Raw genomic sequence first — 72,089 nt, forward strand, 5'->3', positions numbered from 1 at the left:
TAACGTCACATAGAGTTTCATGACTTAATCAAACGATGAGGTATCGAGGTGCATAGCTACTTAATGGTGAATTTGCAATTAAAAACAGCCTATTGTATTTAGGCTGCGCCCGGCCGGGGATCTGAGACAACTGCGCCGGGCCGGGTGGAAAGCTGACTTCCACCTGGGATCTCTAACTTCCAGATACCATATGAAAAACAAATATGACGCTGTGAAGGTGTTATCAAGTTATGAAGAGCTTACAACCAGTTGTTGACCCTCAAGTTAAATGAGAAGTTACCTGAGGTCACGAAAGGTCAAAAACGGTCATTCTGAATGATACAGAACCTATGTTAGCATGCCAAGACGGATACCGAGAGCACTGTAAAAGCGTCTTGACTGTGGGGAGTCCATTCCATCCATGTTTGTTCTCACACAGGGTTCAGGTCAGATCAGGTGACCATTCAAAATTGGTCTACCAGCAGCCTACAAGAGCAACACTTTTTCCAGTGTGCTTCTGACTTATTTGATTTTATTAGGTTCAGCTGTGGGACAAAAGTATTTCAGACACAAATCTTCAATTTTACGCTGGCCTAGAGGTCAGCTGAGCTTAACGTAGGTCAAATTTATAAACTATCCCTAGGATAAAATTGCAGGTGAAAACCAGGTCTATGTGACCGGTACAATGCTTTTTTATGGTCAGAAATGGTGCGCACGTCTATAGGTACTCAATATCGTATAACTTGTCTGTACATTTTATATAGTCCCTTCGACTTTCGGCGATGCATTTGTAACAAACTGAAAACAGGCACGTTAGCACATGAAACTATACGTCATTAGCTTTTCAAACACGTTTGGGAGGTGGTTGCATTCCTCGCACACGGTGATCTAGCCTCGCCTCTACTGACATCATAGATCATTTATCTTGGATGGCCTCGTATGACCTTGCATGCCTTCACGTGGCCTATTGTGACCGCATTATGCATGCGAATGATATCACAACACGTTTTCAGTTGAGTTTTCGAAATCTGCGTCCAAAATTATCGATTGAACCACACTATTTTGTGTTCAAGATGTGTTTTTCACAAATTGCCCATGGGGGTAAGTCGTGACCTGGGCCAAAATCCTGTGCTCTCTGCCCATATCATGTGCTCTGTGCCCATATCATGTGCTCTGTGCCCATATCATGTGCTCTGTGCCCATATGATGTGCTCTGTGCCCATATCATGTGCTCTGTGCCCATATGATGGCTTTGAAGGTGAATTGATACCCTTTTACTTATATACAAACACCAAAACTACACAATATACGTAAAAATTTGCATTAGTCGCTAAAAGTAGCAAAAGTTGACCTCATTTCTGGTCGCTGACCTGACCCGTTATTTCTAAGTACTATAAACACTTTCACGTTCTGTCACTATAGCAAAACTGAATAATGGCAAATTACCCACATAAATGTATATGGTCAGCTTTTTTAGAGGCTTACCTCTTTGACATGACCTGGAGCACTGTCCTTGGTAGTTCAAGCTTCAAATTTGCAGAAAGAATGCCAACTTGGTAGATAAACCGGTGCTGAATATTTGTGTTGCTGCAAGCGTTCGTTTTTACCTGCGCTCAAGGTGTCCAAATATCCAGCAACAGCCGGGATCCAGTTTGATGCCAGGCCAGGACCACAGGAAAGAATCACACTCCAGCCGGGAACCTGCATCTGTCCAGGAAAAACCAAGATGCAGCTACGGATTAAGCTGATATCCAGCGAAAACCAATATCTAGTCTGGAGGGGGTGTCAAAATAAGCACCAAGATCAGAATCTCCCCTGCAACTTTTTCAGCCTTGATTTCTCGGTTAAGCATGGTTGCCTCAGGCACAGTTTTTCAAAACAGTTTGGAAGGCTGGGCAGGAGAAAAAGCTAAGCCTATCCCCACTTTCTTATTAAAGAGAATGTTCCACATGTGAAGATAGGGAAGCAAGCATCAGATATGATGAAACAAGCTCACTTATAGTGTTGATACGCTTTTAAGTTGAAAAGGCTGCTCTAGACAGCATTTTCCTCTTCATCAGATACGCTCTTCAATACGTCATTGTTGGGTTGTGTCATGGAACGTTTGTATGACAGTACTCATTTGTAGTTATTCAATCTCCCAAAAAAGGCAGCACGGGCTGGGAGTGTTCGCTGAGCCAAATAGTGTTATGTGTTCGAGTGTTGGCTCTTTCTCATGATGTTCTTGCGCATTTATCCGTGAGTTTAATATGTGTACTTGTACTTCGCATACTCGACCATAGCGCTGTTTTCGATTTTGTTGTTACAGTTATTATATGACAAGGGTAATCTGCGTAGTAACTTGGAAGAATGTAAGACTTCTTGTATTGCATGACACAAAACGCATTCCGTATTAGAATCCCGCACAACTGGCACAACAAATTCTTACGAACGGGACTTGCTATCAACGGGAATGCTCCACATTTAAAGAACTCAAGCCAAGCGTCAGATCTGATGAAATAAGCTCACCTGCAACTATTGGTATGCTTTCAAGTGCAAATCACGGCTCTAGATAACATGATTTCACTTTTCAGTAAATATGCCCCTTAAAACGTCCTCGTTTCGTTATGCCATAAAATGTTTCTTTTTATAAATCAAAGTTAACTGTTGTTAACTGGGGCGTGTTTGCTGAATTCGAATATTGATATGTACGCGTGTTTTGGCCTTTTCTTGTAGCGTTCTCGAGTATTTTCCGTGGTTTTGATTTTATACTTGTGTTCGCATGCTCGGTTACGACGCATTTCTAAAGCTGTTTGATTCCCAGTCTCACTTCTGTCATAATTAGTACCACTGCCAAAATTTCTGTGTTATTTAGCACAAAACGTGAGTCATTTTCAAATTCCCATCGTCATTTGTCCAGCAAGTTCTTTTCTGCCAGATCAGGGGTTATTTCTACCAGCAAATCACACCGACAAACCGAAGTCGTGTGGGCCAAAGCTTGCCGTTTGGCGTGCCGCATGATACCCTTTCCCCGTCAACAAAACCAGAGGGAGCTTTTCATAGCACCCCCTAAAACCCATGACGCACTCCCAGACCCTAGACCCTTATCAGTGCTTTACTCCAAACCGAGTGCCTGCCTAAAATTGCATAGAAAGGTATCATCATGAGCTCATAGCCCTTATGCTTACAGTTATCTACCTTGAATAAACAAGGAGACATCGATTAGGCGACGTTATGAAGTACCCTTTGGTTATATAGCCATTACTCGATGTTGCAAGCCATACCTATTATCGCAAGTGAACAAGATTAAGCAAACCATTACATGTAAGTCACAATTATCCAGAAAATGCTAGGCACCTGTGCATACACTACCAGTAAAATATGTCCACATAATGCATCACACGAGCTCCCACGCCTGACATCCCATACACCGGCCCCCGTTGACGGCTACACGAAACACAGGTGGCTGAGCCGGAAGGTTACAATGACCCATACCGAGAGTTAAGATAGGAACCTACTTATCATGCACATTGCACAAACCTCACAGACGTGCCGACTATTGAGGTGGCAGCGCGAGACTGGACAGGGCACGCCCAGTTCGACGGTACGACACCAGAGGCATCTAGCAAATGAGACACGACACGATGCAATGAACGATGGATGGATTTTTTCGGTGCACTGCTCGGGCTTTGATTTAAGCAAGAAATTCCCTGGATTCTTATTTTAGCACGATTATTTTTTTGCTGACATTATACGACCTTCAATATGCCAGAGGTGCTGACTTAACGCAGACACAAGCAATGACGGGAATATACATACATGCAGCACAGCAAAGCACTGCTTATATACAAGTATGTATGTATATATATATATATATATATATATATATATATATATATATATATATATATATATATATGTGTGTGTGTGTGTGTGTGTGTGGGTTTGTATATATATATATATATATATATATATATATATATATATATATATATATATATATATACATTAATATCTATAAATGGTCACCAATTCAAGTTTCCACATCCTAACATCTGATACACGGCAATGTGCTTAAGGCTGATCAAACCATATACGGCTAAGTCGAATTACCTCGATGACCGGGTGTAAGGTTATTAATAAGATTACCAAAGACAATCAGTTATTGACCGAATCAGCTAATGTTGACTACAGCATTCTTTCTTGACATCTTTAAGCACATGCACTTTTTTATAAATTTGGTCCGAATGCTTTGAATGGACGGATTTCTGGGATCAGCGCTCACGCTAAGCAGTGCTTGTTGTGTGAGCCCTGACCCCCACCATCCGATCGCGCAGTTCCAGGCAACGGCAGAATTTGGTGGCGGAAGCTTTACGTGCCGCAATGCTCGGCGCGGTCCGTCCTGCCCTCTGACGTCAACTGACCTTTAGCGCGACCGCTGCCACCGGCCGCAGGCCATACCTGCCAAGGGCAAATAGCGGGCGCCCTAAAGCGACTCGAACCCACCCCTCCACGGATGGGTGGGTCGGAACGCAGGCGCTCTAACCAACTGAGCCACCGGGACGGACTGGTTCTTCGTAAGAAATAAATCAATTCAAGAAACCGGTAGATCAAAGTAGTAAGGGTTCCAAGGCACCAAGTTTTCAGGAAATGGCTTTATCCGCACAAAATAGCTTCCAAAATGTACAGTGGTGCCACCACGCACTTTCTGCAGAATCAGCTGACAAGATGATTTTCATCTCTGGTGCCAGCACAATTATCTCACGTAGAGCACCTAAGGTTCTTTATCATCGCATCATTGAGGTGAGTCATTATATCGATGCACCATCTACTAAATCGATGAGAAGTCAATTGGTTCGTTCTGAGGTGTTGCTCGATAGTCTAAATCAGTGCTCAGTTGTATAAAGAAAAAACAGTCAAACTACCAATTACGTAACGGCATTAATGACTATTAAGACAGCCCATGTCTTTAATAGGATAGGTGTATCAGTGCTTTGATTTATTTGCACCTGAAATAAGTGCATAAGGCTGTCTTTCATCTCGGGAGGAAGACCAGCATAATCCCTTCGGCACAACATTGTGCTTCGGGTGTGAGGGTGCAGCAGATTCAATAATTGATAACTTGGGTATATTTTCATTGACAGTATCGGCAGAGGTGCGGAACACGTTTTGCCTTCTGCACGCCTCAACTTTTTCTTTGTAATTTCAGTGCATTGCCTACCATTGCTCACTCGTGCCCCAGGCCACTAGCAATGATGTAAACGCGTTGTGTAATGCAATTACTGGTTGCTTGATATTTTTGTTTAACAGACACCTAATTGCACAATCAAGGTGCGTTTATTCCAGCAAAGAGTTTATAGTTCTGCTGTGTCGCCCGTCCTGTCCCATGTGCTTTCTCTACTGCCTTTCACGCCTTTCTTCATCTGCTTGCTGTGTTCTCATGTCTGCTCTTTATCACTTGTCCTTTCATGTCCTCTAGCTTGTTGCGCTCCCTGTCCTGCGCCGTTTTGTTCTCCGTCCCGCGCTGTCCATTATCCCGTCCCGCCCGCTGTCTTGGCATGTGCTGTGTCCTGCCCTGTTCTCCCTCCCAATTTACGCCGTCCCGTCTTGCCGTAGTCTCCCTGCGCCGTCCGGCCCTACCGTCCTGCCCTACCCTAGCGAACTTGCATCGTCCTGCCCTGCCCACCCGATTAGTGTCACAGACTTACCCGCTGCCCTGCCCTGCCTCGCGCTGTTCTCATCCCTCTGTGCGCCCCCCGCCATTTGCCTGCCTGTCTCCGTGCTGCCGCGCACTGTATAATGTGCATGACATGGCTTTCCTGCCATATGTACTGTCCGTTACTCTATCCTCTGGCAGGATTAGCCACTTTTAACTGTTCAGTGCTTCCCCCCCCCCCCCAACGCAATGCAAAACTGCGCCCCTGGGCGTCAAGCTTAGTGATCGGACCCAACATTGAATATTCTCCTACCCCAAAAGGTGTCAGATGTATCACCTCTCTGACACAAAAAGATGCACTCATCGGCGTAGTTTCGCAAAGTGAGTTAGGGGGGGGATGAGCCGTGAGCCATCATGAAACCTATCCGCATAACTCGCCGACAAAGGGTTTTTTCCAAAGTAGGCCCACTTTTCTCGTAAAGTTAGACGGGGCTGGAGTGCATGTTGGGGAAGGGGGAGGTACCGAAGCCCCAACTGAATAGGAAACTACATTCTCTATGTCCTACCTGACACGGTTTTGAAGTTACTCCCGAAACAACGGAGGCCACTGCCGTGCCCCCTCCCCCCCCCCCCCCAAGGCGTTGTCCTGTTGAAATGGTGCCTCAAAAGCGTTTGTCGAACTGGAATTGGTCCATTTGGCTGGTGACATTAGGGTCTGCGCAACGTACCTCAAGTAGCTTAAGAATGTTTCGTCCCGGCCGTGTGCGTTTTTAGCCTTGGCTTCTGTGGACATTAAGGACCCTTGTGTGGCTTGTAGCTATTGGCAGGGACGATGCCTCTTTAACCAGAAGTATTTCAGGCCTCCGGCATTTAGATTCACCGATAGCAAGGGCGTGATTTGATAACTTCGGGGGGGGGGGGCTGAGACCTCAGTGCTGACTTGAGACCCCCAATGATCTTCTGAGCTCTCCCTCCCCCCGCACCTAACGCATGTGAGGAAAAAAGGATCACTAGGCCAATGAAACGCAACGGCTTTGGTACACTAGGTACCAAAGTCGCCGCGTGTGGTTTTTTCTGAACTATTGGTACACTGGGCACCAAAGCACATCACTATTCGAAACACGCTCGTTTTGTACCGTATATTATTCTGTAGGTGCCTAGTATTTTATCATGATAACTTCTCCGTATATTGGGCCAGTCTGCGAACGTCGGCAGGTTTTCATAAGATAATTCAGGTGGCTCAGGACAACAAAAAAGGGATTGCAATATGTGCCAGCTTTTTAGCGTGCTTGGTAATCTGTATAAAAGTTGACTAACATTGTCCTCAAAAATAGCAAGGGTATTTGTCGCACAATCGTGATTGTGGGTGGTGACATTTGACTGCCAGTTCATGGCAAAACAAGAGCAGCGACATTGGAAACAGGAGTTTAGTTTCCTGTCCAGTTGGGGGAGGGCTTTAGCTCCCCCATAACTTGGGGAAAAAGGGAGTAAAATTCGGGAGTCAGCATATGTTCGCATATTTGTTTGTTGATATATTTTGGGGAAAGCTGGATCATTTTTCATTGTTAGCTCCCCCCCCCCCCCCCCAAGCTCGTTTTGCGAAACTCTGCCTTGGTTGGTAGTCAGAGATTCCACATCCGTCAAATAGTGACCACAACAGATGCTCCAGATGACTTCCTGGCGGTCTAGGTTGCGTAGCAGCTGTACCTGCTGCGGGTGGCTGGATGCCCTGAGGATTTTGTTGGTGGTGATGCGTCCCATTCTAAGTCTGAAGGCAGACTGGAGCTCTTGAAGGTTCGCTTGCTTGTCCTCGTTGTCATGTTTTTGTAAGGTTACCCTCCAGCACAAAATTCAGTGCCGAAGGCGGAGTGCGAAGCCACCCCACGGCAGTCGTACGCTGTTATGCATTCTATGGAAATGCTCCTCCAATCAACCCAGTGAAGCCCGTGCCACATGTGGTGTCACCCCCTGCTGCTGAAGCCGCTCCTCGTCTAGATTAATATCGCGAAGTCGCCTGCGGGCCGCCCAGGAGGATATCAGAGCGATAATGATGTAGCATTCTTATGTGGTGTTGACAGAATCATTATTCTCACCCTCAAAGTATTTTCAGTAATTTTCAGTAAATCACAGTTTGACGAATGTGAGAACACTGACTACCATTCTTTTGTCATTTTTTCCCTCTGAGCGATCAGTTCAATGTCCACGCAGTGTTGGTTGTGCGAGAAATACACTTTTCATCGATGCGAAAAAAGTGGGTTAACTTTTACCTGACCACCCTGTATTACGGTAGTTTCAAACAGAGACGATCTGTTTAATTCATGTTCACATGACTTAGTTGCGAACATGACGCTGCTCGTTTGATGAAACGTGATTTTACGGAAAAATCGGGAGACTTCACTCAGTGCTCACCATGTCTGTCCGCACGGAAAAGATGGGATGTCTCAGCACCATTACGTTCAAGCGGCCGGGGATCAAAACATGCAAGCAATACTCTGCGCATCAGTAATACAATGACCCCTTTCTTAGAAGCCTCCATGTTTGCCACATGGTGTTGCGTATTGGCGGGAGAGGCCTGTATTTTGCAAAACTCTTCAGTTCAAACTTTTTGATTAGATGTATTTCTGGGTTGGGCGACCACACTAAGCAGTGCTTGTTGTGAGAGACCTGACTCCACCATCCGATCGTAAAATTCCGGGTCTGCTGCATAATTTTGCGGCGAAAGTTAATGTGCTCCAACGCTCGGTGCGGCTTATCGTGTCCTCTGACATCATCCGACCGTCGGCACGACCGCTGCCATCGGCCGCAGGCCGTCCCAATCAGGGACGAATAGCAAACGCCTGAAGCGATTCGAATGTACCCCGCTACCGGTAGGTGCATCGGAAGACAGGCGCTCTAACCAACTCAGCTAGCGGGGCGGCTATAATTTATTTCGTAACGGAATGGTTCAAAGTCTAGTTCGGCGGTGTGCGGCCCACCTGGATGTGCTGCAAGTAATGGTGTCGAGAAACGGAATCATTGCAATTTGTGCGGTATGCTCTGGAGCGAAACAAAATATGGAGTGATTCTGATCTATTTTTTAAAAAGAAATCTGGTCATGAGCACAGCTTTCAAATATCGGATTTTCTCAGTATAAGGAATGCTTGATTGGTGACTTTGCTTGACCACAGCGCTTTAGCACACTGAAAGTCGATCATTTTCAAGATCTTCCAACTTATAACAAGACACAAAAAAAAACTCTGGTAACCGTACAATCACCAGGCTTTACCTTCCATATACCGCCAATTGTCAACGTGTCCGTTGGGAAGGGGAGGGCGGTTCTGTTCCTTTTTGTAGAGGTACGTCCTGGCAGTGTGCACGAATTATTAGTTGCATTTCATGAAGGCATGTCAGGCCACGCCATCAATCAAGATACCAAGTGACGACACCCTGGGCCGGTGGTGCGGGTTCCTGTCTTGGGTGTTTGTGGTGCGTCTGGTGATTTCTGTACCTGTGGATTAACTACCCTCCAAGTAATCATCTTGCGGTATAATCGTTACTACAGCCAGGGTGAGAACAACCAAAACTTCGCTCGCCAGTCCCTGACTTTAACCGGTGTTTGCCCGATGATTAACCAACCTCTGGCAGAATGACAAAATATCGCTAACTTAATGACACAAAAGTTCATTGTCGCGGCCTTACTGCAGGCGGAATGTAAACACGCTAAGGATGGACGGCAACCGGTGGTTAACTGGATGTGATTGGCATGTTACGTGAAAATCGGTAAATGAGCACAGCAAAACAACTCCATGCAAATATGCAAGCAGATGCGAACATGGAAATGAATGTCAATAAGAAAGAATCGGCTACGGCTGCTTAGAGACTGAATGCCAGCTCCACGCCGGACCAACCTGATATCTGCTATCCCTCCATTGGAGACCAAAGCGAGGTCATCACTGATTTCCACCCACCAGACGTCCGCCTCCCTCGCGTAAACATCGGTGCGGTCTCCACATCGCTCCTGTCATTACTGACCACCTTCAGTGCATTTTAGTTTGATTCCAAACAAGACATGGTTATGAACCGTGATATTGCGTTGCAATTCTGAACTTAAGCTGCATTGTCTTAGGTCGAGGTCCGCTTTCCATTACTATCATGAGAATCGTGTCGTAAACTGCACCTCTCAGCTGGTAAAGCATCATAGTGATATCGATCCGACATGGGCATTAACACTCAGGCCCATCAACCTCGTTCCAGTAAAAGCGGAATTGTAGAGAAACATGCTAGCCAAGAGATCGGGCTCTCGGATTACGCCACTGCACCACCAGACCACAGCCTAGCCTCACGCCACTGCATCAGCAGATCACGCCCTCGGCTGACGCCATTGCACCAGAAGATCACGCGGAGTCTCAGCAGCTGACAGCAGCTGAGGACATCTCAAAGCCCTAATGCCCACGATCACGCAACACGTGACGCATCACTCTTCTTAGCACTGGACGGCATGGATTGATGGTGTTCCATTCGAATCGTGCTGCACTTGCAGCCACTGTCCGAATGATATTCCGAGTACTTATTGACTTACGCCGTTGTTTGATGCCGTGGATTGCACGCTATTTGTCACAATTTGTATCAACATGGCCACGCCATGTTTTTTTTGGAAATGATCAACATTCATTCAAAAGCAACTATTGGTACAAATTGTGTTACGTAGGTTTGAACATTCGCGCTCACAAATCTTGGTATCAAAACCTCCGACGTCAATCGTTGCAATGGCCGCGCAGCGTCGGCCCTGCGGCGAGCGCTTAGCCGTGACCAATGGCCCGACGAAAATGATGTCGCATCTGAGAGAAGTATCTTTGAACGCTCTAGGGCATCAAATCGTGCATTTAGAAGGAAGTCCGGGCGTATACTTTACCGGTGCGATTTTTAGATTGACCATAAAAACGCATTGGTCTTTACAGCACTGCGAAATATTGTTGGAATCTGGTGGGGCACCGGAAGAGCAAAGATATGACCTCTTTTTCGCGTTCCTGTAGCTGTTAATCTGCTCAGAGGACAACCTCAAGGTTGGGAAAATGATACGCCGTCTTATCTTTGAACGGTACGAATTGATTTTGAAAGACATTCGAAACCATTGTTTCGCGATGGTCGTTCTTGCAGGCACAATGCCCACCGTCTGGTATTACTTGCCGGTGGCCAACGCCGTTCGGTTTTACGGAAATTGTAACCCAGACCATCGCTGTCCTCGCTACCGAGATTTCGTGAAATATTTGATGTAATGTGTTTCACTCTGTAAAAGAAAGAACGTTATCAGGCGAACATGGAATGGTTTAGGTCGTTTTTGAACTCATTTTGACCCACTCTACTCAGCTTCTCAGGTTCTCTCTACTCTACTCAGGTTAAATGAGACCCCTTAAATATTTCCGTGCAATATTTCCCTTGAGTAGAACACTAGGGGACACATATTGTTCCTGATCAAGGGCTGAAGAGGTATTCCGTTCTACCGCGGGTTGTCTTCCGGCTGTCATTCTGACGTCACGGGGCGACCCCTGGTCGATCCGGATGCCCTTAGAGGAATATACCAGACCACATTGGCTCCCTCTCCAATGCAGGAGGTCTTTCGACCTGCGCTGTTGGCTCCGGATCAGCGGAGGAACCCTTATTGATGCAAAAACATCCTTGCTCGCCGCAGGTGGTCAAATAACTGACGCATAGACTCCAGTTTGGCTTAAGGGGTTCATGCTGGAATTGGGCTGGAGGGCCTCCCGCCGTCCGGTACGGAGAGCCCTGGCTGTCACAGGACCTCATCACCTCAGTGTGAACACTGTGACCTGTCGGTGTGAACACTGTGACCTGTCAGTGTGAACACTGTGACCAAGTGACTCCCATCGCCTCAGTGTGAACACTCATCATACGTTTCCATGTTCCCTTTCATTGTCAGACGGCGCGACCAATGAAAGAGGTAGTCTGTCATTCGGGGTCCCGCCCCGCTCCTGTTGAGAAAATGCTCCCCTGATTGACTCGAGACCCCTTGTTGACACAAGCCCCCTGTTAGGCACTGGGCCCCTGACCCATACCGGAGCTCCGCATTGTTGCAGCGCTCCTGCCAATGCAGATCGCCGGCCCGGCTTTGTTCCCGCTTAGGAAAAAGGCTCCAAAAGTTCAGAACCGTTTAAGAGCCAACTGTTCGGTGCTGGTGATCTCTGGCCGAAATAGACGAACGCTCTGTGTCAGGGTTCCGAATCGGTATAACAGGCCATCTAACAAACATGTGAGATCACGACCCCACGGGTAGTGGTATTTTTACTGTCCTTCTGTCCTTCCGTCCTTTATTTAATCTACACCAAGACCTTCGGAACATCCAGTCTTCCAATCGGGCTCCTGGTCTTTGGTCTCGAGAGAACCTTCGGCCACTCTTCAGACCTCCCCACACAAGACCCGTGACCGATTCGGGGCCACTGCCTGACGCATGATCCCTTTTTGAAGGGCACTGCGGGCTCCTGAGCGATACAGGGGCCCTCACTATTGTTTCAGGGGCCTACCAATGCAAATCGTCCCCGCGGCCTCGCTTCCGCTTGAGAAATGGGGCCCCAAGGTTCAGACTCACATGGAGCCAACTGTTCGGTGTTCGTGGCCTTTGGCCGACTGAGACACCCGCACTGTCTCTGGGGTCCTCAAACGGTACAAGAGGACCTCGGACCAATATTTCAGGTCACGGCCCAACGAGCCACGATTCTTTGTGTGGTCTGCAGCCAGTTCTTCTGGTCCTTACGCCTTCCAAGGAAGCCCTTGTGCGTTGGCTTCGGTGGGTCGCCCAGGCCCCTTTTCGTGCCTCATTGAACACTGCCCTTGGTCGGCTCGATCTCCTCCCCCACTCCCCTCTGCAAACGCATACTCGGTTAGGCACTGTCAGCGCCTGACAGATAGAGGGCCCCAACCAGAGTAAATCGCTGGCCCTGACCTTGTGGCTGTTTGGGAAGTGGACGATCAGGCACACACCGACACGGACCCGGCTGTCCGGTACTAGTGGTGACTGGCCGACATATAGGTCTATGTCTACTGAGACGGTCCTCGATCGGTGCAAAAAGCACCCTGATTGTCATTTGGGGGCCCGTCCGCGCAGGCCGCGGCCGCTGAATAGGATTCCAACAGGCCCCTCGTACCCTTATGCCCTCCAATCTGGTCCTTGGTTGTCGGTCCCGCTGGGCCCTCCAAGCTCTTCGGGCCTCCTCGAACACTACGTCTGGCTGACTCGGGGCCCCTTTCCAACTTAGGGCCCCTGTTAGGAGCTGTGGGGCCCCGACAGACGCTGGGGCCCCAACCAATGTAAATCGTCTGCTACTGCTCTCTCCCTGCTTGGGAAATGGGTTCTCAGACCCGTCTCAACACGGAGCCGACTGCGCGTTGTTGATGGTGCCTGACCGATATATGCGCATTTTCCGACTCGGGTGGCTCCTGATCAGTACGCAGGGCCTCCTGGCTGGCATTGGAGTGTCCGGCTCTGCGGGCCGGGCCCGTGAATACGATCTTCGGCCGACCTTTCGGACGCTCAAACCTCGGACCCTGAAATCGGGCGCTTAAACTTAGGTTCCGAGGGGTCCGAAGGGCATCTCGGAACCTAAGGGGGCCTTTACCCCTGTGTCTCCACCCCCTGCATGTGCTTCTGGGGGAGGGGGGGGGGGCGGTAGTGCAGATGGAGTACCGATAGCGTAGTGTTTAATACACATATGACAGACGAAAGGCACGGGGTTCAGTTCCCACGGTGTTTGTCTTTCTCCTGCCAGAGAGAAATGCAGACATTGCCACATAGCCTCAGCATCTGAGGGAGTCGAAGAGCCCCGTGATGACGCTATCCAGAGGAAAGTTCGATTCTCAGAGCGTGAGAATTGGCAAGATGTCTGCACCGCTGCAAAATCGTTTTTGTAGCTATCGCTTTTATTACCAAAATCGCTATACGCATTTTCAGTGTTGTGCTTGGGTCCTCTGCTTCCTAGCATCGCTAGCTATGGCCTTATCTGCTACAACCTGTCTGAAATCACAGATTTTCATATGGCAGCTACCTTCTACGCGGTTCACATGTAGATTGATCTTGCTGCATATAAAAATGGATGGGAAGAGCACACAGAACGATTCTCAGTTTGACACAGAATGATTGCAAAGTCTTAATGAGAAAAATATGTTGAAATGTAATGGCATTTGCGGTAAGGGATAAACGTTTCGTACGTAATAGCCACTGTTATCCCAGTTGTGAATTGTATGTTCTTCAGGTAGGAATACACAGACTTGATGCTACCATCAAGGCCTATTTATAATTCGACACCTGCTGTGCATTTGATACGCCAGTAACACGGCTTCCCAGTATTTCATTGACTATGGATATTGATATGGTCCGTGTATAAAACCAGAACCTTTAAGTGTGCCTCAGCTTTGCAGCCAAGTGTAGCATGTAGCTGTGTTTATATAAATGGCCCACCTAACTGCTCAATGAAATCAGGCGAAGCAACGCAACTCTGGACTTGTTAATGGCTTTTCAGCGAGATGCTCGTTTTAAGTGTTTAATTTGCATTACCTGCTTTTCTGTTGTCATTTCCGTATGGGTTTTCTGTTACTGCCATTCAAAATAAAAATATGAGAAAAGTACAAACCAGGCTTTTCATAATCGCACAATGTCGCACAGCACACGCAGATCTTGTATTGTTTTAAAAACTTCTGTAGTGGCAAAAATGCATCATTTCTCTTGATAGAATTGTTGACCAGCAAAAGCCCGCCAACTCGTGCCCACAACCCGGCCAAATGCTGGCGGGCTCTTGCGGGTTAGACGCATGCGGGTTGAAAAGTGGCGTCTCTAGCTCGGACTCGAACCCAAGCCGCACCGACCTTCGCCCAGCGGACTGAAAACGATCGGCGCGACTCAAGCTCTGTTCAAGCTTTTGACTTGAATAGAGCCGTGTGTAAAAGGCAGCTGGAGGCACACTGTTATTTATGATCGACATACCTCGCAGGATTGTGGGTCATTGACAGGTCCCACCTGTGGTGACAGAGGATCGATTCATGACACGAAAGGGCGTTTATAAGGTTTATCTACGCTTTGCGAGCGGTGCAGAGGATGAAATGGCATTACTTTTTTGTCAGGGAAGATTCGAACGGTGTGCCATATAAAGCAATATCATGTACATCACCGTGACTGATGCATCCCCTTGGAATGCAGTTTGTGCTTTTAAGTCAAGATATATCTGTGAACCAAGCGTAAAAATGCATCATCATTTGCTGTTACCGCAAGCGAATTCTTAATAATCAAGTCCCATAGCCAAAACTCATCTACGATCAGCGAATACTTTGCGGACGATATTCGACTAACGATTATCGCATCCAAAATTTTCAAAACATCCACGGTCATTTCATCGCTTAGATGCAAACGTTTTGTTACAAAATGGTCAAATACTGTTGAATCATTGTCGTCTTGTTGCGGTCATGTATCAAGGATCTTTCAACTACTCGCATAATTGCTGGCTAGGAGCCTGCCATGCGGGAGTGTATGGGTTAGTTGTATGTGTCAGGTAGAGATGGGATGGGATCAGCTTGGTATGCTCAAGTCGATTCTTGTTCCAGTGTCAGAGGAGACTCCATCATACTATCAAGGTGCTCCACTGTTCATTTGCATGAAGGCATCACCGGCGTCTGAAACCGTTGGACGGGCTAAAGAAGACCTTGCATTCTTTGTTCCATTGCGTAATTTGCCACTGACGTCGTCCAAGACTAAAAGCCGTTAGTAATGGGCCCAGATCTTGGATGCATCCGCTATCTTCTATCTTGGATATCTTCTGAACCTTCATGATCGCATAGGAGCTTTATATCACCATGGATTGATGCATCCGCCTTTGCTGTATAAGTGATGAACACTGACAGACATCGTTTTACGACAGGATATAAGGCATTTGAATGTTATATATATATATATATATATATATATAACGTTCCAGAAAATATTTCCAACATCACTGTGTCGAAATGGTTTCTGTTAGATTTTGCATATAAACAAGCATGCTGCGAACACGTGATGGAAACTCAGGTAGGTACAGCTCCAAATCTATATGTTGCATAGACCCCGGCATTGATTCCCTCTCCCTAGCAAGATGAGAATTAGTTCTCCAAGTTATAACTGTTGAGGATATTTGTCATGTTATGGGAAGGTAACAGGCGTCAAAGCGCATTACCTCGTGCATTGGCATCAATGTGTTCCTAATGGTTCACGAAATACGCTAAGTCTGTTACGGGCCCTAGTACCTAGCACTACTTTTGCTAAAACCCTACCGACTAAATCGATGCTGGAAAATGTCTCGGGGACAGATTTTCCCCCACAAGCAGAATGAGTTTTCGTCTCTCAGGAAGCTGGAAATTGAAGAGCGCTCACCAGAGGTACTTCGATCTCCATCGTAATGCATTAACCAGTGCATCTGCAAACCCATGGCTTTGAAGTACTCATCGCGATGAAATGTTTCCTCGGGTGCTTGGACCTGCTACATCATAACTCGGAGTCTACAGGTGTCGTGACAACTGGAACGGCGCCCCATTATAAGCCACTGCGGTGACGTCATGGCAATTTAATGCGCGTAGTATCAGCCCCATTTCCGGCAGCTTTTGTCAGCTTTTTTGCAATCAAGTGGCTCCACGTTGGGCCCGCAGCTTGAACGGTAGCTGAAATAGGAAGTAACAGGAGCCGGGCTGCTCTGCAATTCTAGTCTTTCAATCAGGCACTGCAGGATGTCAGTGCAGTGAAAAAGTCTGCCTGTCGCCACGTGCGGTGTTGCCACGTGAGGTCACCAATTTGGAAGTCCTGCTTTTATGTGATGTTATTGATGTTGATAGATATTAACACTATGGTTAGCATGCGATGCTTTTTCACACGAGTCCATCGAATTATTGTCGTTTTTTTTATTTCAATAGTGGGCTTCCGTAATGTCGATCCGGGCTTTTCGTGCCAAGGGAAAACGGTCCTGGACTGGGATCACGCTTGTAACCATTTTGCTGAATCTGGCAGCCCACGACCGACGAGTTGCTTGCCCTGGGTCAATTTTGATATCCATTCCCCTTCGCCTATTTCGCGTGGTCAATTTCGAAGCCCCTCTAGCGTCACACAAACGTTCCACGACGCATTCAAAGGACGAGGTATTGAGGAATGTATTCATTAGGTAGTGCAATTGGTTGTCTAGAGTAATTTTTACGCTTACAAGTATACTAACAGCTGCAAGGAAGTTTATTTCATCACATCTAATGTTTGTCTCAATGCCTTCAAATGTGGAACATTCTCTTTAACATTCAAGTTAATCATTCTCTTGAATTCATTCTCTTCATAGAACATTCTCTTTAATCCTGTTTCCAAGGGAGGATTAAGGAATGCATTGCAATTCTTTTAAGAAATATCCACACCCAATTATCAAATACAGCGCATATCACATATTTGATGAGCCTGGTTTTGTTAGAGCACAACAGCCAACAAGTCACAAGCTCTGCGTCGAGGCAATTCTGTTCGGTCCCACGCAGATTCCATGTCCATGCCAGAGCCGATGAGAGCAGGGCGAGCGAATAAGTACTTGCCGATGTCACCGTAAAACGTTCTGTCGAGCCGGCCGGGTAAAGGAAACCATACTTTTGTGATGATGGTTCAGACCAGCCACCCACGTACAGACACCTGCCCACTCATGCCAGAAGCTTCTGGCTTCTTCCATCCGCGGCAGTTGAAGTCAAGCAGCTCTGGCCTGCCGTTAGAGCCAACGAGGCCAGAGTAGTGGCAGTGACGCGGCTGGCGTACGGTTTTCAGTGCATGATTATATAAAAATGTTTCTGCGGAATGACTAGCGCGGGTCTCTTTGTTCTCATAAGCAATCGCTGACAGAAACCTGTTGCGTGTACGTTGCGCTATGGGGAACGTCAGATAGCTCTGACTCCGGCCATTTTTATCCGTCATAGCGCTTTTGGTCCCGCGGAGAACAATCAGGTGCAAACGTCTGCCTGTACCCCTCTGTACCTCGGACGCCGTCTGTCTGTACCTTTCCGTACTTGAGACGCCGCCTGCCTGTACCTTTTCGCACCTCGGACGCCGCGGGGCTTATTGTGCCGTATAATGATCCCACACGGTGTGCTCCTAGCAGGTCAGGCATCTTTTACTAGATGCTAGTTGGCCTTTGTCGGGCCGGCCCTCGTTCTGACACTGAGGGAATGATCTCGATCATTTTGTGAATGTTTCAGTGGGACCCGTCGTGTTTTCCGTCTGTCGCAAGCGTTCGTGTACTATTTCGTTGCTAAATACTCGGACGAAATGAGCCAAATACGGTAACCGTGTTTTTATTCCCGCGGCGGAAAATGGGCGTTCACTGTCATTGTTCTCTTCAAATCACAGCCCGGTATATGGTTCTTCCCTCCCCCCCCCCCCCCCCCGATTCCATGTTGCAGATGATCGCGATCCACGTGACTGACGTGACAAATGATAGAACTAGTCAGTAAATCAAATATTGTCTGAGGCTGCTCCACGTGCTAATATCGTGCGCTGAACACCCTGCCAGCCGGGTGAAGAAAGCCCTTCGTGCCTCAGAATGCTAAAAGGGACCGTCTTCAAACAGCTCAGTTTTGTCGGGTTCACAGAATAATTCACAAGTAGGAGCATTTTTGAAACTTATCAGACAAGTACTGAAGTCCTGCCGCAAATAGTCCAATTAAATCCAATTATATCGATCAGATACGTAACTCGAAGGCAGATGCCATACATAAACGCATCTGCGACTGTACCTGGTCATCTGGACCGATCTGGATCGCACTGTTCGATAACCTTGCCTGACCAGCGCGTCGATCCGACGCAGGCGCCACGCCTAATCCGATCTCAGGCGGACCCGGCTCAGCCTAATTTGATCCCGCCGTAATCCACAGTCAGCCTGGAAACGGGGTCAATGCTCAGCCCATGGGAGCCGGGCATTTAATCTGATTGGGAACGGAAGGCCCGTCCGCCTGACTCGATCGGTCGTTGAGTGGGCCGGCCCTGGGAGTAGCAGGCCAACTGTGACCTGCGGCGCGCCCGGCCGATCTCTCCGCGTGCCAGGCCAACATCTGCGCTTCTGGATCAGCAGGTCGATCCGCCAGTGCTGCATTACGGTGCTGCGGCCTTATACTAGTCCTGAACATTGTTTTTATGTTTATTTTTCCCCCTCTGCATGCTCCTGTACTCTCTCTCTCTCTCTCTCTCTCTCTCTCTCTCTCTCTCTCTCTCTCTCTCTCTCTCTCTCTCTCTCTCTCTCTCTCTCTCTCTCTCTCTCTCTCTCTCTCTTATTCACGCTTCGAAGATGACGTACGCGATGGGGAAGCGACATAGCACATCGTTCTTTTGATAGCGTGCACGTGTCTTATGAGTAGCATTGGCGCTAACAACGCAACGTCATAGCGCGCTTTCCCCGCAGCTGCAAGGCTGACTGCTGCCGGCGGCGGTGGCCGATAATTGGTCATGGCGTCACTGCCCCGCCCGTTGCCCCGCGCCGGGGCTCGAGGCCGCGCGGGTGGGGCGGCTGACGTCACAGTGCGGCGCGGGTGTCGCGAGGTCACGTCTCGCCGCGCCTCGCGCGAACTCGGTCGGTGTGAGCACCGCGCGGCGGTGGCGGCCACGCGCGGCGCGCGCCAGCAGCCGTACGAGTCCGACGGCCGGGGCGGCCGTATTGACCCGGCCCGCCGCCGCCGCCTAATCCAGGATTAAGTGTCGGATTAGGACCGTGGGATTAGGGGGATCGGGCTGAGAAATAATCCGGGGCAGGCCGGCGCGGCGGCGGCTCACTGCCGAGCCGGGCGCGGTGCCGGACGGACGTGGTGCGCCAGCTGACGATCGTGCCGGACGCGCGCCCCCTCGCGCCCTGTGTCCGCAGGCGTCCATGGAGGAGGAGGCTCAGGGGGAGGCCATGGCCACGGACGGCTGGAGCGCGGCCTGCCAGCGCGCAGAACTCTCCGAGAACAGCAACGAGGTACGTCAGGCGCGCCCCGCCAGCCCTGGCGACGCCCCCACCACCCCGACCACTACCAGCATCACGAGCCACTCACACCACCCACAATCGCCGGCTAGGTGATCATTGCACAATATGTGATAAATGCACCTGTTGCAGTGCAGTTGGTGGGTACGGCTCCGTCTGGTCTGACACGGCGAGGCCGACAGGTGCTGACCTTTCCACCGGTGTCACCTGGCGTGCAAAGGTTGAAACGTAACTGCGGTGGGCCGGCTGCGACGTCGGCGGCTCATGTCACGCTGTGGAACGTCACCCCGGTGTGCACAGTTCCTGGTACTGGCGTGATGTAGGCAAGCGTTCTCGGGCCTAACGGAGTTATTCACGGGGCGTCTCTGGCGTTGAGCAGCTATCTGGTGTTGTTTGAGCAGCCCCGTGTGTTGTGCTTGGTAATAGTGGATGTTCAGCATTTCACACGGCGGTGACACGTCGGAAAATAGAGAAGCCGTTCTGGTAGCCGGTTTGACGCGTCTTCAGCATGGTCTTCGGCGGAAGCCCTGTGAGAGGTGGGTTTGGCGCGGCTCTTTAACTCCAGTTGGTCCACGTCATCGCGTTTTAGGGAGTGCTGCACTCGGGTATTGAGCAGACTTACTGGGTGAAGAAGAAGACGCTTTCGAGGGACAGCCGCCGAAGTGGTCGCCGCAGCTAACTTTTGTGTCCTCTGCGTGACCTGTAATATTTGTGACCTCTGCGTGCTTTCTAGCATTTGTGACCTCTGTACCTAAGGCTTGTTGATTTGGTTTAACCACTGCTTCCATCAGAAAGCATGGGCATTGTCTTTAGGCTCCTGCTCATACTATGCCACTATATCACTATATCAGCATTTCCTACGTTGATATTTTGCTCCCTTGTGGCTGCTGGCGTAACCGATTTGGGCAAACTTGTGTCGATATTTCGTGCGTCTAAATCAATATCTTATCTGTCTCACCCTCGCACTCACAGTTGGCTGCATGGTTTGAAAAGTAGTGAATTGCGTTTCCGCTAAAGCACTCACAAGCGTGTACCCAATAGCCTAACGAGGGCGGTGACGATGATGGAGCCATTGAACAGGAATTGCGATGGTGACCCACTGCGTCCGCCACCGTCTGGCTCCCACACGATCACCCGCGTCACACGGGCGCCGTCAGGCATAGCTTCCAATGCCAAGCAGTGCAGGGCACATGGCGTGGGTCGTGTCGGCGACGGGGTGCCGGACCGAGCAGCGCGAGACAACTCTGATGGTGCCGCAATGCTCGGCAGAGGCGGAGAGCGTGTTTGAGGCTTACAGTTTGTAGTGAGACGAAATATAGGCCGAAAAAAATGCAAGAAAATGCAGGACTCATGCGGCTCTAATTTGAACTCAAGTAGCAGCTCAATAAACTGGTCCAGGCAAAATGGCGAATTTCGATTTCCTAAAACAAGAATTCAGTGTAGATTGTTAAGAAACGTTTGTATAAACGCTACTGTTCGGATCTATGTGCAGTGGTGATCACATGCGTCATCGCTGGTGTTGATTTTGCAGTGGATGCATGTTTCACGTCGATGACCGGCTCCGATCGGCCGTCAGGTCAAAGGTCACACGCAATCACAACGGTCCACCCGCGTTATTGGTGAGCGTACCCTATCCAGCCAGATAACCAAGTCTCACTACATCAATGAGTGTTACCAGTGGAGTGGGCAGGGGAGACGTTTACTCTTTTTTGCAGGGTGTGATTATGTTCCCTCTAACTTTCCCCAGCATTGCGTGTTTTCATGTCTTCCGACTGAAATGCCTTTTAAGGGTCAGTTGATTCCGATATTGGGATCATTTTCCAGCATTTTTAACTTCTCATTGGCGGAATACAAAATATTTCGTTTAATCTAGTCGCGATACTGGTGACGAAATTTACTGGGAAGGATTATGTTAAAAAGCATAAACTTTTTTAAGGCCAAAACTCCAGTTTGACCCCTTCAATTCTGATCTGCCCCTCAGAGTCAGAGGCGTGGTTACATCCATTTCCACACCTCCATCATCATTTTTATTGTGATAACCTTCTCATGATTCGATCCCTGTTTTGACAGTATGCCTGTATTTATGTCAGTCGAACCCGTCTTTTATAGTGGTGTTACACTGCAAGTGCAGGAAATGTATTTTGTTTTGAATATACATTTGTATGACGTACCTAGCGGCCGACTCGAAAAGTTTGCTTCCTTTCCGCATGCATACGAGCATTCTCATCAAATGCGGTGTGTGGTATGTAGTAACATGCATGCCGTATGCCCTTTACAAGATTACCAAACCTTTACTTTTATCTGTCTATTTTGCTCACTTGTAAGTCCATGACTCTCTGCAGAAGTGCGCATGATGCAAGGGGCTTGTAAGTCCATGACTCTCTGCAGAAGTGCGCATGATGCAAGGGGCTTGTAAGTCCATGACTCTCTGCAGAAGTGCTCATGATGCAAGGGGCTTGTAAGTCTATGACTCTCTGCAGAAGTGCGCATGATGCAAGGGGCTTGTAAGTTCATGACTCTCTGCAGAAGTGCGCATGATGCAAGGGGCTTGTCTTATATAACAGAGGAAACTCTGCCGTTTGGTCTCTCATAACTAGAGGATCGCTGGTGGTTGTTGGAGATCCAAGAAAGCTTATATGTTCTGTATCAGTGTCACGAAGGGAAGGTTTATATAACTCTTTGAGCCAGCTCTGACCACCGTGCAGGGCGCGGTGCGAGCCAGCCTGCCCCATAGGGTAAGCAGTGGTGGTGGCTGGCTCAGTGCCATTTGGAGCTTATCGGACCAAGGAAAAAAGCAACGGCTTCCGCGTGCTAAACGATTCATATCTACCAACTGCAAGGGGCGGATAGAGTAAAAACCGCAGCATGACGGCCAGTAGAATGCACTAAAACAATTGACCGGTGGTTCCAAAGAGATGATCCTACGCGGTAATGTTTTTCTGTGACTAACACAGCTTACAGAGTCATGAGCGGTAAGTGACGGACAGACGGTGGCCAAGTCTCTCAAAATTGGTTTGGGGACGTGCATGAAAAAAAAAATGTCTCAACTCGCTTCCGAAATACGCAAACGTATGTTTTGTTTTTGGGATTTGGAACGTTTTTATCGGAAAGCTGGGAAGCTGGAGCTGAAGCTGGGGGGGGGGGGGGCTGGAGCTAAGATTGGGTGAGAGTGTGAAGCCCCCCCCCCCCAAGTGAAAAGGAACTTGACCTCTGTGGACAGAGCACCAACAAGCATCTCACTGCCAACGTGTGTGCACTTAAGTGGCGACAAAGCAGCGGGGAATTTTGCCAACCAACTCTTTCAAGTTGGCTACGGCCAGGTCCAGAGACGAAGTAGCCAAGTCAAGCTTCACTCCAGAGAAAACGTAGATTTTGTCGACGGCACCTCGCCCGGGGCGTTGTGACTTGGGAATAATGGTACCAAGAGTCCACAACCAGGCTCAGCGAGCTGGTCGTTCCATGGCGCCGAAAAGCTTCGCTGTTGATGATATGAACTCGAGGTTTCTGGACAGCCAGCGTGGAGAGAGAAGGGCTTACAAGTCGATAGACGTTGCTCTAAACCCGGAGGAGGCTGTGAACTAACTACCCACGCGAGGATGCCCTAAGGTCTGCAATGACGACCATCATGACAGGCAATGTCAAGAGAACGGAGGTCCTCGTCCTGAAAGCCCGCTCATCCCCTTTGGCATGCCTTTCGAGTTCAAACGGTCCAGTCTCCTGTCAATCAGATCTACACCGCGACTGTGAACGAGAGCCACCGCCGGTCCCTGAATGCGATGGGCCTCGGCCTGACTGAGCCAGTGTTTTCCCGGGTTCAGCATAATGTCATAGGTGTCCGGGTGAACCACCGACCTGTTCACCTGTTCATCCTCCCGTAGAGAGCGAGCTACCGACCTGTTTACCTGTTCATCCTCTCGCCGAGAGCAAGTCACCGACCTGTTCACTTGCTCATCCTCTTCTAAGGAGCGAGCTACGAGCCTGTTCACCTGCTCATCCTCTCGCAGTGGGCAAGACCGAGAACAAAGCGTGCAGGAAAGTACTGAAACCTCAAACTTTCTTGGCGCCGGCATTCAGCGGCAGCAGGGCGACAACACCCACCGGTGCCCAGCCTGCACTTTGTCATCGATGCAATGGGGGGAGGGGGGGGGGGGCTGGAGCTAGGATTGGATGAGAGAGTGAAGCCCCCCCCCCCCCCCCAAGTGAATAGGAACTTGACCCCTGTGGATCCCATCGACCTCGTGACCTGTCCGCTGCCGGGAGGGTCCGAGCCGGCTAGTGGGCCGCAATGCGGTACCCCGGTCCTCTTGCTGGTCAGCTAGTCAAACAGCGATTCCACTAGACGGGCTGGCCTGCTTCGGCTCGGAGACTCTTTATGGGTAATCTAAGACTGGTGTGTAACTTCTGCAGGATGTATGGTAGTGTTTCCCCATAGTTTCTTTCCAGTTGAACGTCTGGTGGTATGGTAAATTTTTACATCGTCTTAGCTGCTTTGCTCCAATGAGTGATTTGCGGCCGGTAGTTTTGTCGGAGCGCCACCTGAATATTAGATGCAGGTACAAATGCAAGCACCTGCGACGCAAGCTGAATAGGTGGGCTGAGCAATGTAGCCCGGATATTTCTGGGCTGTGACAGATTCTGGAGCGCATCCGCAATGCATGCTTCAGAGCGCACTGCCCATTTCGAGGCCATGTTTTGAGAGGCGGCCTGAGGCATTCCACTGCACTTCCGCACTTAGTGTACCCTTATCAGGTCAACTGCGAGTGGTGAATGGTAACACGCTCGCTGTTCAGATCGTGTGGGGCTGAGGGCTTCTCGCGCTGTGGTGTGATCTTACAGCTGGCTTAAGTACCGGTAAGCACAGTGTTCTGTCTGCATCTTTAACTGTCTCAGTCCTTAGGATGCAATATTTGCTTGACTAGTGACAATGACTCCTAGCGATACAATGGTTGCTTTAAAGTATAACTGGATAGCCCAATTTTAGCATTGTGGCCGCTTCCATCGAAGGCGTGGTTTGATATCACCAACCACGGCCGCGGAACTAAAAACGCCACCTGCTTGTGTGCAGCATTCAGTTCTAAGGTTCCGCACAATTCAGTTTTTTAGTTCTGATAGCGCTCTGTATAACCCTAAATAAAGTTCACCCGAAAGTTTTTTACGTCGGTATAGCTTATTTTGAGTGCGGTGCCGGCGTTTTTGTGACCAGTGAGGAAACGAATGAAAAGCTTTAGTTCATGGAAGCCATACCAGACCAAAGGTAATAGCGTTGGTCAGAGCGGGAACTTGGAGAGCTTGCTCCATCCTGGGTTCTGGCGAAGGCTCAACTACTCGGCGCTTTTGGTACGCCGTCCGGACTCCCGCGAAGTGGCGTGATAAACCGTCTCTGAAGAGGCGTGTTTCTATGTGATATGCAGCACGCTCCGTGTAGAACGCTTTTGGTCGTGCATTTTGATTAGCCGCCTCTGACTGCAACGCCGCGTTGCGCCGTACGCTAACCCAACACCCTTCGATCCAGCGTTAGGACGAGGGTCGGCCACGCTTGCCATTACTAGGAGAAAAGACTCGCGTTAACTGATATTAAGCCAATGCCAACACATTGAAGCCCGATACAAGCATTCTCACTTAAAAGCAGACATAACTTGGAAGTTCTGGAATAAGACCATGGACTCTCACTGATCGCCATGTAGTTTTGATTTTGCAAGCGTGTCAAACTCGAGCAAAATGTCTGTGTGTAGGAATGCTGAAATAACTCGGCATGGTAAAGTGGCCAAAAATGGGTATCGTTCCGCGGAAAGTGGGTTCCGCGGAAAGTGGGAAAGTGGAAAGTTCCACTGGACTTATTCATAAGTTGCAATGTCCTAGAGACGCTCCATCTTGACATGTGAGGAAAACTGGGGAGCGAACATCAACATCACGAAGTTGGTTCAGAGTCTTCGCTAACCATCACATGCGGTATAGACCCTGAGCTTATACAACACAACGGTCTTTAAGGCATTAGACCTTGCGAAATATTGTATGTCAGTTACATACGTGAATAACCGTGAATCTGATACCTTTTGCAAATTTGTGCAGCAGCTCGCTCGCTTCGGGTGAATGGGCTCGCTTGCTACAGCGGAAACTCGTTTCAGGAGTGTTGGTTCCATGCGTGGGACAACCGGAGCCAGTCACATCTTTGCATGCTTTAGAAGCACGCCCAACGCGATGCAACCCAAAACCCAAACTCAACTGCGACGACGTTGCTTAGTCTGGACTAGTCACCATCAGGCCTCATACGGTGCCACCAGGCCTCATGCGGTGCCACCAGGCCTCATACGATGCACTGCAAAGACATTTTGACCACAAAATCTACCAAACAAACATCTGGCTCGCAGCCAGCTAAGACCACAGCGAGTCACGTGCAACAGGCTGTGGCCATTCCTGACGTAACCACGTGATTAAGCCGTCGCAATGTTTGATCTTTAGAGAGAACCATTGATTTGCTCGCGCGTAAGAGCCATTGACTCGCCCCACCCGAAGCAACGATACGCGGTCGTTGTCGGGAGACGTGTTCCTGTTCACAGGCGGTCAAGAATGCACAGCAGCGTCTGCCACGGGTGGCCAGCGGGTGCCTGACCGTACCCGCCTGGTCAGCAAGGATGAGGTCACAGTCGCATGATGGTGGGCACAGAGCCGTGCCTGATGAGGGAGCCCCCATCCCCCACCCCCAACCCCCAATTATCCATGAGGTAAGAGCCCGCTCCGGTGCCTTCAGACGGCTCAAAAAGGTGGTAGCAATCCGACGCAGTCTTTTAATCGCATAAAGAGACGAATCTAACGCCCTGCCTCTTTTCCAAGCGTATCTTTGGTAACTATGGAGACATGCGCGTGGACAGGAAGAAAACCATTCAGGTAAAAAGAGCCAATCAACTCGACAAACCCCTTGGGTGCACGCATACTTATATGAAGCTTAGAGTCGAGAAGCTTATCTCGGAGGATCGGGCAACTAAGGTATTACCGCAGGACACTCCAGAAAGCAAGCGCCCAAGAACAACAACAAGATGCCCGCGTCTGGAAAGGAGCTGTCAGGATCAGCGCCGCTTTCAAGATATTCTCGAACCTGGATAAAACCCATGCGCGCCCTTTTACCGCAGGAGAAGGTAGAGAGAGTGCTTTAACATTTCCACCCATAGTTGCCATTGATATTGGTGGATGTTTGCTTTTAAACATATTATGGCGAATTATTGGGCGGACGACGCCATCCGAGGCGTCCTGTGTGAACAGCGAGGTCACCGAGGCCATCTGCCGCCTGCCGTCGCTTCGTCCTGCGCCTCTGTCTGAAACAGACTGTTAACTAAATAAGTTTACTTCACACCCTCGTTACAGTTCGGATTTTCACGCCGAAAATAAGTCTTCATTTGTCATGTCACCGTGTGGATTTGTATGTATGATGCATATATGCAGATGCATGTATAATATATGAAGATATATGCAGGTGCATCTATCTGCATCAGTTGGTTTGGAAGTCGCTGAAGTCTGCAGTAGTGGTATTTACGATGCCTGGTGATGGTTCAGTATATTTTTAGCTGTTTATGAGCTTCGTGATTTTATAACATTGAATGACGCTCTTCACGAACTTGTTTAGTTGACACAGATGAACACAGAGCCTTTGATCGTTTGAGCACACAAATTTCCTGCAGTTAAATGTAGGGCAAAATAGGAAATCTCACAACTTTTTCTTTCCTCTCAATTGTCGCACGGCAATCCGAGTTTCCGTGTCAGTTCTTGCAACAGACAGAAGTCCATTGTTGTTCTGTGCTTTGTATGTCATGCATGATTGTTCGATTGCGCTACGAGCGATTCAAACAAGAAAAATGTCTTTGCAAATTGTATGGCTTCTTAGACCTGGTGAGTTCTTGGCTCTCTGAAATGAGTGAATGTTATCATCACAGTAAAAGATTAACACGCACTCGGGTGGGGGTCAAATTGACCCCCCCCCCCCCCGAAGGTTTATCCAGAATGGTTTCCGAACAGCGCGGCCAAATTTTGCATAGCTGTAGACAACTGAATAGCGGATCGTTTGACATCATAAATTTAGATGTACCATGTAAGGTCGCTCACCTATGGCAGATCAAAGTTAGGCCATGGTTTCAGCGAAGGCAATTTCTAGGGAATCGTCCAATCTGATACAATAACGGAGTGTTTGACGAAGCCATACATCTCTGAGATGCTTTCTTAGGCGCCACGAATATTGAATGAGCAAATTATGTTGACCTAAGGTCAGGTATGAAGGTCAGACCAAGGTCACAACCAGCCTGATTTATCACTCTACGGCTTGCTATATGGGATGGTGTGTGGTGCTCATTTCGACTTTATTGACAGCAGGAACCGCATTATACATCTTCCATGACTTCTAAGAGGTCAGAAAAGCTTATTGACCTAAGATGACCCGGTTCGACAATTTGTTTTAAGAACATACTGCCTAGCGTAATCTTTGTCGCTTATTTGAACGCAAAATTCAGACCAGTCTTGTATGGTTTTGTTCACCATGACCTTCAAAAGGTCAAACAAGGTCACTGACCTCAAATGGGTTGTGAAATCTTGCTTAGAAACAGTTGCCTAGATTTTGGGGGCACTTTGGAGACCAGCCTGGAGTTTGAACTTGTTTGAACTTAGGAAGCTCAAAATTTGACCTAAGTGAGTTCACGTACAGATCAAGATATCCTGTACATTTGGTGTCTCTAGCCTTCTTAGTTCTTGAGGTCTCGTGGGGGGATCAAATTGGCGTGTGTTAAGTCACACGACGGAGCCAGGCACTCAGTGACATCCGGATTTGTGTATCCGAATATGTGACAGCCGGTCCGAGAATGGGTCAAACCAATGCGCTAGGAACAATCGTACAACTCAAATGAATGAAATCAATGACACCATTTCTGGAAATAATGCTTCGGGTAAGGGTATTGCACGAGCAAAATCAAGCCGGCCACGTGCATGTATGTGCCCCGAGGGTCCCACCTCAATCCATCGCGCCCTGTTTTGATTCACTCATTCATTCTCTTCGCCAGTAGTCAGGCAGGACACCTCTGGCTCTCTGTGCCCTGCTTTGTGCTCATGGGCATTCTCGCGGGTGAGTCCAGGCGGGACTTCCGAAAATGCGGCGCTGGCGCGGCCGAATGCCTGTGGCGCTGGCGGTTCGCGCTCCGCCTCGTGGGCCGCTCCTGGTTTTGACGGGTCCAGCCGGCCTCTCCAGAGAGATCTCGGTCGCCTCACATTCTGACGACGGCCATTCTCCTCCACAGCCGCTGCAGCTAACTATGGCGACGCTGAAGAGGTCTGAGGAGGGCTGCAACGGCGTGGGCGTGGCCGGCGGGCCGCCGGGTCGCGGTGGGTCACCGACCGCACCCTCCGAGGTCACGGCCGGCGCGGTGGCACCGCTCTGCAGCACGACCTCAGGTCAGTCATGCCATGGCATTTTTAGCACGATTGCGTCATCTGGAGAACTACCTGACCTGCCAATACTGACCTCAGGTCAGCCTTGATAGGTCACAATTGACATGGTGGCATCCTTTTGTTGTGTGACCTCAGGCCAAGTCGCGGGGTCACGCCGCCGGGGATGCAGTTGCGTGCCGGTCCGGTCGGTTCACAGAGTTGCATGTCCGGAGTCATTCACAGCTCGTCAGTGGTGCCCACTGCTGGTCAGGAACACGACAGCTCGTCAAGACCGGGATGAACAGCTTCATGGAACAGGAATTGAGTATTTTCTTAACCTGAACTAGATGTAGCGTGCTGAAACGTTCAGTGCAGGCCCAACATAGCATGCTCTTAAGTGTGGCAGCTGGCAAGAGTCTATTTTTGTCAAGCTTCTATTGCGACTTTCTCTGCAGCGGTTAGTCTTTAGCCTATAAGGGCTGGAGCTAGGTGATTTAAGCACGTGGTCTTGTAGTGCGCTAATGCTTGCACTGCGACGGCGTGTGAAATGTTACGTCCTAGAATTGTTTCTTACGTGCCGATCGGACTTTTGGGCAAATTTCTGTCTCCACAGCTACGCTCTGCATAAGATCGTCGTTCGGTTAGGTGTCTCCAATACCCCAAGAGCTTCTTTTGACAATCACTTGTAGGAGGCGCGCCCAGAATTCAGCCGCCTGCCCTCCCTGATCGTATTTATCCTTTCTCGGGTCGACAGTTACAAGATGGCACATATAAGTTTCGGTCGCGTGCCGCTTTATTTTTGTCATGCCAGAATCAATAAGTTTAAACCGGGATGAGACAACCATTTCAGGAAAGTTGGCATTCGCCGCGACGCATCTCATCTCTGACTCCAACCGACCTCCCAAATCTGCCTTAGGAGAAACGTGATACAGCCTTATCCTCCATCGCGGCTGCATTGTGCTGCCGCGCGAGGGTCTGGTGGGAGGGCAGTCTCACCTGTCATCTCTCAGCCGACAAAGACACCGGGCCACTGAGTCAAGGCGAGGCCAACAAACAACCCAGCGGATGACCAATTTATCTAATCAGAGCATACACGGCTGCGAAACAGCCGGACGGCAAGGTGCACAGCTGAGCGCAAAAACCGCCGCTCTCCACGCACTTCAGTCTGTGTTGCGCTGTCCGTCTGTTGACGGCCAGATTACGCATTCCTGGCAATAATTCCTCTATAAATAATCCTAATCACGACTACTTTCGCAACGTGCACAAAAACACGTCAGAACTGGAGTAAACACCTGAGGAGCGGCCGCCGCGCGCCAGATTATCATTAATTGACCGGTTTTTGTGCAGGAGCGCGGCGCGCCGGCGCGCTGGCCGCGATGCGGCGTGATAGCCGCGCCGCAAACGGCGCAGTGCGGCGATAGCGCCGCGGTGGCGTCCGTAAACAAAAGGATTGGGCGCGCGCGCGGCCGGCGACGTCCGATAGCCGGCCGGCTAATGAGGACCCGGCGGCGATGGTCGCCGCCGCCGGCCATCACACCGTCCCGATAAACCCGTCCCGTATAATAAAGCCGTCCAGCCAGGCCTGATCGGGCGGCGGCAGCGCGGCGGGTGACAGTGGCGCCATCTGAGTCGAGCCGCCGGCCGCGCCGTCCCCGACGGCAGCGGTGGGCGGACGGCTGACTTCCCTCCCTCCCCCTCCCCCTTCCCCCCCCCCCGCCCTCCCTACGGCGCGGGACAGCGCGGGGACCTCGGCCTTCCCTCATTGCACACCTAATACAGTTTGTAGATTTGCTTGGTTTGATGGATTGATTGATGGCTTTGACTGAAAGGTTTGGATTGGATAGGCTAGACTAAACAGATGTTGGCATCCACCCTTGACTCCAATGGTACTCGTTCACCTCTGAGGACTTCAGTCGGCAAGTACTTTTCTTTGCTGGCATGATCCTGTCGCCGCCCACCCGCCTACCTCTTCATCCCAGTCATGCCCGGGTCTTGTCAGTTGAATCCCCAGCAACGTAACTTACGCCACTGAACGTAACTTACGCCAAGTCCGGAATGCAAGTTCATATCGAACTACCCCGGCTGACCCGTGTGAATGACCTCAGTTGACCTGTGTGGATGACCCTGGCTGACCTGTGTGGATGACCCTGGTTGACTTGTGTGGACGACCCAGACTGATCCGGTGTCCTGTAGGACGGTTGTCATCGGGGAGTAAGCTGGACAGGCCGGGCCGGGCTGAGCCAGCAGTGCTTCAGCGGGGACACCTCGCCGTCGGGGAGGACAGAGGGAGGATAGAGGGAGGACGGAGGGAGGACAGAGGTGACCGATCCGGAACGATAGGAGAGAGCAGGACGCTAACACGGCAAAGCTGTGAGACGCTGCAGCGAGAAGGGATTGTGTGGTCCTTGTGTCGGGAAATACCACCAGGGGCGCTGAGGTAACTTCCGGGGAGAAAGGAATGTCGCTGCGGTGAGCACTGGGAAATGCCATTGGCAGCTGCTGACTTAGTAGCCTTAATCTGTGTCGAGGGCTTGCAGCCAAGCTCCAGTTTGCCCCATGTGGCACCTCTGTGTTTGGTCCTCTGTTTTGCCTTCCTAGTTTTGGGAGGTTCAGGAGCTAAATAGCTATTGTCTGTCCAGACTGTATCTGTTCCTGAGCTTGGTCATACTTACGCCGATATCAAAATAAACCACATTGACTGATCAGATCAACCGCCCAGGTATGTTCCTGGAAACGCCAGCTGTGGGTCCACACGCACGCAGTTCGCACCGCCCTCTCCCTTTCGGGCCCAGCGAGCACCTACGCCATCTCTTGTAGCAATTTCACCGACGTCGCGCTCAGTTCGCCGCTTCCCCTGATCGCCTAAGCTGGTCGTGTGGCGAGGCCCCGATGGGGCCCCGCTCGGGGCCGCTGCCCGCCGCCACCGGCACCGCTTTGGCACCGGCCGGTGCACCCGGCCCGCCGCGTGAGGCTTCGCTCCAGGGTCAGGCCGCCGGGCAAAAACTGACCGGCCCCGCGGTCGCCAGGCGCTGCGGGCGGTCATCGAGACCGGTCCCCACAGATGGACCGGTCCCCATAGATGGACCGCCGGCTCGGTACGTGGACCGCCGGCCGGCGTGCGGCGCGTGCACGGGGCTCGGGCCCAGGGGGCACGTCCGGCCGGTCCACGGGTGGGTCTAAGGAGGTACACCCGGACTCCATGCGCGCGGACCGCCCCTCTGATGCGGCTCATGAGCGATGACGGCCGGTCCGCAGTCCGAGTCAAGACTCAGGCGGCGGTGTTGAAGCGCGAACATGCGAGGAGAACCGACTCACCTTCAGTACGAGCCGTCGATAGCGCGCCCGCATTTGGTGGGCGTGGTCCACACACCCGTTGGACAGGATTCTCAGACCCGGTGGACACGCTCCCCAGGCACGGTAACCGTGGTCCACACTGCCTACGTGCCTCAGCACAGACCCGGTGACCGCGCTCCCCAGGCACGGTAACCGTGGTCCACACTGCCCACGTGCCTCAGCACAGATCCGGTGGACACGCTCCCCAGGCACGGTAACCGTGGTCCACACTGCCCACGTGCCTCAGCACAGACCCGGTGGCCGCGCTCCCCAGGCACGGTAGCCGTGGTCCACACTGCCCACGTGCCTCAGTGCTGCATTGAATTTGATCGACCGCGGGCATTATCTTTTCATCCCGGGGCATTTACCAAAGACGTATTTAGAAAATCCCCCATAATGAGGCGGCTGGGATCCGGCCGCAGTTCCGCCAGCCGACTAAGTCGGCAAACGAAGGAACCGCATCTGGCCAGCCGTGCTGAACCCAAATTTCACCGGCCCAAAAGTTAAGCCGCACGTAATAGGTCCTCAGAAGAAGAGGAAGTCCGGGATTCATCATGGACGCGCGCGGGGTCCTGAGATTTGCCGGCTTAGTGAGACCGCTCCGGTTCATTCAGCGACCGGATCGCCGTCACGGACGTCGTAACTGCTCTGTAATCCGCAGATCTATTACGTGACGTGCTGGGGCCGGCCCGGTCCGGCTGCAAAAACAGGCAAGCCGGATACGCCGCGTCCTTCGAAATGAGAGACGGATTAACATTTTTACAACGATCCGTGCCCCGCCGGTCAAACGTGCTGCGGCGGCTAAACCCAAGTTGCTGAGCGGCCTATCACTGTCAGCTGACTGCGCGTCTTAGCGTGCTGGTGACGGACGAGAACGTTCGCGCAGCCGGCGGCCGCGGGGATGCGTCGGCCGCCGCTGCCCTGACCTGCCCCACCGCCGGCCCGGCCGGCCGCCAGCGCGCCGCCGTCGCCCGACGCTCGACGCGTTTCTCTTATCAGGAGCGTGCATAGCCGGCTGCGCCGCGCTGTCTCCTATGGCTTCGGTCGTCATCCTTTTACGCAGCTGGGGCGGCGGCCTGGCGCCGCGCCGTCGCCGTCCTATTCCCAGTTTATCACAGAAAAACACTCTCTGTGATGCCCCTGCGTCGGGATTACAGCAAATCCTATGAATCCGGCCGTATTCCAAATCCCCTCTTCGCCGGGAGTTAAGTTGGCGCGGTACACAGAAACCCCATCTCTGTCACCGCTTTGAGCCGGAGGCTGCATATTTGCGACGACGAGCTTTTTCAGGAGCCTGGATTCGGCGGAGCCGCTTGGTTGGTAGGTTACGCCATATGTACCCGGCCTGCGCACGGCCTAGACCAGCCAGGCCGCGGCCGGCGCCAACATTAGAGCTCGCCAAGCTGAATGTGCGGATTAGGTCCGATCCCTTCAAAAGGATTAGAGTGGCGGCAGAGGATTATGGGTAATCTGCCGTCGTCTGCGATCATCAATCATGCCCCTAATCCGATTCAGCTGCGGGGCTTCTAATCTGCCTGTTGGTAATCCTCAATGGCAGCGACAGGAAAAACAGTGACGTGGAAAGCACGCCGCTCCAGCTGGGGTCCTGTGTGATCGCGGAGCGCCGCGGCCAGAGGCGCGCTCTCCTGTTATCGACCGGCCGCTCTTCTCCGCGTGCGGCTGTCCACCTTTGGCTGACCAGGCTCCCAATGCGCCCCCAGATATCCGTGCGCTGTGGTCCACCCTGACTCGTCGTCAGACTCGGTTGTTTTCTCCGCGTGATGGCCCACGAGCACGAGGAAGTGAACGGCCACGCCGCGTGGGATCCAACCTGGTCAAGTCGCGAATTAGACAGCGTAAATGTCTCGTCAGGATCACGAGTACCGGAACCGGCTGCTCAGTCGAGGTTTCGTTTTCCGTCTGCCCAATGCCTTAGGCCGTGTATGTCTTCCCATGTACCTGGCTGCTGCTCCCTTCCCATGACCTCGGCTCCAATCCCCGTCATTCGGCGGCACACATTTACACCGAGCGGCGGGGATTGAGACAGCAGTAATGCTTGTGGGTTACGAACGCCGACCAACGCCAACTCGTGCCTCCTGTCGATAGCTGATAGCCATCTCGCAGGGCCTCGTCACCGCCGTGCGACTGCTGCACTGAATGGAGACCGGGGCGTGACAGGCGGTCGTTTCCTGCTACGCGCGTTTTCTGTGCCGCCTGCTGTGAACGGTGGCCCGATGTGAGTTACGCAGTACGCAGCTGTGATAACGTAGTTAACGAGTTACGCATATGTGAGCCGTGCAGATACGCCATTTGCGATTACGCAGTTCACGAGCAACGCAGATGTGAGTCAGGGAGTTACGCATTTTACGAGTTACGGAAATGTGAGTTACAAAGCTTGTGCCCGCTGTCGGTGCTCGATACAGTAGCAAGAAGAGTGCCTTCCATTGATTGTATATGCATGTGACGTGATGGCCAGAACATGTGACCCCTCAACTGAGCTATCGCGGCGAAGCTCAGTCAAGCAAACGACGTTTGTCAGCAAACACATCATACCAAATCAAATTATTCTTGGGTGCCACGCACCAGCCCGAATCAAGTGCACAGATAATAAAGCATCCACAATCAACAGTATCACGGGGAACCATTGATAGGTACCGAGTCACTGAGCTGCAGGCACCACGCGCTCCCATTCCGCCAAGTTCATACAAATGATGACTGAATTCATGGCGGCTGATGGAAAAAGTGATCAAGGATAAAGCTGCCTCTTGTCGTTTCTCCGAAAGGTTATAGTTTGTGCCTTGCATAATACGTAAGACTGGCACGAGAGAGCAGTGCCGACATGTCTCAGGGGCCGTATTAGTCGTGCTTGCGACTGTTTTGGCTCGTACCATCGTCTTACACGTCAATCCTGGACACCAGGTATTCCTTCAAAGACTTATCTATTGTTTTAATCGCCCAATTAGCTGCCGTTCGGCAAGAGCTCCGAACTCAGATTAGTTTGTGGCCTCATTTCCAGTCGCCTCGTCACTCCTTCCTGACCAAGCCATGCTGCAGAGTACGCTGCATCCCCGAAGCGGGTCCGGTCTTTAGACAGCCGGTGGCTGCGGTGCTGCTGATAGTCCGCGGCCGCTGAGGTCGGCGCTGCTGATAGTCAGCGGTCGTTGAGGTCGACGCTGCTGATAGTCAGCGGCCGTTGAGGTCGGCGTTGCTGATAGTCAGCGGCAGCTGAGGTCGGCGCTCCGCTGCAGCAGTGTCAGCGGCGTCCGCCGCCTCGGCGACCCCCCTTAGCCGCCCGGCGCCCGGGCGCGCTCCTCTCGTCTATCGAGCACTGCGCGCGGGCGCGTGATAATGCGTTCCGAAGGAGGCCGAATCACATGCCTCGACCGCGGTTCGACCACGCTAAACCCCATCTGAATAGGATTGGTGTGAGAAGACTTAGAGATGAATTTTTGATTGGGTAAGCTTACGAATTTGAGCCGACAAAATCGAATTTGTCCACGGCCGGGGATTGGCGAGAGTGCGGCGAAATCTCCTCATTCCTCGAGACTTGGCACACCACGGGGAGCAGTTGGCTGCAGATAGCCGGGTCCCTTATGCATCACAGTAGTGCCATTAGAGATATATTTTCGACGCAATCTGTCCTCGTATTGAACGTTAAGACCGTCTGTTGAAATATGTGCTTGATATGCATGCATTGTGTTAGGATGTGTACGCATTGAAAGTTGCAAAGAATTGCAATTACTAGGTGTGGCTTCGTTTGCAGTCAGCACTTGCACTCCTTTGAGATCATCGTCTCATCTCGTAGCTGAACGATAACCTGGCTAATTGAGAATTGATCGGCGGTGCTATGAGGTTAGTTTGTGCGACGCGCCCCTCTTCCCCATCCCCATCAGTATTCTGTCGTGATCCCTTTTCCTGTGTCTGAAAGTTGTCCATGACAGTAACCGAGCTTTAGATAATTATCGAACGCACCACTCTCAAATTTGCCTGTTTTCTTTCAGTGACGAGCTCAGCTACCCTTCCGGTCCGCTTTGTGGTGGAGTTCATCGACCTGCCGCCAGATGTCAGGAGCGGCGGGCCGGCATCCGTCGCATCGAGGATTACGCCATAATCCCGTCGTCGACGAAATTCAGCGACATAACAGCCACCGTGCCTGCAAAAGTGCGGCCTGGAGCACGTCAACCTGCCGGAGAGTACGGGTGAGGGGCGCCGGCGCAGCGCCGCCGAGACGGTGTTTGTCACCGAGCGGACGGAACGGCCGCGGTGGACCGCTTAGCTCGCGGTGCGGCGAACGGCCGCTAACTCTCTGAATGACCCATGGAGCGCTTTAAATGGGTGTGCGTAACGGCAACAGCGGCTGATGTACTGTGACACTCTCTGAGGAATTAACAGACAGTCAAAATCATTTGAATTGGCGCGGGGCTCGACCCGACGCCCCGGCTGCGTCACTGTGTCTCCGCCGGCTGACGGTTGGCGCGCCGGCCGGCAGCGTACCTGTCACTGCGCAACTGGAAGCCACTGACGCTGGACCAGGTGAGCGGCAGCGAGGCGCACACTGTGCACGACATCCTCAGTGACGTGGTGGCGGCGGCCACGCTGCACGTGTGCTGCCGCCTGACACCGACGGGGCGCCAGGCGGCTGACGTCAAAGACCGCCTGCTGCGCCTGCTGGTCCAGCCATGGCAGCGGCATCCTCACAGCCGCCGGCTGCCCCCTGGACGAGGTGAGTCGGCAGCCGCGCTGCCGCCGGATTCCCTAGACGAGGTGAGTCTGGCCACCCTTGTCGTCACCGTCTGTTGCATGGACGAGATGGGCATGGTGTCCCGCAGCACCGTGGCTGTCCTCGGATATGCTGAGTCAGGTCTGTCTCCCCCGCGCGGGCCGGATTCAGGGTGCGCCCTGGTCCGGTGTTAGGATTGGTGCCCTCGGGTGCTCTGGCCGCTGTCCCTGCGCCAAGGTGAGTGGTGGCAGGCGCACATTGGCCGAGCTGAGTCTGATGTCATCGCACTCTCGCATTCATTTAACCTGCTGGGTGACGTCATCAGGGAGCTAATTAGACTCTGGACGTCATCAGAGAGCTTGACCACGATCGTATTATGCGTCAAGCTGCAGTGTTGTATTGGTGATTTTGTTCTTGTGGATGCGGTTTTGTTCTGCATCATTGCGTGCCACATTTTAATAGGAATGCGTTTTCGCGCGACGGTAGTTTTGGGACATCACATCCTCGTATGTATGATAGCATGATTGTTTTGTTGTGTTTTCTTGTAAGTCAGTTTTGATATTTTAGGTTCAGATAATGGTTACGCACCTCATGTTTCGGCTCATCGCTTCAAGCCTTGCGTAACGGGCTGTAAGCTATCTTCAATAGATACGATAGTAATCACTTAAACACGATGACGTCCAATCGCCTAGGCACACGTGGTCCTCCTCGCACGCTTCGCTTCAGTGCTTCAGTACCAGTATCCCTCCTAGCGAGGTCGCACGTTTGCCAATTAAATGTCGTCGCTTCCCCAGCCGGGACTCCATCAATGATTTACCCGAACGCCTCACACCACGCGACGTCTAGCGCCATCTTTGGGTGGAATTCGGCGATAAATCTCGCCACTATCGGTCCCCTTGGGAAGGCATCATCAGCCGGGCCATATTGAAGCCGGTGCCGCCGTCTCTCAGAGAGAGGGAGAGGGTGTCGCCGCCTTCGTCGCGCCCTCTAATCTCCGATTCCTGAATTCATCGATGAGTTTTCGAACTTGCGCCATTTCGGAGATCTCTTAAACAGGCCAGCGGCAGGTTATCCAATGGAATTAAATGGGCTGATGATGCGATAAATATGATTGGTGGGGACACGGAGGCGATGATACCTCGATAATAAAGATTGGTTGACCGCAAATGATGATTTACCGTCCCCGCGTGACGTTTTAACCAGGCCGATAAAAGTAATGCGGCCGCCGGTTTACTGCGATGGTCGATATAAAAGTAAAGCGCGCCGGTGAGAGACGACGGGCGTCGGTATCGATGAAGCTTGGTCGTTGTCGCTGACACCACTGCCGAGACGTGACCGCGGCGGCTGCGGCCGTGGTCCAGCCGCGTCGCCGCCGGCGGGACAGCAGGCAGCTGACACCGCCGCCCGGGGTCAGGTCACCAGCCCCACCCTGGCACACCCGGAATAGCGCCGACCCAGCCGCGCCGCCGCGTTGGTTCTTGGGAGCTCGAGCTCGGCGGGATGTAAGCGAACTGCCACGATAGCTCGGACTACGCTGTGTGGGGTGCAGGGGCTGAAAGAATTTTTAAACGTCACGACGCTTTTCGTGGCGATCCGTATGGAATGTGACTTTTGATCACGATGTCATAGAGCAGGTATGTCCTTTCATCTGAAGCGCAGAACGATCTGCAGATATACACATGACGAGAAGGTAGGCCCAGTTTTGTGCTTTTTGCCCAGCCCAGAACTGTGCTTTGTGCTGTGCTATAATCGCGTACATCCTTTCCTTCATTGTTGAGAGTGAACTGGCTACCTACTTTCCGCGAGAGGTGCCCTAGCCGATCCGACTTTTTTCGCTCGAAATTTAAGATTAACGAACCTTTTAGGCCTATTTAGAAAACTTCGTTCACAAACATTTTAGGCTTGAACGTGTGTGTTTGTGAACCTGGTTTCTGGCAGCCCTCACGCACTTGGCATGTCTGAGTTTTGTGTGTGGAAGCCTTTTCTCCCTGATTATATCGCAGTTCTTATTTTGCTATGTAGATGAGAGCGACGATTTTTACGTAAGAACAAGCTAACCGACAGCATGGGACGGCATATATCATGGTACACATGTGTATTTTGAGGGACCCTAAGCCTATCATTGCTTACGCCTCGGGGCAGTGGGGTGGGCACCAGTTGTTTTAGAAGCGGCGAGCTGGCATTTTTTACTAGACTGAACTCATATGAGTACAGAATAAGCAGGATATAGATGATATCGGCCGGTTGTATTCGGATTGCCGAAGCCTCATTTGCCATCCACCCACAGATCCCGGCTTGAGAGCTCGCTGGCCCACACAAATGCCCTGTCAGCACGCCCTCACCTCATCCGAACACCAGACATTCCCGACCTCATAATGGCGTCCTCGTCCAGTTACTCGAGTTTCCTTCAGCACGAGCGCACCGGTGGCAGGCCGCATCGGCAGCAGGCCGCACCGGGTGACAGGCCCACCGGTGGCAGGCCCACCGGTGGCAGGCCCACCAGTGGCAGGCCTACCGGTGGCAGGCCCCACCGGTGGCAGGCCCACCGGTAGCGGGCCCACCGGTGGCAAGCCCCCCGGTGGCAGACCCACCGGTGGCAGGCCCCACCGGTGGCAGGCCCACCGGTGGCAGGCCCACCGGTGGCAGGCCCACCGGTAGCGGGCCCACCGGTGGCAAGCCCGCCGGTGGCAGGCCCACCGGTGGTAGGCCACACTGGTGGCAGGCCGCACTGGCAGCAGGCCCACCGGTGGCAGGCCCACCTGACGCCGCTGGAGTCTCGGCGGTCGTCGGCGGCGCGTCCCAGGCTCGCCAGGCGCCACCGGGCAGCGGTCGCCCATTTCCGCCGCGCGTCGGCCGGACTGCCGTTCGATTCACACCTCGCGATTTATTGAGAGTGCCAATCGGCGGACATCTTAACTGGGAGCCCCAGGCGGCCAGAAAGTAAACATATCCGGTTGCCTGCCGCTGAGTTAATGGCCGCTCTCCATCACGGGATTGTCGGAATGGCCCCAAACGAAGCCACTGACGCCAGTTTTTGATGGCCGCTCCAGCCACGCGGACAATGTGCAACTGATCTTCAATAATCTCACATAAATTCTTAGATTTGTTTAGGGATTTCCTCCGGTAATGGGGGATTTGTGGCGCACAGGCCAACTTTACGACTTTCCAGGGGATTGCTGGTCGGCCGGCGCGGCGCTGAGCGGCCGGGTGCGTGCGCAGCCATAATTGGTGACGTGATGTACGGCGGCGGGACCGGCGGCGCGCCACGACCGCCACCGCGCCGCCTGTCGTTACCCGTGCCGCCCGCGTTGTTGTTCGCGTCCCTGCTGCTATCGGCCGGCAGGCGCGTAGCGTCGGCCGGACCTGAGCCGACACCTGACACGACGTTAATGGCGCGGCGGATACAGACGCGGCGCGGCTGACGTGATTAGTCCCGATGCGCGTTACGGGCGCGATAAATCTAGAATTTATGTCGCTGGCTCATGGAATGCAGATGTGACAATCCTGGTGCGGCGGAACTACTACTGCGGCATTCTTCGGCGAGGGAGAGATCCCGACGGCGGCGCGGACACGAAAGGAACTACTGCGGTATCTCCGCGAGGGAGAGATCCCGGCGGCTGCGCGGACACGAAACGAAGGCGCGATACCGCCCGTTCCAGTCTGCAGGGGGGTGGGGGGGGCGGTTGGCTGACCCTTCTCTGCGTGTGCTGAGCGTGCAGGAGCGCCGGACCGCTGACCTGATCCGCCACCCGTGTCCGCAGGGCACGCTGGAGGCGGCTGACGTCCGAGACGCTCCCGAATCTGTCACCCGAGGCGGTGCAGCGCTTCAACCCAGTGGTACAGACGGACAGAAGCTGGGGCGCAGCCAGCCGGCTGAGCCACGCGACAGGCCCGAAATAACATCTCGTGTCAGGTGAGGTCATGACCTGAGGTCAGCACCTCATGCACACTTAACGTGTCGTGCGCACTTCGAGCCTGGCTAGAGGGATGCTCAGGGTATTTGTCCTCAACTTTTTAATTTTATTGACGCGTTACGTGAAACGCCACCATGGGTGCGGATCTTTGATAAACACACGCTGAAGGTCAGCATCTGAATCTGAATTTAAATCATGCCAGGCATGATTAGGGGGGGCGCGCAGCCGACCGGTCGTTGCCAGTGAAGCACACCTGAGGTCAGGGCATGGGCAAGGTCTGTGGCCGAGGTCTGAAGTTCACCACTACTCTGAGCCTGAGAGGGAGGTCCCCGCGCCAATCTGAGGTCGGGTCTCCGTCAGTCGTGATGAAAGACAGAAACCAACCGACCGTGTCTGGTAAGGTGAAAGAGTCGGTCAGCGTTTGAATGCTACTGAAGGAAGTGATGCAGTTAGATGCGTGGATGCATTCCTTGTAAAAAGGCGCCGAAAAATGAGCGCAACCCTGACTAAGGGCACTGTCAGTGCGTTGTCGGGCTGGCGGGCCATGACACTTGCGAAGACGAGAAGCATGGCATTTGGTGTCCTTCCAGGCTGCCCACGACCACTTCCATCAGTGCAGCAAGCCCCGCGTCCGAACCAGCTTCGACATGGAGTACGAGATCCCCAGCTGCAGCGGTGGTACTCAATCAACCCGCACCCGAATAAAATGCAGGTAGGTTGCAAAGGCATCAGTTCCAGCAGGGGCCGCCATCTGTCTGCATGCGGGGAGGGGACAGAGAACTGGCCTTCCTCCTGTTCACGTAAACGTCACTGTGCGCCGTTCAAGTGCGCCGCGAGTGATGGGGGTGCTGCGACTTCAAGCGACGACGTGGCCTAACCTGCAGCCTTGTCCGTATCCGCAGATGCAGTACTTCATGGAGGAGCTGAAACGTGTACCGAGGCGGGCCGCAACCGCAAGCCGCTGGAGATCAACAACATCGTCTACTGGTTCAAGAACTCGCGCGCGGCGCAGAAAAAGTTCGAGCAGCGCGCGCAGAGCGGGCTGGCGGGCCCTGGCCCGGAGCCCAGCGACGACTCGCTCTCCGGCCTCGGAGGAGCCCGACGGCGACGATCTGCGCGTCACCTGCTCGGACGCCACGCTGGACGAGGTGAAGACGGAGGCGGATGGCTCGGATGCCGAGGCCGAACGGCGCGACTCGGGCGCCAGCTGCTCGCCGCAGGGGCACGGCTACGGCGCGCCGGCCACGCTCCCTTCGCCCTACATGGGTCACATGACGTCGGCGCACTTCGAGCGCATCGGCTACGGTGTGGACCCGTCCGTGTTTCCGCCAGTCGATGTCCATGTACATGTCGAGCTGCCTGCCCGGCCTGCAGGGCGTCGGCTACCCGGCCGTGCCGCTGTCGGCCGAACATCAGCGCAAGCGCAATCGCACCTTCATCGACCCCATCAGCGAGGTGCCCATGCTGGAGAAGTGGTTTAGCCTCAACACACACCCGTGCCACACCACCATATTGCAGTACAAACCGAGGAGCTGAACCGGCAGCCGTACCGGCACAAGTTCCCCAAGCTCGAGCCCAAGAACGTGCAGTTCTGGTTCAAGAACCGCCGCGCCAAAAACAAGCGGCTGCGCTCGGCTATGTGAGGCGTCTGCCGTGTGAGTCCGTGTCGTGGGAGTCCGCCGCGCTCGCCGCGTGTGAGCGCCGCCGCCCCAGTCATGTGAACGTCGCCAGCCGCGCTCGCTAAAACAACAAAAAACAACACAAACAACAAACCACCCACCCCCCCCCCCCCCACCCCGTCCCCTTCCCCTTCGACACGGTCCGCACCCGTAGGAGACACCCACCGGCCCCTCACGAGAGGCCCGACCTTGTAGGCTGATCTCATCGGACCGAAGGCCCACCGTCACACGCGTAGCATACGACGCAGCCAGCTCCCGGCGCGGCGCTGAGACGGGCACCGCCCGTGCCAACAGCGCAGCCTCCCGCGCCAACACTGCAGCGGGCCGACAGCCGCTCGCGCCGGCACGTCACCCCCGCGCTCACGGACGTCAGTGACGTCACGGTCAGAGGGAAGTGACGTCCGTGCGTCGGGCAGTGCTCGAGGCAGGTGCAAGGCGTGTGTTGACCACGCTCTGATCTCAGTATGTCCGGTCCGGCTCGGTCTTTTTGTACTGGTGCGCCGTTGCGTGTGAATAATTGCCGTAGTAGGTATCCTCAGTGGGCTTATGTGATCGTTGATGTGATGTAGACTATTTATTCGTTGACCGCTGCACATGATGGCATTCTTGTTCCCCGCCGACGCCGGGCGCACTGCAAGTTTTTGCGTGATCTTGGGGCATTACGTGGATGGTTTAACACCGCATGTGCGCTGCTCGTTTCGTCAATGTACCTATGAATGTCTTACCGTGCAATCATAGAATAAAGTCCCTTCAAATGTGTGCGTAAATTGTCAGGGTTTGTCACATGGCTCTTGTGACTCGTAGTTGTGAGCACAGTAAGACTGGGTTTAGTGATAAGACCTACTATAAAATCGTGTTTTAATTAAACACACAGCGGATCTACCTGATGTGATCGGTGACAAAAATTGACACTTTTGCAGTCTATTTGGTGCCAAAAGTGCGAAAATGGGAACAAATTACAACAGACCATCCCCATCACACCAAACTCACAGCTTAGTATTAGTCTTTATTAGGGACACAATTTCCCCCAAAATATCTGCCGGCAGATCAGCCCGCCCTCGGTAGGTAGTGATGCAGCTGGCAAAAGGCCGCCCTGCCACAATGTTGATTCGCAATTACCCCGCAAGTGCTAATTTATTGCAATGTGCATTTCATAGTTTTACTTTGATTTTAGCCCTCTAGCGTGCTATAGTTAGACCTTTAGTTAGACCTTTAAGTGTGCATAAAATGGCATGTGTTATCTAATACATGGCATTGTTTGGCTAACACCGATGTTGTTACTCAGTGAGCAGCAATCAAAATACTTGCACAACGGAATTTGCAATACTAGAGTAGATCCTAAACACTGCGATATCAGTTTTCAGCTACAAACGAGAAAGATCATGGAAATGAAATTTGTCTTTCACAAAATTTTCCAAAGATTTCACCCTTCTAACTGATCTCAATAAACCACAGGTCATTTGTTCTAAAATGGCATGTATCAACTGGTAGCTTTGCACTGACAGGGTTAAACAATGCAGCATATTTTTAGTCATGTGAAGCGTCAGCTCATTACAATGTGCATAAGCTTGATTAGCAATCGACTGCGTCACTATGGTCATTATGTCAAATTTCTCATCGAAGAACCAGAGCAAGCCCCCTATATGGTGTTTGCTGTCCTTAAATGGATATATCATGCGACTACACCACATCAGAGCCACATGGTAGTTTTGAGGTGGTCCACATATTACCTGCTTCTATCCACTTCTATCCAATATATCTTATCACTATCCACGTTCCAGCCACAACCATCTCCGCGCGGTTTGTGTAATGCTGCGTGAAAGCCACGTGAAAGCAAAGATGGCAAGAATATATTGTCCACGATATTCTCCTCCCAGTGACATCATTGCCATTCAGCAGCGTCGCGAAAACTGTGACATATTGTTGCACGCTGGAAAAGAACTTCTATGAAAACAATCAAAACTTGTTGAAACAATTTACTGGAACTCTTGCCAGCATACAAAGCCTGCAGACGGCAACTTTCAATCTGAATCGAATGTATCAATGACGTCATATGTTGAGATGATTTTTTTTCACTCAGAACTGCAAGCAGGCACAATATTGGAAGAAACAAAAAATCAAACAGCACTATAGCTTTTGTGCAAAATAGTAGCAATTGCAGTAAGAGAAAACTGTATTGTGCGAATATCCGGAAGCCGTGGTCGCAAATTACATTTTCAGATATAGATAAACAAACTCTATGCCACCACGATTCTCAGTTTCGACAACTGCTTCGCATTTGATACGCCAGCAACTGCTGGCTGTACCGAGAAGCGAGTGAAGCCAGGGCACCGAAAGGCTACCAGGTGCCCACGGATTTCAACACTCATAGATATCGACTGTGATTTGTGAGGCATGGTTTTTCTGTACATCAAGACAGGTTGAGTACACCACACCCTTACAATAACAGCCAAGTACAGTGTGCAGTTGTATTTATTTTAAAGATCCACCTACTGCTGATCAATGAAATCAGGCTGCAGCTTTGAAAATTTGAGCTATTATTCATGATTTTTTTTTCTGTGAGATGTTTGCTTAAGGCTGTGCACTCTATGTAACCCGGTTAACTGGTGTGTTACGCCTTCCATGGGTTGTCTGTCACTGGTGCCCTCGCTGTGAAAATAAAAACATGTTTGTTTCTTGATTTGGCTGTGATTCGCGGTATACCCTCGTTTTGGCGTAATTTCAAAGCCTAAGAAATAGCAAAAATACATCATTTTCCCGCTAAAATTTTTGACGCGTAAAAGCCCGCCAAGTCTGGCCCACAGCCCAGTCAAAATCCTACGAGTTATGGCAAATCAGAAATTGGTGGGTTGACCGGTTGACAAGTTGCGTCTTAAGTCTGTACCCGTTAACGCTTGCAACGTGAGCTCTCGTAGGCCAAGTGTTGAAACATTGATGTTTTGCTGTATGAGCAAGTTGAGCCGCAAATGCCTCCGAACATAGTAGCTTTTCACAGATTTTTCAGTCAGGATTCCCATCACACACTTAAATACCAAATAACCAGGCTTCTTGTTAGTCGCAAGAAACGTGGCTTGCCTCAGCATCTTACAACGGAAGGAACCAGTCTGCTACGCCGTGTTTTAAAGCGTCGTGTCATTTGAAACAGGTGGCTGCGAGTGCTCGCTCCCAAGATGGTCAAAGCCTTGCAAGAAATGACATCTCTCGAGTCCAGACGGAAGAAGCAATAATATCTTTCACCAAAGGGAGTTTGTTTTAAAACACTCGTATCAAAGGAAGCAAAATCCGTTGAGTTACGAAAAGTCAGGACATCATCTGACCTTTCGCTCACAATCTGGCGTTGGTCCGCTAAGGCGGCGTTCTGCATTCTCCCTCGCGCGAAATACGCCAGCCCGTACACCTACCATAATGTGGTCGCAGACACTTCTTAACCCAGGGGTGAAGTTTCCCATCCAGTTGGGGATAGCACTCCAGCCTCCAACTTCGGGAAAAAGCAGGGGCATGCACATGCAGTAGCCCTCGAGTGCACGTACCCCCTAATACCAAATTTATTGCTGTATTGATAAGTACGTGACTAGATGTTGACAGCTATACAGTCCGGGGAAACACGTAAGAGCATTCTTTGAAGTTGTGACTCATAATCCATTGCATTCATGTCAAACAAATTCAGCGCTGTATAATCGCATGAACAGCACAATTCGTTTGCTTAGAGCCCTCCATTAGATGTCATGACAACAATCCGACCTCTCCTCCAGCCGGCTGGGCAACGCCCTGAGCTCTGCAGTGGCAGTGATCTGTGCCTATACCGCCTGATGTCCGCGGCAATCTAGGTGTCACTAAGAAGAGTGCAGATCACTGAGGTCGCAAAGTATATGACTCATTCACCAAAACTCTTGGCCTTTAGTGAATGGCCGATCAGTGGCCTAGGGACCGATTCTCGTCATCGCATGTTGTCAGACTATGCGGAGCCGCCTGGCGCCGAGCTGTGTTGGCAACGTATTGGTCTCGTCCACCCTCATCCTCCTGGATGGTTGGCTGGCACGCACCTCTCCTCGACCCCCGCATGGCGGTCGAGGTCCGGCCGGCGACGCTGGTAGGCTGGACGCCGTTCCTAGTGCCGTCCCGCCGCCCGCAGGGTAACGCACCGGAACTGTGGAGCACCGATAGCTTGCCTACATCATGATTCGGATTGGGACTCTCAGAAATTCCTGCTGTTATGGTATGTGTTGATCCTGGATTTCTTAGTTCAGCGTTTTGACGGGGCACGTGACCTTGATGGTTCTGATCGCACGTTCAGGATTACGGAACTCCCGTGGTATTTCCGAAGGCCAAACAGCGCCGATGCTCCTTAATCGCGCTCTACATGAAGGGTAGTCGCGCTTGCGGGTCTTTGAGATATTGTGCCCATGACTTCGAAATCCGAGGAAAAGCATCAGTGGCTGCGGTGGCCAGTAGCAAGCTGGCAGTTTTTTTTCTGAAAGTGTTTCGGCGCGGTATTTCCCCAGACTGTTTTGTCGTCGTCGAAACATTCGGCCTGGCCATTTTAGGTAAGCGTCCCTCGTCATAGTGTCATAGTTAAAAAGCCCCGCCCCTCTTGGAAGCTTGTTGTTTTTGGATACCCGAAGTGAAGTTCCAGAGGTCAACGGAGGACGTTGGAGCGACACATGTCAACAGGGGCGCGGCCAAAGCCTTGGCAACCGGGGGGGGGGGGGGGGGGGGGCAGGGTGACAAAGGACCCCATGATTGTAAAATCTCCCTCCCCCTCCCCAACATAGGAATCACTGAATATGGCCCATTAATGAGGGTATTTTTCGTTTCTGTTTTTTTTATTTTAACTTTATAACTGGAACAATAGCCAGAAGCTACCGTGACATTTATTCTGTCTTAATTTTAATCAACAAACGGAAGAAATAATGCTTTAAATGATCGAACGAATTAAGCTGCTGGCGGAATTCATTTTACAAGCATGCAATGGGCTCTTTCTTAACCGACGGAATTCAGAACGCTTGCCAAAATTTTGAGCCTGATTCTATAGTGGCATTACGGACCGCGCCATTGTAGATTGGGGATCGAAATGGGTCACCAATTTGTATTACCATGGCCAAGCCATGTTCGTCTGAAAATATTCCTAATTCAGTCGGAATAGGTCAGTGACAGAAATCACGTAGCGTAGTTTTATAGATGCGTGTTCGCAAATCTCAGCAACGAGAACCTTAGTGACTGGCGTTGCAGTCTCCATACGCCGCGCGGCGGCAACTTGTGGTTAACACTAAGCTGTGGCCAGTGGGCCGACGGAAGTGATGAAATTGATGCTGAACGCTTCAGGACATCAAATCTTACATTTAGAAGTTAGTCCGGGAATATATTTCGCCTGTGGGACTTTTAGATTAATGATAAGAACGGACAGGCCTTGACAGTACCACGAAGTTGTGCTGGAATCTGGTGGTGGGACTGGAAAAGTAAAGGTAGTGTTGATCTATCCAGAGGACAACCTCAAAGTTGTAAAAAGATACACCCAATCTTATCTTTGAATGGTTCGAAATAGTTTGTAAGACAGACAAGAAAGAGCATTATTTGACGATGGTCATTCTCGTGCGAACGGCCCGGCCACCTGGTGTTACTTGCAGTGACCAACGCCGATCGGTTCTACGTAAACTCACACATGTTCATGTGCTTTGCTTCCCTAGTCGATTCTGCAAAGGAATGAATATTCCCAGGTCAGGTTCCGGATCTCAGGTCTCAGGCCCCATCCAGCACATGCTCGAGGCGAACGAGTACGAGACACGGCACGCGCTTCGACTTCACCATGAAGTCGTCTATCCCCGCCAAAGTTGTCATTCATCCCAGCACCAGTGGCTGCAGCAGCTGCCTGGATCTACCGATCTTGATGAGTTTCTTACCCCGCGAAAGTAAGCTCTGTATTAAAGGGGGGGGGGGGGGCAACATTGCTCCCCTAGGTTTCTACGAGGTATGTAGCATGACCCAGTATTGTAGCGCGCTCTGACAGGAGTTTATCACGACAGTCTGTGAGTGTGACAGCCTCCGTGATGAACTTGAAGAGGTTATCGCGACCGCGGGTCTATACGTTTATCGAGTCCTCGATTTAACCGCTGTAGAATTCAGGTTTTAAGCTCGCGTTGGTAATAGCCATCGGTTTGAGGTTTTGTCTGCCGATAATCGCTACTGGAGGTGCCACCGTGCTACCCGTGGCAATTCCAAGCTGTCGTCTGCGCAGTCTGAGTCGTAAGCTAGATACGTTGGTGGTGCAAGGTAGGCGTTACGGGCCATCGTCATGGCGAACTAGTCAAGCTCATCAGCTATTTCAGTCTCTTAACTCAACCATCAATTCACTGTGGATGGCACTCACCCCTCAGTGGAAGTAGCATTCTTCGACATAATTAGCATTATTTGATGTGATTTCAGATTGTCGACGTCACTATAGATCAAACCCAAGCATTGAGGATTAACCGACCGCCGTCCATCCGACCATCCTATGTCAACAAAGAAGAGCGTCATTCGCTCCGAGTTGAGTGAGTCGTGTCAAAATGAGCATGGGATCCAGCCAAAACACCAACTCTCCTTCAAAAGATCCAGAATATGTTCGAGGCAAGTTTAGATAAAGCCGAGCCAAGGCTACAACACAGACGTTATGGACCCTATGGAACGATAATGGCAAGATATGTTTTGTCATTTTCAAAATAACTAGCCTACCGTTAATTACGTAAGTTTGAGGAGGCGGTCATTGCACTGATTTGTTGAAAAGGGGTAGGTATGATCATATGTGACGCAGAATGACTATGAAAATATGGCACCTATGCCACTTGATCTCGAGAGATGTGGTTCTGAAAAAAGAACTTCACCGGCGATAGTTCGGTCGACGGCAGCATCGGCGAGAGCATTTGTGAAGAATATAATTTGTGAAGAATCTAAGACAGTGTTTTTAAAAGTCTTGGCGAGAAATGCACGGAGCTTGTATAAAAAACTAGGGTGCAAGAGTGTTTTACCTCGAACGTAGCGCTTCTCGGAAATATCCTCGTGTGTGGGTATGGTCTTGCTGCATATGAAAACGCCGTGCGTATTTGGACAACTGGACGACAACGGCATCCTCCAAAAATGAGTATGGGATGATAATTCGTGAGTTTATTATACATCAAACAGAAAAGACATGCTTAAATCATGTCCGAAGACATGCTTAAAGCTATGTTAGAAGAGAAGTGTAAAGACATTCCAGGGGTTTGGCTCTGGCTCTTTCCAGACCTCCCCTGTTTTTTTTTTCAGTTTTTGACAGCATTGATGTGACTTGTCTTTTTGGTGCCGTCTCAAAGATACGAGCAGAAATCGTTGTTCTGAAGGCACGCGTTGGCTTGCAGAATGCAGTGGTGGACCAAGCAAAGGACAGCGTGCAAATCTCAACCAACGTCTTTCAAAACCAGAATATGATAATGAATCTATCGTGAGGATGGATCGCAGTGTTAAAGCACGGGCTTAGGCGTAACAAACAAAGCGGAAGGACCAAAGACTTATGCCAAAATGCTTGTGCGTAAACCACCGGGACGTTCTTGCGGGAGTTGCCCTCAATGAAGCTTCTTAAAGCGCAGTCAAACCCTCCAGTCACGCGGCCAACCAGCACCGTATTGCCTGAGTCGGAAACACAGCTTCAAACTGGTGGAGATTGGAACATGATGAAGCTGGTCAGTCGGAAAACAGAAGCTGTTCCTGGTGCGCAAGTACAGGTGGTGCAGCAAAAAAGGCAGATAAATGAATTATCGCAAACGACCTCGCCTAAACCAACCTCTTCTAATCCCACTTCAAAATCCATGGTGCTTGGAACTCGAAGGATCCTGAGCTGGCAGCAGGGACAAACGTCGCTCGTCGAAGGGCAGCCAACCTGTTTGCATTCAGACTCGATTATTCTGTCGATTTTAGCTGATTTAACCTAGCTGAGCGATGATTCCGTTCGGGGCTCCTGTACCAGTACTCTCTCGGAGTTGCCTCGACGTCGGCAGCTTGTATGTGAACAGCCGACCTGTTCATCTTACAGCAGAATGGTAAAACAAAGAATGTGGTGTATAGGAAAGCCCCACAACCATAACTTTTCTTGACGCAGGAATTCAGCTGCAGCTGGATCGCAGCGCACATCGGTATCCAGGCCGCACTTGCCCACCGCCATACTGGATCGTGCATGGCCCCGGTTACTCAACGCTCGACCCGTCCGCTGCCGGCAGGGACCGAGCCGGGTGGCGGACGGCAATGCTGCGCCCTGGAGACCTTGGACCCTGACATTGATCTTGGAGAGGTCAGTGGCTTCTCTTACTGGTTATCCGACCAAACAAAGATTTAGCAGGGCGACACAACCTGCTTCGTGTTAGAGAGCCTTAGTGAGTAATCTGAGACATGTGTGTAACTTTTGCAAACGGGGTTCTTTGGAGATAAACGTCTGGCGCACCAGGTGTTCATCCCCAGCCATGGCGTATTTTCAGCGGTGGTTTTTTGTCAAGAGGCACAGTTCGGTTCGCTCTATATTCGCTTCGGACTACCTAACTGTAGGCCGTTGTCATTGACGACGTCATCAGAACAGCGTGCAATGTGCATGCATACGTACCTCAGGATGCATCTGGATGCAATGAGCACGTTGTCTCACGTACAGCGCTACGCATGCACGCGTGCTCAGTACACACGTTATTTGCTAGTAACCGTGCAGTGAAAGTATTTCTGTAGAAACCATCACGTTACTAGGCTGGCGTAAGCGAAACAACTTACGTAAGAAATGATTCGTTCAAAGTCTAGACTCATTGGCGACACTAGCAATCCTTGAGGTAGACCAGAATGAGGGCACTATAAACTCCTCGCAGTCTGATACAGTTGCAGGCAGCTCCCTCTAGATGTACAGCGGCTGTACTGCGCTAGCTGGTGGTGCCCAGTTCATGACGCAATATCGGTCACTCGAACTCGTGGCACCTGAAACCAGCGCACTTGAGCAGACCTAAATACAATGCGGTAATGGGCGACGCTTGGTGACCATTCGCACCGCTGCTCGGAGTGAGTGCTGGGCGGGGTTTGGACCGGGTGGGGAGGGGGAGCACGTGCGCGGCGCCCGACAGCGGATCGCTCCAGTCAGCCGTGAGACATTGTCTCGGCGGTGTCTCCAGCCTCGTTCTCAGGCCGGCACCCAGCTCACAGCTTAGTCAAACTATCTCATTTTCCAAAGCTTATTATGTTTTGTTAAAATCGCATTACCAAAATCGAGGGGATTGCGCGATAAGTTTAGTGTGTAAGTCGTCGGTTCGCCGGGCCCACGCCGTCGCCGAGCCGGGAGACCGAGCGCGCGTCGTGGGCCGTTGCCGGCTGAGGTCTCGGAAATCTGCCGCGGTGGGGATCAGACTGCTACCGCTGTGAACCGTTCGGAGAAGGGGCGGGACGGCACACCGGCGGCGTTCGTGGCGCGAGACGCGCGAGCAAGGGGCGGCGCGAGAGCGGCGGTGCTGCAGCGCAGCGGAGAGGACTGCTCAAGACTGACTCAGCGGAGAGGACTGCTCAAGACCGACTCAGCGGAGAGGACTGCTCAATGCCGGCTTAGCCGAGAGGACTACTCAAGACCGACTCAGCGGAGAGGACTGCTCAAGACCGACTCAGCGGAGAGGACTGCTCAATGCCGGCTTAGCCGAGAGGACTGCTCAAGACCGACTCAGCGGAGAGGACTGCTCAAGATCAACTCAGCGGAGAGGACTGCTCAAGACCGACTCAGCGGAGAGGAATGCTCAATGCCGGCTTAGCCGAGAGGACTGCACAAGGCTGGCTCAGCGGTGAAAATTTCACAAGACTGGCTCAGCAGTGAGGACTGCACAAGGTCGACTCAGCGGAGAGGACAGCTCAAGGTCGACTCAGCGGAGAGGACTGCGCGTGGCCGGCTCAGCGGTGAGAGCCTCACATGGCTGGCTCAGCAGTGAGGACCGCACATGGTCGACTCGGCGGAGAGGACTGGAGCAAGAGGCTCATTTGAGAAGACTGCACAAAGGTGGCTTAGTGAAGAGGACTGCACAAGGCCGGTTCGGTGGAAAGAATTGCACAAGGCTGCCTCAGCGGAAAGGACTGTTCAAGGCCGGCCCAGCGGAAAGGACTGCCCAAGGCCGGCTCAGCTGACTGGGACCGGGCTTCAGAGCAGGCCACCTCGCAAAATGCTGCGAACAAACTCTGTGAGCCTCAGTGAGCCAGACGAGCTGGCGCGAAGCGGCTCGGAGAGTTGTGATGTCACCGGATCCATGCAGGGGCGTAGCCAGAGCTTTGGCAAGGGGGCACAGGATTGACAACGGGCCTCCTGATAGTAAAAGCCCCCCGCAAAAAAAATCGCCGGATAAGACCCATTTGTTACGTTTTTTTCTTAGATCTATGTTTTTTCTTATATATATATATATATATATATATATATATACATTACACTTCTTCGCCTTCTATATCTGGAATGTAGGTCAGACGCTACCGCAAGATCAATTCTGCTTTAAGTGCATAATAAATGTACTGGTAAAACCACGCGTTAAATGACTGCATGGAGTTAATTGTCGGCGCTCTTCATTTCACAAGGGCTCAGTGGACTCTTTTACCGATTGAACTCAGAAGCCTTGTCAGAATTTTTATTTGGGTTGCACGGAAATAGCAAGGATTCCGCGGATGTAGGATTCCGCGAAGATTGAAGATAAAAATAGGTAGAGAATTTGTATTTACATGGCCAGACCATGTTTGTCAGGATATCTTCAACTTTCGGGCGGCACTGACTAGTGGTACAACCTATGTAACGCAGTTTTGACCGTGCGCGCTCACATATCTTAGAAGCACAAAAAACTCGACGCCAGGCGTTGCAGTCACCTTGGGCCACGCAGCGTCGTCCCCGCGGCCAACATTAGCCAACAGGTGGAAGAAAATAGCGACGCATCTGGAAGAAGTAACTTTTATGTATGCATAAGTTAAGTTCTCTTAGAGGTATCTCCATCACATGGCGCCGTTAAACTAAGCATGCAAAGTTGGTGGCATTTGAGGACACGGTCAAATGTAGCTTCTCATATGTTTTTCATGCTTTCCGGTACCATACGATGAAGGCCGCTGCCACCGTGATGATATCACTGCATTGTAGGACGCACTTCGTGCAGCGCCTAACCGGATACCCAGTTAAATTGACGGAGTTTAAGGGCTAACGAGCTGCGGGCCCAGCTAATTGCACGAGATTATCGTCGTGGCATCGGAAAACAATTTTCAAATAAAATAGCTGTTTGATCTTCCGACGGAAGGAAAATAAAACTGTAACTCAAAATAGCACACAATGCCCGTTTCGCACAAACGTTAGCTTTTGTTTTACGCTTACAATGTGCTCAGAGCTATTCTGAATTTGAATAATGTTTTTGTGCGAGATTGCTGCTAGTTTACGTGAAAAAGCATGAATGCAATGGGTGAATCATTCGCATGCTCTGAAATGCTACCAACCACTCCTAAATGAAGGCGATCAGTGCCAGTGCCATGACCCGCAGTTACGTGAGCTGACCCCACTAAATCAGTATCTAATCGTGTTGTAAAACCAAACTTCGGCGACATGCTCATGCTCCTTCACTTTTTTATTGATAACACTTCTTCCGTTACCACGCTGTCTGCAGGCACTACGTCTTAGTGCAGTCAGCTGGTTGTTTTGGTGAGGTTGGGAGTCTTGATTAGTAACATGGATTCCACACATTTTGTTAATCATGAGCCGGTTGTGCGATAAGTCTCGCGATACCATCGTCACCATGAGTTGTGTTTACGAGACCACCGAACGGTAAATCAGTTTACGGGCCATTCACCTAATCCGTTCCGAGCGGCCACCCCATTACTAACCAAACGCATGAGGCGGGTTTAGAAAAATTGAATATGTAGTTGCTACACAGCACAGCACAGCTTGCGACTAACCTACAAGTTCGTCGAAGATTGTACTCTGAACACAGCTCTCTGGTCGTCGCAGCACCGCGGCAGCGCCAATTAGCCAGGGCCTCAATGAATTTGTATGACGAAATAAACGATCACTCAGCAAATGGATTACTTCGGGCAGCGGTACTCGGTTTTTATAGCCTCGAGTATTCGTATCGGTTGTTTCATCGCATTACAGCCACGTCACCTGTGGTAAACCATCCACCGCCTTTGCCTGCTGGTCAGTGCATCACTGAGGTATTGCTTCAGCTGACTGCACATGCTTTTATTTCAAAACATTCCACTTCGCTCCATTCCACTCCATTCGCTTAAAGTCACGGTTCGCTAAAATTGTGATGATTGTGATTTGGCTGTTTTCGTTCACCTAACGTCCAGGCTCGTCACTGATTAAGTCATAACTCCGCTTATCCGTTAATTAACATATTTTTGGGTTTTACACACTTATAACCTTGACATACCACAATACCTGATAATTGATTTTGTATATATTCAACACCTTTGTACTGACCATACGGTCAAAATGATGCGTATGCTTTTCTGTATTGCATAGACCTAAACTCGTTTAGAAATACTACTTGCCACAACACGGCGTGTTTATGAATGCATACCAGACGAGCGGCTCTAAGGTTTTTGCTATTAGCATAATTTATTGAATCAGTTTAGTGTGCATTACTACCAATTTGACAACCATTGATGCCATAAACCATTTTACTGCCATTGTTGCCATGAACCATTTTACTACCATCGATGTCATGAACCGTATCATTTCCAGTTTTTCGCTTACCCCTGCCCCTTCCCCACGCTGTCAAATCTACAACCATCAGCGAGTTTTAAGCAGGCGGCACCCTGATCCCGGGAAGGTTTGTTTGGGAGAAGTGGTGCGACCATTGCGAGCTGACTGACCCGGGTCTTGGACACATCATCTTCGGCTGGTATAATGGAGTGTTGGGCCCAAGCGTTAAACGGTTGGAAACTTCATGTTGGCCAAATGCATGCCTTTTCAAAGTTACCATACCCTTTAAAAGTTGCCACACCTACCATAGCATGCCTTTTAATCGTTGAGCGTGGCGGTCATTTGAGAAAAACCGTTGTTTGTCATTCCATTACCGGACGGTGTCGCACACTTTTACGAAGGCTTGCTATCATTAGCTTCGGAGTTCAATGCGATTGATCAATGCAGACAGATTGATCGGATCGGCTCGAGCGCAACATCTATGTACACCTACAGTGTACAAACGTACATCTCTGTACGTTTGTTGCGTGTATCATGAACAGACCTCCCCAGTTGTGCAAGTACAACCTTCGGTCAGAGCTTTTCATACGGCCCGAAAGTCAGCCCTACACCAGAGCAGAGATTTGTTGCGTCTCTTGCATTATACTTACATCGAGAGACGCGATAGTCTGGCACTCGAGGAAAAAGTAAGTGCCGTTTATGAAATATCAGTTACTCAAACAATAATCCAAGGCGTAGCACACGCTGTAGCGCAGTGTGTTTGCGTTTCCAACCTCCCGCGATTGAAGTCACATCTACGCAGAAGCATCCCAAGAAAACCAAAACAGGTCCGGAAATGTGAATGCCAAATCCCCTCGAAGCATAATGCGCTGTCAGCCACACTGCCAAGGGGCTGTGAGACATCGCCGTCGACCGGATGCGCCATTTCCAGCCCAGCTGGACACGCCGCCCAGGGATGGCCATTGAGGTCGACAACGCACGGGCTGATAGGTGCCGCCATTGCGGCGCGGCGGCACTATTTCCTGGAGACGCCGCCACTAAATCGTAGCGAAGCGTCGGAGCCGGTCCTGCCGCTGCGTCTCTCCTATCGGCGGCGACGGAGTTTGCGCCGGAACTGTTCGGCGTCCGGTCAGGGAGTGCAGCTGGCATACAGGCGGTACCCATCCGCGGCCCTGGTGCCCGGCCGAAGAACAGGCTATCTTTTGCACCTGGCGTGTATTAATAAATGCCGATTATTAAATGTCTTCTGCGTAACCAAGTGATGTCTTTTCTCGCAGATAGCGGCATTGCAAGTAGCGGCATATCAATGGAGTCAGATTTCCTATCTTACCTACCGCGGGGGTCACATTTAAAATTGGTTTGGAAAGTTCAGCCGATGAGATTGATCCGACCTATCCCAAACCCGAATTCTCCTCGGATTTGGCTACTTAAACCTGCGTTCCAGATTTCAATGATTTGTTTCTTAAATCGGGCCGAAAACACGTTGCGTTATGAAAAACTGGGATTCCATTTCAAGCCTATGTGCAACTGTAGTTTTGTAAAAACATCAGAATGGGTATAATTCACGTAAAGCATCTTGGAAATACGGTCAGATATGATCACCGAGAAAAAGGTATCGTTTATCGTTTATGAGAGGTGGGCCGAGGCGCAAAAATACACTTCAGTGCAGAATAGCGTAGCCTGCCACGTTGAAACTAGAGAATAGTGCAAATGTTAAATCCTCCGCGGAGAGGCCACGAAAAATGTATCGCGTGTATGTAATGTGTATGTAATGTATGCGTGCACTGCCCAGAAGCACCTACATCTAAAAGTGAAACTGAACGTACAGACGTAACGAACTCGACAGACACGAAATGGCCTGGACAGGCATGTAGATAGCTGGGAGTAAAGGCTGAGCAGGTGAAGGCTGGTGACCGGACCGGCGGCATAATGGCCGACGTCATAAATAGCGCCACCAGCGCTTCCACGTGAGCTTGGAGTTTATATACGTCAGGGTGGGTGGTAGTGGTGAAGAGGAATGGCGGGGCCCGTCGGTCTTGGGTTCGGGCTCCCGCCACGCCGCTAACGCATCCCGCACGATACTTGATCATGGCATCCGTATTGAATGGCTCTGGCGATTGGCGAGACGTAAAGCCACAATCATTGTCCTTGCGTAAGCAAGAAAGGCCATGCACATGCACACACATGAAGTATCAGCATTGTGAGCTGGGAGTTCGCTAAAAATGGTCGGGCTTCACTTTGCGAGAGGATAGTGGTAAAAATAGCGCTACCGAGCAGGCAGTGGTTACATCGAGAAGGTTCGACGTTTTGCAACTGTGTTCACGATCAGTTTCTTCGCAGAAAATAGCACCACGCCGATATTTCCTTCACTCTGGAACACACCTCGTAAAATGTGTCGATTATATTCATGAACACCGTTTTTGCGATGCAATTAAGTGGAAGCTGTGCCACCGAACTGAACCCCAATGGCTGCCACCAGACTGCAGTATGATTCGGCACATATTTCTAACAAAAAAGAAAGCAGCTCTTATACCACAGATGCAAAGAGGGCAGTTTCACAGGCCTTTTGAGCAGTGTCGTCTAGCTGTAACGTTAAGTGCGAGTTCTCTAGTCATTGTGATGAACACTAGCACTCGCCGGCAATATTCTTGCTATACTTTCTTGGTACGTATCGTCGAAGCGTTTCGGTTAAGTGGCAGCCGGAATCACATTGCCGCGTATTGGGTGACAGCACGTGAAACACTGGATGATTGGAATGCTCGTGATGTATGTGCAATATTGCTGAAGTGTTACGCTCGTGATAAGTGATTTTCCTGTCCTATAAAACCATTATACTTCAAAGCCAGCGACCTTGTAACTAGAAACTGTCGCATGTTGCAACTTGTAGCCCATGTTTCCCCCCCCCCCCCCCCCATGTAGGCGTCATCTTGTGCAAACGCTACCAATGTTGGCACACCGGCCTTTTATATAGAGGAGTTGGAATAACAAAACATGCAAGGTACTCATGGGATTCAATGTGGCACTCATAATGTGAAACGTATATTGACGTCCTCAGGTACCAAGTGTACCGGCGGTGCAGAAATTGTGTACGTATTTTCTTGGTCCAGCATCGTTTTTTTGCCCATATTCGTCGAGGGGAACTCAGAGGGACAGGAGGGGACTCAAGACAGCATTTGGAGGCTTGAGGCCCCGAAAGTATATAAGTGGCATCCCTACCATTTACAAAGTACATAGCGCGCATACCTTAAGGCCTAGTCTCGCGGGTTTCAGTGCTGCGTCTCAGTCAGCCTTTTGCAACCGAATCTGCAGTCAGCTGTTGCAGAGCGGCCGCCGAGGTGTGAGGCATACTCTTCATATACACGCCAACCGAACTGTCTGCAACAGATGGCTGGGCACTAGGCCGGGCGAGACGGCTGACTGCACTTTGCCTGTGCGATTCCCATGCTGATTTTCGGAACGGACTGGCCGTTGCAGCACCAACAAGTTCTGATGTAATGATGGAATCCCCGTCGTCCGTGTCACCTTAACTGCTAATCCGTTCACCGCATCGGCGTCAGCATCGCGCAGTTGAAATGCGTGTCCCAGTTTGACTTTCTAACGGCACGGATTGGTTTTGAAATGCTTTCGGAGCTGAAAGCATTATTTTTCAACACATTGTCGTGCTTCCGCGTCCGCCAGCCAGCATCAGAAGTCAGCCGCAGCAACCAAAACCGCTTGATCGGAGAGGGACTGCAGACGAGCCCATGGCGCTTTAAATCGTCATGAGACACCTAAGGGATGGCAAAGGGCAATGTGCATGACAGCTTTGGGTTCAGACATTCCCCAAGAGCTCAGCACAGCAAATCGGCCTGTCTGTTCATTATGAGACAGCAATGTGCATGACAGCTTTGGGTTCAGACATTCCCCTCACCCATTCTCAAAAGCTTCCGGCATATTTGGTGCTGAAACGTTTGCCTCCGCACCTCTCCGCGTCCCACACCAGTTTCAGGTCAACAGCTTGCCGTCCGTCTGCTTACCCCTGGCCTGGCATGGCAGACCGCGTCAATTGCCCAGGTCTCCTCCTGACCTCGGCGACCTCAACCCAGCTGGGATTCGTCTTACTCTTCCGTGCGGATGTAGGTCTCAACATCTGAAGGTCCTGACAGTGGCATCCGAAGGCCCTGACAGTGGCATCTGAGGGCCCTGACGGTGGCATCTGAAGGTCCTGACAGTGGCAGCTGCAGGCCCTTGTTTGGGCAATACTGCTCTCCCTGCTGAGTTGGTGTGGCGTACGGTCCGTGACACGCCAGTTTCTTCATGCGACAGTCACGCTCCCTCTGGCTGACCTCCGCCACAGAGAATCTAAAGCGTCCACCAGGGTAAAGAGCGAGAACCCGGTGACCATGCCGAGGAAGCCGCCGAGGTTCGCCACCAGCGTGCTCCGCGTGAAGGCCATCGCCTCGCGAACCTCATCCGCGGCCAGCTCCAACTTCAGTTGCGTCCCCGTCAAGCAGCTGTTAATCAATGAGTCGTCCCTGCTGTCTGCCTCCGCCAACTCCTGTAGATCATAGACGACCTCTCGGCAGGCAGCCGGGCAGTTGCAGCCGACCACGTCGGTCAGAAGATTCTCGGGCAGGTACCACTCCGCCCCCGCCGCTCTATCGACCATGATCGGTGGTGGCGGTGGTGGCGATCTCGGAGCTCGCTTGGTACGTGCTGAGGCCCCGCCCCGCCCGGCGCTGGCTCCGGTGTCGACAGCGTCGCCCGCCGCCACCGCCGTGTCCAAACGGTACGTGAGCCGGGGCCGGCTCCACTCGAGGCTCGACTTGAGGCAGAGCGACGGGCGTGGCGTGGCGTTGAACATCGAGCCTCCTTGCGCCGCCTGTGGCTGCGCGAGACGCGCACAGACGGGCAGGTGGTCCAGCGGACCTCGCAGCTCGGGCAGAAACACGCCGGCCGACACCATGTGCGGCAGCCGGCAGCCGATGCGCGCCGCCAGCCGCCGCCATTGGCACTCCTTCAGGCAGCGGGCTGACGAGTACCTGGGCTCGTCGCGGCAGGGCCGCCGGCGCACGCTGACCAGCCGCCACATCTGCGCCGTCACTCGGTAACCGGTCCGCCGACCGGCGCGCGGCTGGAGGACCGGCGTCGTCGGCACCGGTGCTTCCAGCAGCGATTGCGGCAGGTCTCCCACGTTCGGCTCCTCCGGCCCGTGCACGTACAGCCGGTACGCGACATTGGGGCCGCCGCTGGCGAAGAGGGTGGGCACGCCGAGCGTCAAGTGGGCCGAGATCTGGCTGCGGCCGAGCCGGTGCAGCTCCGCGCTCGGCTCGAACGTCACACAGCGCATCGGCCGCCACGCAGACGTGCTGAGCTGCAGGTAGTAACGCTGCCGCCAGACGCCGAGCGGCCCCGCCGTCGGGATGGAGCTGACGTCCCGCTTGCTGTTGAGCACGTCTAGCCAGTTGGGACCGCCAGGCAGGATCTCGAGCGTGGTCCGGTTGTAGAACTCGGCCACCGAGAGCGAACCGTTGGCAAGTCGACGGTACAGGCCGATGAAGAGGCCATCCGCGGGGCGGGAGCCGGGACAGAGCGTGAGCCGCGGGAACGGCGCCAACCGCCGCACCACGGCCGAGCTGACCGGCTGGGCGCGAAACTGCAGCACCTGCTGCCACACTAGCGTCAGCAGCAGCAGCAGCAGCGCCGTGCGCGCCGTGTAGCGCAGCAGGATGCGGAGGGTGCAGCGCCGCCGGCCGCCGGCACAGCCACCGCCCATCCTGACGGCTCTGGCCCCACTGGAGATCTCCAGGGAGTGCCGAGCCCACACCGCCCCGCGGCGTACTGCAGCATCGATTAACCATGCTCGCAATTGGGATTTTGGTGGCATGATGTAGTCTTAAATGAACTTAGTGCCAGCTATAGATTATACATGAATGGCGCCCACAGAAATGGGCCACGCCCGCCGGCAGCTCACTTAAATGAAGTACCGTAGCGACGCTTCAGCAGTCATTGGAGGAGGTCGAGACTGACATAAAAAGGTAGACTGCACGGAGTTTGTTTGTGGAGCCAATCGATCGGATACTCGGTCAAGTTTCATTGAAAAGGCTTGCATGTTGAGGTAAGAACGCAACTCCTTTGAGCCTCTTGTTGACCTGCCTGAGGCCGATGTGCCACGTGACGGCGCTGCATGTCGCCGCCCGTCTCATGAAAAGCATGCAATGTCCCCCGTTGTTTCGAAGCGTAAAATTCCAGCCATTTGCCATGCCTAAGTATCACAACGTCAACAAGCTGGCGCGACCGTTGAAGCCTGTGTGGGCTTCGTCTGGGGTCAGCAGGACCACGGTCAGGGTTCTATTTAGGCCGGTTTAGGTCGATTTGGGTAGTGGCATGATTATTTTCTTAGACATTTTTTCGTTGTTATTTAAATTTTATCACACATTTTGCAGTAATATCTTTGGGGTTACAATACATTCTATGCTTGGCTTCTTCCAAAACCCTTGACCTCCATCACCCCAAACGAACAGCTCCAAATCCACGTCTGATATGAGCAAAACAAACTTCCCATGCCCTGTAACGTGCTGATCAGGGCGTCCGTTCTTTCTGCCTGATTTCCTGACCCTGATCCGCTGGGGCACCTTAGTCGGCTGTCATTGGCCGTCAAAGCCACGTTTATGAGCGCTTAGACTGCTCATGTGGTTTGGATATATCAACTCTTTTCAGCTCCGGTATCCACTATATTTTCAAAAGCATCTGCCTATGAGTATGTCAACGCTCCTGGTCCCATTCACGATCGCCCAGTGTATTGTGTGACAGAAGCCCTGAAAGCGGGCCCGGTGATTGGTGGGGGCCGCTGCCCTCCACCAATCATAAGCCCCACTAAAAACACGCCTCGCCGTCCGACTACCCAGCTGACTTTCAAGGACACCACTCCAGACTCCGCTCTTGGCAATGGACCAGTCGTATACGATAAATAAAGTAAATGGACATCAGAGCATTAGTCGCAAAGTAAGTAGACTGATCACTTGTGTTGGCAACCACTCTTCAATAATGCCTCAAAACATCGAAGGCTCCAAGACATTATAAAATATCTCCCACTGAAGCCAACTTGATGACTTTCCGGCTCTTCCACCTAATCGACGTTAATCAATTCCACCCAATCAACATTACATCCATATCCATTTAGGACACTCCTGCTGGAATAACCTTCAAGTCTGTGCGATTTACATTGCCGTTTACGTGCTTCATGCAACGCACGCCGGTGCGCAAGCGTCATTGGTATGCGCGAGTTTCTGCATGCGAAAATCACGTATGCCTCGGTATTGAGGTGCGGCTTGTACAAGCCATGTAGCGGTCGAACTTTTGAAGAAGTTGTAAAATGCTTGAAATGTGCCGCCATGGCGGAAGCCTTGTGTTCATATTTGGCGGCAACATGCCATATAGATCAGCGAGCGGACCAATGAAAGGCGCGTGTATGTGTTAGCGGCGCACGTGTTGTGCCTGTTGTACCACAGTGTTACATGCTCTTTATATCTGACGCGTTTGCAACCATTGGTTACGCAGCGTAAATATATTTTCAAGGCGTTGCTGATGTGACAAGTCTACATATCTCACATAGATTTCGATGCAGAGTCGTCAGAATACCCCTTCGTTGTTTCATGAAATAGATAAGTAAGAAATTTTTGAAGCATTTTCTCGGTTTAAGGATGGCACAAGGGGGCAAGGTGGACGGGGGGGGGGGCATATGCCGGGTGGGTGATCTCGGGAAACAAACTTTAGCCCTGTATGGCGCTGCGTAAGAGAAACGAAGCAAACGTTGCGCCGCCCGTAATTTTCTAAAACGTTCCGGTGTAAGTGGTTCAGGACATCCTTTATACGCTTCATACCATGTTTCCAATAAAAGATTGTGTGTGGCACGGAACCAAGCTAAGCGGTAAAAACGTGAGACTTATCGATTGTCATCACGTGGATGACACCAAAAGCTAAGCAAATGGTACTATGCACAATTGGGGGTCCTAACGAACGGGTCAGATCAATGCACTTGACAGTCTGTCATTATGAAAGTTTGGCCTGCACGGGCTCCGTGGTCTAGGTTCAGTTCGCCAAACAGTTCACAAACAGCAAATCTAAGACTCGCGAGTAGACAGTCGAAGAACAAGCTGGAATCCGCCAAATTTCGTTACAAAGCTGGCCGCGAACGACAGGATGATGACGTTCTGGAGTTGGACCTCTCATTCAAGGCAGTGCTTGCCTGCAAAACAATTTTATCTATCTATCACCGGAATACACATACCGTTTTGTCATGAAAACTTCGTCCAGGTCTGAGAGGACCCCCTCCGGGTTTACGTCTATCCTCCGGGTTTACGTCTATCCGATGGTCTGCCTCCCTGCCCGAACCAGGACCTTTGCCAATGCTGGCACCACGTGTCGCGAGAATTCAGTCTCCCTGTGATCGCCAGCTCTTGCGAGGAAGGTGCAGGATCATTAGGATTAGGATAGGATCACGTCAGGATCATACAGAATCATTGTGGAACATGTACTGGCTCGGCGGTCTAACAGCTGTAACCAGACCCTTCAAGCTGATAGTAACTTGGTTTCAGTAACTTCGTTGAAGCCAAAGACGGGCACAATAGCAGTTCAATGCTAATGTGAACAACATCAGGCTGCTAATCTCCAGGGAGGTAGCCGGATGCAGGAAGATATTCAAAAAACCTATCAAGGTCCTGTTCGAAAAAAGACTAAGCTTCCAGCGAAGTAGGTAAGGTAAGACCAAGTGTATATGTATTTATGGATGGATGGATTTAAAGCACAGTCATATAAATTTTGATTTTTCGTGCATCTATGAAAAAGAGGGTGTTACTTTCTGGGTAAAACAATCGCCAAAGATACACGCAATCAAACACTCTATACCTGACTAATGCACAGAATGTACTGTTTGTACGTTCTGCATTTCAGCAATACTGTAATGTAGTGCTCATCTGCACGGAAACAAGGGGATTCAAAAATCGCTGAACTTCGGCGCCCGCATCTGACCATGTCTCCCGCACTGCCTGAGTTGTGTTGGCCTAAAACACCTGATATGGTCACCGAACGGAGTATGATCACGATGCAAGGCATTCTGTCGGACACCTGTGCACCCGAGGCGTAAACGTTGTGTAAACGGGTGGCCTGTCGTGCCGCGGTGTCCTCGCGTGCCACTCGGGCCACAGTTGACGTGGTGTGGCAGCTCCCGCGAGTGCGCACCGAGTTCGCGCTGATGTTATTTCGCGAGCGACTCGCGTGCACAATTTGTTGCCATCAGACCTTTCCCTGCCTGCCACTTTTAGCTCCCTGGCTGTTAAGCACAGGATAATTGCTTACGTGCCATCGAGACGATTTTGTTGCGCCGTTTCCATCACCGTGCGTAATGTGAACGTGTTTTTACACTGGTGTCCGACGTATGCGACGTGGATGCCGGAAAATCCATGCGATGGAGGATTCGTTATACACTCCAACTGCCTGGATACGTATTGAAGCACCCTTAATTCATTAAGTCCAGTGGTTAAAATATACAAAGTCACAGTTTACAGCGTTCTTATCGGCCGCAAATCGTCCAAATCGTAACGTGCAAAGTTCAGAACATCCAGCTTTCTTAACATTCAGCGTTCATGACATCCAACATGTCGAAAACAGAGCTACTTGCTAGTCTTTCTTAAACTGTTGGTTTGATTGTATCCCAATAGATGGATGTCATAGCTGATTTCGCTCTGCTATGCCGACGAGTGACGTCATCCGGTACAGCGCCCCCCAACTAATGCCATTATACATGGGCATGGGTAACATTTTGTTTACCCACGAGAAATTCGCCCTGTCAGCGCGTATTCGGTAGCAGGTGGGTTGACGAATTGAAAACTTGTGATTCCTGGCCCGTGACCTCGAAGCTCTCTGGGTACTCCACAGTAGCTTCGCGGTGGTCCTCGGATGCTCTCATCGGATAGCCTGCCGTTTTTTGTCGCGGGTTGTGGATAAAATAGTTCGCGGTGCTTGGCTGCCGTAGCTGCTTTGTTGCAATGGCGATGTTTCACGAATCATTTTGCTGATGGCGTTGATGACTTGAAATCATCTGAGTTGATCAAACAAATATGTGCGTGTTTCCGATGGTGATGTATACGTTTCGGGGGTGCCCGCTTGGTCGAATAAACTGAAACGTCTCTAAGAGCTTAGGTTGCAGTAACTTTGAGACGTTTCAATGATTACTGCTTTTTATGTCTATGTTCCGGTAATGAAATATAATAGAAAATGAGGCACAGAGGACCGGATGATGGACATGTGTCATAATGATGCAATGTTCAAACGCGCCACTGTCACGAGCCTGATCGGTGTTACGAGACAGAAATTTGCTGTGCAGCTGGGCTAATAGCAGTTGAGTGCTATTGTAAGTGTTCTTTGGAGCTGGCGGATGTTCTATCTTGACTGTACGTTGCGGGCGCTCTCGCTCGCCCGAGTGTACCTGACGACGATAATCGCGTGGCCTATCATGTCCATACCTTGCGACTGCCCCTTACAGTTAGTTAAAACCTTGCCAGCTTGCGTATTTTCCAAGAGCATAGCGTTCGCCGCAGTACTCACCTTTGCCTTTGCCCAGCAGAGCCTATTTACCAACGTTCTCCAGAGTTGGAAATGCTTCCGATTTACCGGGCATGGTATGTAAAGAAATAGATGCGAGATGATTGGTGACGAAATCACGAAAGTAGAGACAAATTACAACAAACATCTCACCCAGACGGCATACAAATATTAGTGTTGGTCTGTACTCTCCAACGCTTGCAGCATGCGCTTTTGTAGCACATGTGTCGGAGCATTGACGTTTTTCTGCATCAGCAAATTACGTTGCCAAGTGATTCCAACTCAGAAATTCCACCCAGAAAATTTCTAGCAGTTGGCATAAATATGTTACAAAATATACTATATCGGTGCTGACGTCACCCAATCAGCGGTGACGCGCTGCTTTTCCAACGCCCGTCAAATCGTTGGTTTTCAACGATTTTGTTAGCAAAATTTTAGTACCATGCTAGACAATATAAAATACCAAATAACTACATTTATTCCTAACCGTGCGAATGGTGGCTCGCCTCAGCGTGTTGCGACGGACCCCTTGGCTGATTAGCATGCTGCACGGCGTTTTCTTTGAAACAGGTGGCTTCGAGTCCCGGCGATGCTGTTGTGAACCGGGCTTGTGGTCTCAGTCCCGGCGATGCTGTTGTGAACCGGGCTTGTGGTCTCAGTCCCGGCCGAACCCGGCGATGCTGTTGTGAACCGGGCTTGTGGTCTCAGTCCCGGCGATGCTGTTGTGAACCGGGCTTGTGGTCTCAGTCCCGGCGATGCTGTTGTGAACCGGGCTTGTGGTCTCAGTCCCGGCGATGCTGTTGTGAACCGGGCTTGTGGTCTCAGTCCCGGCGATGCTGTTGTGAACTGGGCTTGTGGTCTCAGTCCCGGCGATGCTGTTGTGAACCGGGCTTGTGGTCTCAGTCCCGGCGATGCTGTTGTGAACTGGGCTTGTGGTCTCAGTCCCGGCGATGCTGTTGTGAACCGGGCTTGTGGCTTCGAGTCCCGGCGATGCTGTTGTGAACCGGGCTTGTGGTCTCAGTGCTGGGCCGTATGCACCGCTGTGTAAGCTGCCGCTGGATGTGCTCGTGTTGTTTGAAGCCCATCCATTTGAAGGACGTGGCTAATAGTCAGCTACTTTAAGGTGCGGTGCAGCTCTTCTAGACATCTACCATGGAGGGCGTCTCTGGTAGAAATGTTATACAAAGATAAGATTCCTTATCGCCCCGTTGGTCCGTTGGACTGACACAGGACCTTCCATTGACTCATTGTGGGCTCTCATCGTAAGGTCTCATGTCGCCTTTCATGATCAAAGAGCCCCGACCAACGCAAAAGGTCCCTGGCATTTGGGGTCCATCCCTGTCCCTGTTCAGCAAATGTTCTTCGGGACGGCTCGGTGCCCTTTGCGGACACAACGCCCTCTTGAGCACTGTGCCATAGGTGCCTGACCGACACAGGGGCCCCTCATTGTCGCAGGTGCCACGACCAATACCAATCGCGGCGGCGCAAGCTGTGGTTCTGGCGTTGCCACCATTGTTGAAGTTTACAATGAAACAAATGATAATTAAACTATTTAAATTTTAGTTGTTTTTGTCCGGCCGCCATCCGGCTTTGCATCGTCTGCGGCAGACACGCTGCGTTTTTTCCAGCTCATTTGCAGCAGAGTCTGCAGCACTCTCTACGAGGCATCCAGACCACTCCCTCCGGCCCACGCCACGACATGGGTGCGGCAACGTCACGTGACCTGGCTCTGCGTCACAGTGCAAGGCTGAGTTAGCGACAGCTGGCTGGCTGTGAATTGGGCCGCGGAGAGCGGTCTGGCAAAATGCGCCGGTGTGAGCAGGCCTTGTAAGAACAGGCACGAACTGAACGAGCATTTGGCGAATGGCAGCACTTGTGCGTCCAGCTCCGTCGCCCGGCGAACAGGGTGTACCGTCTCCGGCCGGCCCTCGGCGGACGTCGCCCGGCGTACAGGGTGTACCGTCTCCGGTCGGCCCTCGGCGGAATCGACTGATCGCCACCGGGGTCCCGGCGGAGCAGGCCGGACCTGGGTCCCGGCGGAGCAGGCCGGACCTAGGCATGAATCACAGGAACGTTTCCAGGATCGTGGCCCGGATGCTCCCGTCAAAGCTCGCCACAGGATCCGGAGAAACCAAGCTTGAGACTCAGGCGCATACCTAGTGCAGACGTCCCGGGATGAAGCTGGAGATTTAGGGGCGAGGAAAGCCGCCTTAACTCACCGAAAGTTGGTCTATGGTCTGTCGACAGCTATCGGGGAGACGAAGAATGGTCGAGTTGGCGAAATGCTCGCGAGATAACCCCTCTCCGAGCAGGGACGCCGCCAGAGATTTGCCAAGGGGACACAGGGTTGACAAACGGCCCCTGACCGTAAGCGGGCCCCCAAAAATGGCCGGATATGGTCTATGTGTTATTGGGGACATGTTTTTGTTTTATATATAGATATAGATATAGATATATGTGTTGCACATTTCTACCCTCTTTAACCGGAATAAATGCAAGACGCTACCGCGAGATCAATTCTGTCTTCAGTTTAAGTGAATATACTGACAAAATCGTGCGTTAAATGACTGCATAAAATAAAGCGCCGGCGTTCTTCATTTCAAATAGTCTAGTGTACTCTTTCCAACACATAGGCTCAGAAATGTTGTCAGAATTTTTATCTGGGCTATACAGAGCTAGCAAGGATAGCGAATGTAGATTGAAGATCAAAATGGGTTAACAATGTGTATCAGCATCACCAAACCATGTTTTTCTGGATATGTTCAACATTCAGTCAGAATCGGTGGGTGGCGTAAGTTATGTAACGTAGTTTTAAGCAATCGCGTTCGCATATATCGGAAAAAAACTCGACGCCAGGCGTTGCAGTCTCCCTAGGCCGCCTCGTGTCGGCTCTGTGGCTAACATTATGCCGTAGGCAACAGGTGAGCGAAAATGGTGCCGCATCTGAAAGGAGTACCTTTGAACGTTTTTGACACCAAGTCGTATGTTTAGAGATATTCCGGGAGTATATTTCACCTGTGCGGTTTTTAAACTGATGACAATAACGCATTCGCCTTTACAGCATCGCCAATTGGTGCTGGAATCTTGTCGTGGCAATGGAAAGGTAGGGTAAAATCTATCATTCCCGTGTTGCTGTAATTGTTAATCTGTTCAGAGAACAGCCTCAACGTTGACAACAAGTTTCGCCCAGTGTGATTTCTAAGCTGCATGAATTATTTTGAAAGGCATCAAGAAACACTTTTTTACAACGGACATTGCTCGGGCTGCTCCCTGGTGTTACTTGCAGTGGCCAGCGCCGTTCGGTTTTGAGAAAGGTGCGACCCAAGCCATCGGTATTCTTGTTACCCGAGATTACGGGCGTGTCGTTGGGGCTTTATGACGCACTCAGCTGCTGGGGCTTTATGGCGCCGCCAGCCTCTCAGGCTGGCGGAAGGGCGGCCACCGCGTGGAATCGAACCCCGTACCTGTAGTCTCTCAGACGTGTAGTGGTTAACGCAGGGGCGCTAACCACTACACCAGCGGAACCCGGCGCGCAAGCGCAAATCTCTTGGTCGTATTTGTTTCATTAGCCGGTTCTGAAAAATGATGAACGCTGTCAGGGAAACATGGGATGGCCTTGTGTGTTTTGAGCTCATTTCGTCCCGCTCCATTTAACACCAGTGAGACCCCTTATCCCTTTTCCGGTAAGAGCCCTCTGAAGTACAACAATATGGGGCACATTGTTGCTCCCGGTCAAGGGCTGCAGGGCCATTCTGCCGGACCGTGGTGTGTTTTCCGGCCGTCATTCTGGCGACACGGGGCCCTGGTCGATCCGAAGACCATTAGAGCGATACATCACATCTTGTTGGTCCGCTCCCTGACGCGGGAGGCCTTCGGACCCGCGCAGTTGACCCCGGATCGACGCATGAGCCGTCATTAACACAACATCCCTGCTCGTCGCAGGTGGTCAAATATGTAACATATAGACTTCAGCTGGGCTTAACAGCCCATACTGGAATAGGGTCAGAGCGTCCACCGTTCCGCACTGGGGGCCCTGAATGGCAAAAGACTCTTTAAGTACTTCAATGTGAACACTCGTTATGAGTTCTTGATTTCCTTTGATTGACAGACGGCCCGACCAACCCAAGAGACTCTCTGCCACTCGGGTTCTCGTCCTCGTTCCTGTTGAGCAAACCTTCCGCTGACCAAATCTTCGCCTGACCTAATCAAGATCTCTTGTTGACACAGAACGCCCTGTTAGGCACTGTAGACCTCTGCAAGACGACACAGGAGCCGAACTAATGTAAATCGCAGGCCCGGCCTTTTAACTGCTTGGGGAATGGGCCCCCAGAGCTCAGAAAAGCACGGAAGCGACTGTTCGCTGCTCGTGATGCCTGGTCGAAATAGAGGAACGCTCTGTCTTAGGGCCCCCTATCAGTGCAAGAGATCATCTTACTGACATTTGAGATTACGGCCCTGTGGGCGGGGTCCTTGACATGACCTAGAGCCGGCCCTTCTGACCCTTCAGTTATCCTATCGGGCCCTTGATCTTTGGTCTCGAGAGACCTTTCGGCCCCTCTTCGGGCCCTGTTAGGCGCTGTAGGGCCCCGAGCAGTTTAACTCGCTGGCTCCAGCTTTGCCCCTGCTTGGGAAATGGGCCCTCGGGCCCATGCCGCCATGGAGCGGACTGTGCGTTACTGGTGGAGTCTGACCGAAATATAGGCCCGCATCGACTCAGTGGGCCGCTGATCAGCGCGCAGGGCCTCCTGGCTGAAATTGGAGTGACCGGCCCTGCGGGCCGGGGCCCCTGAATGAGACCTCCGGCTGGCTTTTTGGGCCCTTCGGGCTTTCAGATCGGTCCCTTAATCGCAGATTCCGAGGGGCCCTTCGGGCCTCTCGGATCTAAGGAGGGACACGTGCACCCTGTGCTCCCCCTGCCTGCGCTACTGCCTCCGAGTCTACAAAATGTGCCTCTGGTCATCGCCATCCTCACAATGCGGCACAAGAGGAGCTTGTAGTGTATTGCCTGGCATAATCATAAGAAAGTGGGGACGGGGTGTCACGGCCCTCCCACTCACCGTGAAATAAGCATAGATACAGGGACGAGAGGGGCAGGGGCCATGGCCCTCTTACGTATCGCGAAAGTTCAATCTTAATCCAGGAGCGATGTGCGGAAAGTATGGACTGTAAAAGAGGTTTAGTCCGCCCAATTTTTGGGACATCCCCTAAACTCGGTTGGAAAGAAAATGACATTAGCTGTACGCACAATGACTTTGGAAACACACGATGAGGCGGCTAGTCTCTACATAGGCAGATGAGGTCATATTGATATGGAAAGCCTTTTTGTTTCGGATCGTCTCTAGCGTCGGCAATGTCGGCTCATTTGGGCTAACTTTATGGCTATGACAAGCGAGATGGGCAGGCAGGGGTCACTTTTTAAATTGGTTGGGGGGGGGGGGGCTGAGCGGATAATGTTGACCTAACCTTTCCCCAAATCTGATGTTCCCGAATTTCAGCCATTTCTCTTTGCGTCTCTGATGTTTAAATTTAAAAAATATACTCCAAAATACAATGATTTCAAACATGTATACGTAGATTTCAACATTGTTTTACTGTGGAAAAGGTCTTCATGTTTCAAGGCGAAGTAAAACCGAATTTTTGTGAAAAGTTAAGAATAGCAGTTTATTCCAGCCTTTGTCCTTAACGAAAATGTGTGTCGTTTATGACTCATCGAAAGTGACCCGGGGTGCAAAAATGCGATTTTACGTGGAATGGCGTGGCATAACACGTGCCAACGAGAGTCCGTAGAAAGTTGTGGGCACTTTGCCACGATGTGCTTGTCTTTAAATGTTAAACTGAACTTGCACGACGTTCTCAATAAGTACGTTGTTAACTGGAAAAACTAAGTAAGTAAATACTGGTCACCGAATGGGCATCCACAGTGGTCATCTTAAAACATGATATGGCCGACATTTTGACACGCATCGAAAGTTGAAGCACGCAAGAAGAAGTAAAGGTCTTAAATCTTGGTGTGTAGGGTGATGAGTCGGGAGTTCCCATGCTGAAAATGATTCACCCTCATTCACCCAGTCTGGAGGTACTGGTTAGGCGACGTTATAAAAAGGTGTTAGCTATATTGAGGAAAATCGACGTTCCGAAGTTGTGCTCATGGTAAGATTGTTCGCAAACGTCGGTCAATGCCACCCTTATAT

At 51.4% G+C, this 72,089-nt stretch overlaps 1 protein-coding gene across 1 annotated transcript; it reads left to right on the forward strand.

Annotated features, from left to right (window-relative positions):
* Positions 1 to 19,288: 19,288 nt before the first annotated feature.
* LOC119100205 (uncharacterized) lies at positions 19,289 to 36,439 on the forward strand. The gene is made up of 3 exons (XM_037223315.1): positions 19,289 to 19,587; positions 28,866 to 29,019; positions 36,330 to 36,439. The coding sequence occupies exons 1-3, from the start codon at positions 19,498 to 19,500 to the stop codon at positions 36,437 to 36,439; spliced, it is 354 nt and encodes a 117-aa protein (XP_037079210.1). The 5' UTR covers positions 19,289 to 19,497.
* Positions 36,440 to 72,089: the final 35,650 nt, after the last annotated feature.

Source organism: Pollicipes pollicipes, unplaced genomic scaffold (assembly GCF_011947565.3).
Source record: "Pollicipes pollicipes isolate AB1234 unplaced genomic scaffold, Ppol_2.1 Scaffold_4881;HRSCAF=5763_pilon_pilon_pilon, whole genome shotgun sequence".
Lineage (NCBI taxonomy): Eukaryota > Metazoa > Arthropoda > Thecostraca > Pollicipedomorpha > Pollicipedidae > Pollicipes > Pollicipes pollicipes.

Coding starts and splice junctions, on each gene's coding strand:
- LOC119100205 (XM_037223315.1), top strand. CDS start 19,498: ATGGAGGAGGAGGCTCAGGGGGAGGCCATGGCCACGGACGGCTGGAGC. Junction 19,588..28,865: donor TCTCCGAGAACAGCAACGAG/GTACGTCAGGCG, acceptor TCTCCTCCACAG/CCGCTGCAGCTAACTATGGC. Junction 29,020..36,329: donor GCTCTGCAGCACGACCTCAG/GTCAGTCATGCC, acceptor GTTTTCTTTCAG/TGACGAGCTCAGCTACCCTT.